The sequence below is a fragment of the Onychomys torridus genome, chromosome 2 (genome assembly GCF_903995425.1).
Source record: "Onychomys torridus chromosome 2, mOncTor1.1, whole genome shotgun sequence".
Lineage (NCBI taxonomy): Eukaryota > Metazoa > Chordata > Mammalia > Rodentia > Cricetidae > Onychomys > Onychomys torridus.
Window position 1 is genome coordinate 158,472,221 of NC_050444.1, and position 65,258 is coordinate 158,537,478.

Sequence of the window (65,258 nt, forward strand, 5' to 3'; positions counted from 1 at the left end):
CAGCATATATATCTTAGTATCTTCATACCTGAAGGGATCTACATACTGTGGAGTGCTTTTGCTTTGGACCCCAGATTAGGCACAGACCACACCCAAACACCAGTTTCCAAGCACAAACCAAATGTAAAGAGATCCTTTACTAAGCATGGCAAAGAGACAAAGTGGCTAAATCTGAATCGGGTTCTTAGGTCAGAACGGTGCCTCTAATATGGCATCAGTTGTGCTAAGCTCTGGGAGCCTATCACACTATTGCTGATATTAATACAGTATCAGTTATGTTCAAACAGGAGGAATAAATCTCACTGCAATTTGAGCAGGCACAGCTTAACAAAAAAGAACTTTTAAACTAATTCAAAGGACAAAAGCAACAGCTCCTTGTCTGAGAAATAATGAGCATACCAAGGAACACAGGAAGGACAGATGTAAGGAATGGCTATCATTCCTAGGTCTGTGGTCTTGGCTTCAGTAAAGGACATACTTCTGTGGCTCACTGTATTTCAGAAGCATGGAGGTGCTGTATTGGTACAATACTCTAGAGTGTAGTGAGTCTTCCACAAAAATTAGCTGCCAGGGAACATATGGAGGGATAGAGAAGTGGTTGGCAGGGATATGAACTGTTCAAAAGGACACTGGCAAGACAGGCCTGGAGGAAACCATTGTATTCAGAAACAAGATACTGCAGAAGCCACTACTTCCAGGAGCTGACCAGAGAGCAATGGTACCAGGAAGAGAGACCTTTATCCTTTAGTGGCTCTCTAGTAGTCTCAGTTAGTAATTCAAAGGCCCATGTCTATTTCATGGACAGTGCAATGAAGATTGGCAGTGGGAGTCAATACATATATAAGTGATGAAGATATTTCAGTAGATATAAACACAATAAGAAGTAGGAGATAAATTTCACAGAACATTCAACATAACCTCTGTGGTGATGTTCAGGGACTCAGTGGTCTATGGAAGTTTCCAGTATCATGCTCTTCAAGCTAGAAAAGAAGTTTCTGAATCTTATACCACTGAACATAATATTTGATAGGCCTCTTTACACTTTCTTTTGATTCATAGTTCTAATTTAACACATATATTGACTTATGGTATTTGAGGTAGTTCTCTTGCATAAAATCTCTATGACACTGAATTATCAAATACTGAACCAAGGCTTATCAGGCAAACAAAGCTTTTTGGCCACAATGTGCCTATCAAATTACCAATGAAAAATTAAGCTATGCATGTTTCTATTTAAAGAGCCCTTATCTAATCTACAACATGAATTCTTGAATAATAATTCACAGCATTCTAACACGGGCCTGCAGGAAGCTCACCCAAAACAGATATTTTCACTGGAAAGTAAATTATAAACTTATTTCACTTAGTAACAGCAGATAAAAATTCAGTGCTACACTGAGGGGTCATTCTAAACAGAAAATTAATGAACCAAAAATACCCATAAAAACTCTAAAGCCAGGGCACTAAATAGATCACAGAAAGACAGCCCTTCACAATACAAAGGCTGAAGGGAGAAGGCAATGGAGCAACCTATCATTTACCCTCAGCTGGGAACATGTAGGTTCAGTGACTCCAAGATTTGTCTGCTCAGCTCTTCATGTCTGGACCCAGCTGTGAAAATCCTATGAGCATTAATTTCAAGATTGCTTTAGGAGGTAGGGAATTCTCAAATGCTAATTTCAGCAATCATGAAGCTATCTGTAGCGTCAAGTAGAAAACTTTGAATTGAAAAGTTTTGCAGACCAAGCAAGAGAAGAGTCTGGGGATAGCCAAGCCTGTAATAAGAGCTTCTGTCCCACTTGGATTTGTGATCTAGCAGCTCTGCTGATACATACGGAGAATCACGATGCAGCTTCTAGGATTCCAGAATGGATAAAGCCCTTCTTTACAAATAAGTATTCTTCTTTTGAGAAAGAGTTTTGAGTTTGCTGTTGGTCCATGGTAGAGGACAAATGCCTGGTCAATGGATGACCAGATGGCTGTGTATCTGGTCTTAGAAGATGTACTGCTATCACAAAATACCACACACAGAGTTCTGTATAAAAATAAATTTATTGCCCATCATTTTGGTGGCTGAGAAATATAGCATCACGGCTCAGACATCTAGTGAGGGCCATTATGATTCATTACCCATGGGGAAAAGGAGAAAGGCAAGAGAACACAAAAGGATAAAATACAATTAACAGCTTCAAGTGCTCTCATCATTGAACCAACCAATTCATAAAGGTGGTGTTCTCAAGACTTGACTACTTCTCATTTTGGTTCATTTCCCAATATGGTGACACTGGGAGATGGGAGATGAATTTGCTTCAACATTCTGGGGACACACCCAGAGTATATCAAAGGCTGAGCTCCCTGGATAAACTGTCACTTGACCTGCCTGGCTTCACAATTGGGCACATACAGTAATGTATTAGTTGCTTTTACATCACTTTGTCCAAATACCTGATAAAACAGCTTAATGGTGATGTTGCCTCTGAGTTTTAAAGGATTTTGGTTCATTAAAATAGGGAATGTATAACAGAGGGGCTCAGTTTGTGGCAGTAGATATGTGATAGAGACTATTGACATCATGGTGAACTAGGAAGCAGAGAGTCAGACAGTAAGCCACTCATAATAATAAAACTAAAAGAAAGTGCATCTTCTAATTAGATCTTAACTCCAGAGGTTCATCAGCTTTCCAAAACAGCACTCCTGGCTGGAAAACAAGAATTTAAAGCTTGAGGCTATGGGACCATTGCAGATTCAAGCAGTAAAATGTCATCCCTTTTGTCCAAAAGCATGTACATGACTATCTCTTAATGTGAAATGCATCTAATCCAACCTTAAGTCTTCAGCATCATCAGAGTGCCAACATTCTTCAAAAGCCAAGTCCAGAGCATCTATAGAGACTTAAGGCAAGCTCTTCACTGTAAGCTCCTGTAAAATTGAAAATTAACTTTCATACTTTCAGTATACAATGTCTGAGAATAAATATTCCTATTGCAAAAGGGACAAACAGAATAATAACATAGGAAGACTGGACAAAAACAAGAGAGAGATTGCAGCACATGCACCAAAAATTCCAGCACCCTTATGGGGAGATAGGAGTGGAGACATAAGACTCCCTGGAAGCTCAGGAGCCAGCTAGACTGACATATGCAACAACAATAAGACCCTGTCTCAAACAAGATGGCCAGTGAGAACAAACACCTGAAACTGTCTCTGACCTCCATAGGCACATCAGGGCACATGTGCACTGCACTAACTCACACATGTGAACACACACATGTGCTCACACACGGCTTACATTTTTTTAATTAATTCATTCTCTCATATATTACATCCTGACCACAGTTTCCCCCTCTTCCCTCTCTTCCCAGTCTCTCCCTCACTCCCGCTTTCTATCCACTCCTCCTCCATTTCCCTTCAGAAGAGGGCGAGCTTCCCAGGGATATCAACCAAACATGGCATATCAAGTTGCAATAAGACTAGGCACTTCTCTTCATATTAAGGCCAGACAAAGAAACTTAGTAGGAGAAAAATGGTCCCCAAAGCAGGCAAAAGCATCATAAACAGGCCCTGTTTCATCTGTTAGGAGCGCCACAAAAACACCAAGTTACACAACTATAACATATATGCATGGGTCCAGGTTAGACCCATGTAGGCTCCCTGATTGTCAGTTCAGCCTCAGTGAGCCCCATGAGTTCAAGTTTATTGATTCTGAGGGTTTTCCTGTGGTGTCCTTGACTCTTCTGTCTCCTACAATCCTTCCTCCCCTTCTTCTGCAGGATTCAAGTTCCATTTAATGTCTAATTGTGAGTCTCTTGCATCTATTTCCATCAGTTGCTAGACAGAGCCTCCCTGATGGTGATTATGCCAGGCTCCTACCTATGAATATAGTAGAATATCATTAGGAATCATATAACATCATGAAATTTACAGGCAAATAATGGAAATAGAAAAAAAAAAAACTTGAGTGAGGTAACCCAGACCCAGAAAGACAAACATGGTATGTACTCACTTATAAGTGGATATTAACTGTAAAGTTAAGGATAATCATGCTACAATCCACAGACCCAGAGAGGCTAAGTAACAAGGAGGGCTTAAGGGTGGGGGGGACGCATACATTTTCCTGGGAAGGAGAAACAGAATGGATATTGTGGGTAGACTAGGGATGGGTGGGGATGGGGACAGGAGGGATCAGGTGGGGGAGGATAGGGGAAAGAGTACTGGGAGAAATGACTGGAATCAGAGCGGGAGCAAGTCGTAGGCAAAGTAGGAACCTAGTGCAATGGAAACTCCCTGGAATCTATTAGGGTGACTCTAGCTGAGACTCCTAGTACTGGGGGCTTCGGAGCCGGAACTGACTATCTCCTATAACCAGGCAATGCTTCCAGGGGAGGGACTGGGACACCAACCAAGCCACATAACCTTTGACCTACAAATTGTCCTGCCAGCAAGATGTTCTGGGATAAAGGTAGCACAGAAATTGTGAGTGGCGAACCAGTGATTGGTTCAGCTTGAGACCCATGCCACAGAGGGACCCCACCCTTGATACTACCTGGAGGACCAGAAACCAGAGGCCTGATGGCCCAGAAGCCTAGAATAGAACCAAACACGACAGGCAAAAAAGGGGAGGGGCTTAAATTATTTTTAAGCTTTTATTTTTTAATTTTTTATTATTTCTTTGAAAATTTTACACAATGTATTTTGATCATATTTATCCCTATCCCCCAAGTCCTTCCCGAGTTCCACCTCCCTTTCCCTACACGCCCAATTCCGTGTTCTCTTTTTTCTTTTAACCCATCAAGTTCAATTTGTGTTATCTATACTCTCCTGGGTATGTGGACTTCTGATGAAATATAGTCAGCTTACCAGGGCCTATACTTTTTAAAAATTCTTTTAGTTTTTGAGATTATAATATAATTTCCCTTTTCCCTTATTTCCTCCAAACCCTTCCATATACCCCCCTTTGTTCTCTTTCATGTTCATCTTCTTTTCCATTGTCATTATATGCATATACTATATACAAATACATATATATATAAATCTAACATTCTCTGAATAATGTTACTTGTCTGTATTAGGTAACTCGGGAAAGCTGAGAGTGGGAGAAATAGTCTGTCTCAGAGAAGAGCACACCAATTGGTTATCCAACACCAAAGGGCCAATCTTTTTTTTTTAAAAAAGCACTTCCTGGTTTTATTTTATTTTTCTTTATTATTATTATTATTATTATTATTATTATTATTAAGAATTTTTCTATTCATTTTATATACCAACCACAGATTCCCCTCTCCTCCCTCCTCCTGCCCCCCAGCCTTCCCCCCAACCCACCTCCCATTCCCACCTCCTCCAAGGGAAGATCTCCATGGGGAGTCAGCAGAGCCTGGTACATTCAGCTGAGGCAGGTCCAAGCCTCTCCTCCCTGCACCAAGGCTGAGCAAAGTGTCTCACCATAGGCACTAGGCTCCGAAAAGCTAGCTCATGCACTAGGGATGGGTCTTGATCCCACAGCCTAGGGGCCCCCTAAACAGTTCAAGCTAAACAACTGTCCAGCTTATCTAGAGGGCCTAGTCGAGTACCATGGGGAATCCTCAGCTGTTGGTCCACAGTACATGCATTTCCACTAGTTTGGCTGGCAGTCTCTGTACATTTTCCCATTGTGATCTCAATGTCCCTTGCTCATAGAATCCCTCCTCTCTCTTATCAATTGGACTTCTGGAACTCAACCTGGCGCCCAGCCATAGATCTCTGCATCTGCTTCCATCAGTCACTAGATGAGGGCTCTATGATGACAGTTAGGGTATTCAGCCATCTGATCATTGGAGTAGGCCAGTTCAGGCACCCTCTTGACTATAGCCAGTAGTCTATGGTGGGGTCATCCTTGTGGATTCCTGGGAATTTCCCTAGCACTCTGTTTCTCCCCTATTCCCATGATGTCTTCATTTATCACAGTATGTCTTTCCTTGCTCTCCTACTCTGTCCCTGTTCCAGCTCAAAACTCCAGTTCCCCTATGGTCTCATGCCCCATCCTTTGCACTCCATTAACCCCCTCACCCCCAGTTTCCTCATGTAGATCTCATCTATTTCTCCTTCTCTGGGTGATCCATGACTCCTGCCTAGGGTCCTCCTTACTAGCTAGCTTCCCTGGAGCTGTGGGTTGCAGTCTGGTTATCCTATGCTTTACATCTAGTATCCACTTATGAGTGAGTACATACCATGTTTGTCCTGGATTACCTCTGAGTCTGGGTTACCTCACTCAGGATGATATTTTCTAGTTCCATTCATTTGCCTGAAAATTTCATGATGTCATTGTTTTTCTCTGCTGAATAGTAGTACTCCATTGTGTATATGTACCACATTTTCTTTATCCATTCTTCAGTTGAGGGGCATCTAGGTTGTTTCCAGGTTCTGGCTATTACCAATAATGCTGCTATGAACATAGTTGAGCATGTGTTCTTGTGGTATGATTGAACATTCCTTGAGTATATGCCCAAGAGTAGTTTATCTGGGACTTTAGGAAGATTGACTCCCAATTTTCTGAGAAACTACCATACTTATTTCCAAAGTGTCTATACAAGTTTGTATTCCCACCAACAATGTATGGGTGTTTCCCTTGCTCCACATCCTCTCCAACATAAACTCTCTTCAGTGTTTTTGATCTTAGTCATTCTGACAAGTGTAAGATGGTATCTCAGAGTCATTTTGATTTGCATTTTGGTGATGACTAAGGATGTTGAGCAATTCCTTAAATGTCTTTCAGTCATTTGAGCTTCTTCTGTTAAGAATCCTCTGTTTAGCTCTGTAGCCCATTTTTTAATTGGATTGTTAGGTATTTTGATGTTTAATTTCTTGAGTTCTTTATATATTCTGAGATCAGCCCTCTGTCAGATGCGGGGTTGGTGAAGACCTTTTCCCATTCTGTAGCCTGTCGTTTTGCTTATTGACCATGTCCTTTGCCCTACAAAAGCTTCTCAGTTTCAAAAGGTCTCACCAAATGGCAATCTTGAAAAGACATGTACAAGTTACATCCAGGGCCTCCACTCTTAAAGAAAACTGACTCTTCCTTTCCCCACAGCTGTTAATTACCAGTAGCTTTTCATCTAGGGCAGGACTTCATGTTCACCTCCCTTCTCCATGCTGCAATTTTTTTCTAGTTTGAGCTTATACATGCTGTCACAACCACTGTGAGTTCATATGTGCATCTACTGTGTTGCATCTGGAAAACATTGTTTGCTTGCAGGCATTACCACCTCTTGTTTCCTTACATAACAATTCCTGAGCTTTGGAAGGAAGGAATATGATATAGATTTCCCGTTTAGATCTGAGTACTCTATAGTCTCTCATTCTCTGCTTCTTGACCAGTTGTGGGTCTCTATGCTAACCAGCATCCCCCAGAAGAAGTTTCTCTGATGAAAGTTGAGGGATCCACTAATCTATAAGTACAACGATAATCCATTAGAAGTTTGTTAAATACTATGTCCATTTAACAGAAGAATAATGGTAGGGTTCTCCCTTTTGGCCTATGACCTCTATAGCCACAGGGTTTTGGTCCTAATAATAGTGACAGATAATGGGTTTCATCTTGTAGAGCACAACTTAACATTACAGACCTTTCCAAAAAATTATAAGGAGACCGAGTACTGTAGAAACTTCCTAAAATAGATTTACACATACATAAAATAATTTAAATGTAGTTATACTATAACAGGAAAATAATGCCCAGCCTTACTACACATCACAGACTAGCCAATAAAGAGCCCAGTGGCAGGATTACCATTACCTCTTTTGGAATTGTTGGCCAGGGAGGCCCCATAGACCAAATATTACAGGATAATGCCAACACTCTTGATTACCTTCCAGAACTTGATTATAAGACCCTATTATCAAAGACACTGCATATTTGAGCTACAGAATATGGAGATCAAGCTGGTACTGACCTTAAAAGTTCATCCTTACTGGCTGCCTTTCATAGTGCTGGAAGGTGCTATTCTTACAATCAGAGGAGAAAATAGTCATCCATCTTCCCCAATTGTGACCCATGCAAGCTACAGTAGTGACTGACCTGCCAAGACATGCCCACTTGTACAATAGCAGCATGAATGTCATGGGAGTAGCCAACCACTTTCTGATTGGATTTAAAGATTAAATTCTCGTCTCTGCTCGTTGACATCTGTGGTGACAGCACAAGCTCCAGTGTTATGGTTATACTTGTTCCCATCTGAAACCTCATGAAAACAGTTTACAGTCTGTCTGTGTTTTTAATCTGTGTTCTGGTCTTCTGAACTGCCACACAATGACCAACTAAGCTATGTTTGCAGCCTTCTAGTGCTTCTCTAGCACACAACTCCAAAATCTTGCAAATTTTCCTCCAAAGACAGTTCCAATGACCTCAGACGCACGTGGTGAGATCTAGTCACTGCTTCTCTGCCAGTTTCATATTAGTTACCTAATTGCTGTGACCAAATATCTGATGGAAACAACACAAAAGAGGCAAGGTTTCTCTTGCCTCTGAGTATCATGGCTGAGGAGCAGGAGTGTATGTTAGATGCTATTGACATCATGGCAGGCCAGAAAACAGAAAGAGTGAGACAGCTTTTAGAAATAATATAACCCCATGAACCTGTGCCCTACTATTGAGACAGAGCTGACTTCCTACAGTTTCCCCAGCCTTCCAAAATGGTACCACTGGCTGGGAAGCAGGCGTTCAAATCATGAGCATGGAGGGGAGGGACAGTTCAGATTCAAAACATAACATAAATATATCTGTAGGCAAAAAAGATCCAGGTCCAGAAAAGGCAGGTCCACAGAGCATGTATTGAGTTGCTAAAATAGGCAGCCAGGATTACTATAATGGAAACCCTTATTTCCTCAACTACTCTTGTTCAGTTAATTCTCAGGACCTCCTAGGGACATCCATAAAAGCAGGTGACAAAGAAAAGTCCTTTAAGGTATGACACTGGGGGTAAATGAAAGTTAGGCTCTAATTTTTGCACAAGGCATGACAAGTCATTGGGTCAGGTTCCAAGCAGTCAGGGTTTGACTGTGAAACAGAAGAATATTTTTGCTTTCTTTCTTTATCTTTCTAATATTTCTTCATGTTTCTAAGGCCTTTTGGTCTCTACAGATCAGAAAGTTCAGCTCGTTGACAAGGAATGATGTTCTTTTCCTGCCAGAGGTGAGAAGAGAAGCTGGGTAGCTCTGATTGTTGATGCTGACATGTCATGAGTTCCAGAGTCATATGAAATAAAAGGCTTAAGCTGCATTTGGAGAGGTCAGGAAGTGGTGTTGTAATAGGCTAAAGGACAGACTGTCATTGTGCGGAGGTCAAGAGGACCTCAGTGGTGGAAGACAGTTATTGATGTTGATAGCAATGATTGACATTCCTGAGACAATACCACCTGGAGTTCAATGGTCTTTATTCTAGAAGATGCCAATCATTCCAGAAGCTTAAGTAAGCATGACCCAAAGAGGCAGAGCAGAATAAAAAATAAGAATAGGTCTATAAGAAATAAGAGAGTTGAAACCCATTCAGAAAAGCTACCTGGGGCCTGTCCCAGCCAAGAGATCTATAATAAATTCTTATTCAGACTCAAGAACAATCTAGTATTTTTTTGACTTTTGAGTGATTTTTCTCTACATCTTCTGAAGTATTGACCCAGAAACAACAGGTTGCACTAAGGAAGATACATTTGCCTCCTAGGTCTATAGAACAATATTCAGTACCCTCCAGTTACCCAGAATCTCTGGGCATTTAATCTTTTTGTTCTAAGACAGAGCAACAGTCCTCTATATACAGAGGCTGGTCAATAGTCGCACAGTTGTGAGAAAGGTCGACATGTCAGACTTCGAAAGATCAAAGTTGAAGGGGAAAAGTCCCACCTGGTTTCACACAGAACTGCAGCTAGTTATAGTTCTCAGAGTGCCAGCGACCTTTCCTATTACTGAGTAGTTTAAACTTCGGTAGTATTTAAATGAAAAGGAACCAGTAAATAATGTAGTTACATTAATTCTACTTTGAATCACCTGGAACTGGAGTTATAATGGTTGTGAACTTCCACATAGGTCCTGGGAACAGAACCTAGGTTTTCTGCCAGAGCAGCCAGCATTCTTAACCACTAAGCCATTCTCCAGCCCCTAGATTATCCCTTTCAAGCTTCCTAGGAGTTTGAGGGAGGCAATATGGCTGGAGATGGTGCCTCATTGTAAGAACTTCTCTCCACTAGTAATGAAAGGAGGGTCATCATTGGATTGTAGGGACCCAGGGAGCCCTGTGCGGGCTCTGTGAGAATAATGCTTACCTCTGAGTCCCTTCTATTTTGACAGAGAGTACCTCTATTCACACAGTGAAGGTATGCTGAAGATCTTTAGCTTGTGTCAACAAGCCAGAGTCATTTGGGAAGAAGGAACCTCATTTGAGAAAAATGCTCCCTCCAGACTGGCCTGCGGAAAAAAGGTTTGTGGTGAAATTTCTAAATTGATGATTGACGTGGTAGGGCACAGCTCACTGTGGGCAGTGACACCTCTGGGGTCCTGGGTGCTATAAGAAGGCATGATGAACAAGTCATGGGAGAGCAAGCCAGTAAGCTGCACTCCTCAGCATCAGCTCCTGGCTTTAGGTTCCTGTCCCATTTGAGTTTCTTCTCTGACTTCCCTCAGTGATTGACTGTGATGTGGAACAGTAAGCTGAAATAAACCCTTTCTTCTTCAAGTTGGTCATGATGTTTAATCACAACCATAGAAACCCTAACAAATCCAGGGATCAACTAGAATTAGATATTGAAGTCCTTCCATGGGAACATGGTAGTGAAACCTATTTGGCAATAATTATACAGCATAGATCCCTACACTGGACAGGCTGTAAAAAGAGAGGATGTCTGAGAAAAAGTGAAATACATTTTGGAAATTACCTATATATTTTTAGGGATCTCCATGCCTATTAAAAAAAGGTTCAGTTAGAATTCAGAGGGCTCTGGTACCCATGTGTGTGGTGTAATAAAAATTAATATGAATCTTTTATTGGGAGAACCCAGAGAGTGACAGCTTTCTTTCTGGAGTCTGAATTCATCTATTTGAGGTGACTATGAAACCCTTACTTAAAACCTTTTGAGGTTTCTGAGGAGTACATTAAGGTCAAGAGAGAGTGGGGTTGAGAATTAAGGCAACCTAGAGTAGAAACCAAGCTGCCTGTTGAACCTGTTGATTTCTCAGAAGTTACCCTGAGAAATACCAGTGTGGTCCTTTTGCTGGGTCTTGAAATGCATCATGGCCACTTGAGTTGAAATCCTGATGGTTTCTCATAGGTACAAAATCTCAGGGGAACATTTTGTTTGTTTTTATTTTGTTTTAATTTTTAAGTACGTGAGCACTCTATTTACATCATTTTCACTTCTTTCCTTTCTCTAACTCCTCCCACATCCCCTTTGACTCCTTTTCAAACTCATGACATTTTTTGATTATTATTATTATTATTATTACATCTATGCATATACATAACACATGTATGTGTATAAGTATACAACCTACCAAGCCCATTTAGTGTTACTGGTATGTACATGTATTTGGGGCAGACCACTCAGGATGTGATAATCTGTCAGAGAGTCATCCCTAGACAAAACTGGTTCTCCCTCTCTCAGCAGCCATTGATTGCCTAAGTCTCTTCATTGAAGGGTGAGACCTTTGAAATTTTCACATCCACATTGTCATGCCAATTAGTGTTGCCATTATGTAATTATTGTTTAGGCAACAATATTGTTTTTCATGGACACAGCTTCTCTATCATGTATAGAAAATGTTATCTATCAGTAATAATCCTGGTCCTCTGCTTGTACAATCTTTCTGCTCAGGGACATGTTTAAAACAGGGTAATGGGCAATGAGGAGGTGTTTCTCTCCCCAGGTGGCTTCATGCATGTGAGTCACATGGAATGCATACATTTGTGTGAAGGTTAAGACTCATTCCTAGTGAGGGTGAACAGTTCTACTTTGAGGGCTGATGAGGAGGAGGAATTACTGAGGAGGGGCCCAGACCTAATAACTCTGTGAAGCTCGCTGCTGCATACTCAGAAATCCTGTGTCCTGCCACCATGTCCATACTCCCATCTGCGAAATGGGTTGGGAAAGCAGGGCATCCTGTAGGGTCTGGTCTAGCACTGCAGGTAAAGTCAATTGTTTACACACCAATGTCATAGATAGGCCTTGGGGTTAGGGTCTTACAGTAAGGTAGCAGCATGTAAAGTGTGACAGGGTTTTATGGGGTGCTCTAAATTTGTAAGAGAAGTGTCTGATTCCTGTTGAGACTGGTCAAAAGACTCTCAAGTGGAGAGTTTTAAGGTAGGGATATAAGCTATCACCTCTATCTCAGGGTTTATTTAGATGCCTCCTCAACCAAGACAGTCACAGCTGACAGCACCCAGATGGAAGCAGGGCAGCCTTGTGACACCAGGTCTAATGAGTTGGAAACATAAGCAATTGGGTGCTGGAAGGACCCCCAAAGTCTGGTTGTAACTCCTAGGGCTTCTTCTTTTGCCCATGTACATAGAGAGAGAAGGGTCTAGTAAGAGCAGTGTCTGCTTTAGAGACCATTCCATCTCATGGATCCAGTCTAATAGCTCTTTCTCTGGTCCTCTTAAGGCCTCATAGAGAGATCTACCAATAAAGCTGAACTAGAGGTGGTCTAAATTCTGCATAACCTTGCCATGTGCAGGAAGGGCCATCATTGTTTTGAGTAGTGGGGCACCACAGTTAAGATGGCACCCTTGCAGTCGCTGGAAAGGTTCCTTGAATCTTGGGGTAATATAAGTCCCAGGAACTAGATCTTTCGGAGGGAGATTTGAATATTTGAGAGATATATGAAGCTAGATTTTGAAAAGTTAAAGTAGTATTTTGCTCCAAAGTGAGTTTATTTAGGCTGTAAACTAATACATCATTTATGTATTGAAGGATACTTCTCCAAGAGTAAAACTGAAGGGAGGGTAGGTTTCAGAATGACTATCCAGAAAGCCCTGATGTAAGACAATCCAATAAGCTTCTGGGTGACCTAGGTGAAGGAGTCCATCTCTTAAAGGTGACTAGGAACTGAGAGTCTGGATATATGGAAATACAAAAGAAAGCACCTTTGAAATCCAACATTGTAAAACAAGAAGTGTTGGAGAGTATCTGTTCTAAGAAGATTTGAGGATTAGAATTTATGAGATGGTTAAGGACCACAACATCATATGACTCACAGGTGCTGTATCGTCCCATAGGATCCATCTGACATGTTACTGCTACAACAGTGATATTGCATACAGGGTTCCATAGATGAGTCAGCCACTTATTAACCAAAGTCCATAAACCTTTCATGCCTCAGGTTTTACAGCAGTGGTTCTCAACCTTCCTAATGCTGTGACCCTTTAATATAGTAGTTCCTCATGTTGTGGTGACCCCCTCATCACAAAATTACTTAGTTGCTACTTCATAACTGTAATTGTGTTACCATAGTGAATTTTAATGTTAATATCTGATATGCAGACTATCTGATTTACAACCCCAAAGGGGTTATGATCCACGGGTTAAGAAAGGATGGACCTACTTTAGACTACTAGCAATAGTCGAGAGAGTGCCTGAACTGGCCTACTCCAGTGATCAGATGGCTGAATACCCTGTCATCATAGAGCCCTCATCAAGTGACTGCTGGAAGCAGATGCAGAGATCCACAGCCAGGCGCCAGGTCAAGTTCCAGAAGTCCAATTGATAAGAGAGAGGAGGGATTCTATGAGCAAGGGACATCGAGATCATGATGGGAAAATGTACAGAGACTGCCAGCCAAACTAGTGGAAACACATGAACTGCGACCAATAGCTGAGAAGCCCCATGGTACTGGAGTAGGCCCTCTGGATAGGAGAGAAAGTTGTTTAGTTTGAACTGTTTAGGGGGCCCCCAGGCAGTGGGATTGGGACCTGTCTCTAGTACGTGAGCTGGGTTTTTGGTGCCTAGTTCCTATGGTGGGACACTTTGCACAGTCTTGGTGCAGGGAGGAGGGGCTTGGACCTTGCCTTGGGGGAGGTAGGAATGGGAGGTAGGCTGAGGGAGGGGGAACGCTGGGGGGCAGGAGGAGGAAGGAGAGGGGAATCTGTGGTTGGTATGTAAAATAAATAGAAAAATCTCTTAATTAAAAAAAATGCAACAGCAACAGAGCAGAAACTAGAACAGTAAGACTGACTGAAAACACCATGGGATAATGCACATTTGATAACTGATCATTGGTTTGTTGTGTTTATTATTCCACAGTGTCAAGGTTTAGCTAGTTCTATAAAATTTGAGGTTTTGTTTATAGAGCCATTTTTTTTTCTGATTAAAAGGGGAAAGTTCACATTTCACTGTGACCTAAATAAAAGTTGTCAAAAGTTTTAAAAAAGAACCCTTCTTTAAAGGATATTGATATTTCATGGAAAATTGTTGGATATTCAAGAGTAATGTGACAGGAAATATTGTAGTGAATGCCCAAGAATGGATGTTTACCAGACTTCAGAAGGAACTGATTGAGTGATGTAAGGGTCTATAATAGAGACTATGGGGCAAGCATATGAGTTTCAGACATCTCTGAGCCATTATGGTAAGGGACTAGGTATTAGGGATGTCAAAGGGCCTCTAAACTCTCGGAGAATCTCAAATGAGTCTTGGGTTTAGATGTGATGTTTCTACAAAGGAAGAGAATTGAACAACTAGTTAGGACCAGAAAGGAATGAAAATATTTGTCTATCATAGAACTTAAAGGGGGTAGAACTGCTGGTTGGGTGCTCAATACTGGTGAAAAAGAATGGAGAATGGAAAAGCTAACCAAAGGAGGTGATCACTCTCAGATCCAAAAGGGATATACATCTACAGTTAGCCGATGCTCATCCTTGAGATGGAGAACATGGGAGCATGTATAGCTTCAATCCAAAATGTGGGTTGGACCCTTTCATTGTTTGACTCTTCATAGTCCAAGAACAACATCAGGAAAATTGGTTTTTTTTCCAGGTTTGACTTGAATCTGAGGCCCTTGCATAGAGGCTGCCTTTCTCTCACAGATGTGAGAGAGACATTACCACTTACAGTGACCCCTCACTTTGCAGCTTGTACATAGCTCCGGAGTAGGCTGACAGTCTAATAACTTTGGACTCTTCCAGCTGAAATGTTCTTGGTACAAGAGAGCAGAAAAGAGGCATTTGACCAGAGTCTGGGTTTGTCCCCTTAGGCTGAATTGAGTGGCCACTACATTGAGGTCTGAGATGTTCTGAGATGGACAAGGAAGAAGTGGTTGCTAGAGGATTATTAATTAGGCTTGTCTCTTGTCTCCTTCCTCCAGTTTGGCACCCATGCTTCACGGGGTCTCCTTTTTGAAGACATGAAAGTTATGTCTAATAAAATGGTAAGGATTCTCTGGTCCAAGGTTTCATCTAATAGCTGGCTTACAAAATATTCACTTGGGATGGCTTAGCCCTCCAGATTTTCTGGATCCGTGTTAGTGTGCTTGTGCATTGTTTCAGCTGGCCTAGACTGAAAGAGAGCAGGATTTTGGAAGCTCCCTCTGTTATTTCTTGTAACTTATGGTTAGTGAATTTGATAATGGTCTTTTTCATGTCTTCTAAAGTCAGATAATCAATTTCAGTGGGTCCTTTCCTCCTCCCCTCTCCCCACACCAATTGCCCAATATGACCAGCAGGGTTCAGTGGAATTGAACCAAGTTGTAGCTGAGTCATGAATGTGAACATCATCAACCCAGGACCACAGGACTTTTTCTCAGCCACGCAGCAGGTGGTCATTGTGGCATAGGCATTTTGACAGGCTTCAAATGCTTCAGAAAGTCCTTGAAACTGACCAGATACACTAGGCCCCTCCCTTCTGCTGAGAGACACTCTCAAACTAGCAGAACTGTCTGAAATTAGTGGAGTCAAGCTGAGCTAATGAAAGAGGCTCAGACCAATTGATCTGCTTGAGAAAACTGCTCAAACCTATTCAGCTGCCTACAGATTGTGCAGTGAGTTCCAGGGTTTCTGTTTTTTGTCACCCATGCTGATGGACTTCTAGTGATACAGCTCTCTTTGAGTCATTCCTGCTTCCATAAATAACCCAAATAAAACTCATTAGTCCACCAAGTTGGACTTTGGTGGTATCCTTACATTGGTACGTTTTTGGTTCCCTGTCTGGGTTGACTAGATCTTTGTTCACATCTAGTGTCACACAACAACTATGTTCACTTTTAGTGTCACACAACAACTGCTAACCTCAACTTGCAAGACAATGCATTCATTAATGTTTAAGCCACGAATCTTGTGACAACACGTTGTAGCAGCCACAGGAAAGGAAAGATACTGAACATGCACACAGGTTCTCTATCAAAGCCGAGCTGTGTGGTGATATTGTGTTCCCCAAAATATTGTGCACCCTAATAAACTTATCTGGGGTCAGAGAACAGAACAGCCACTAGTTATAGAGGCCAGAAAATAGTGGCACACACGCCTTTAATCCTAGCATTAATCACAGAGATCAGTCTGGTCTCTGTGAGTTCAAAGCCACACTGGAAACAGCCAGGCATGGTAACAAGAGCCTTTAATCCCAGGAAGTGATGGCAGAAAACAGAAAGATATTTAAAGCACGAGGAACTAGAGCCTAGCTAAGCGTTTAGGCTTTTAGCAACAGTTCAGCTGAGATTCATTTGGATGAGGACTGAGAGGCTTCCAGTCTGAGGAAACAGGATCAGCTGAGGAACTGACAAAGTGAGGTGGCTGTGGCTTGTTCTGCTTCTCTGATCATCCAGCGTTCACCCCAATACCTGGTTCTGGGTTTGTTTTTATTAATAAGACTGTTTAAGCTCGTGCTACAGAGCTGGCTTCTACTGATGATCTTTCCCCAGCAGAGATTTACATATAGGGGTATAGCTCAAGAGCAGAACATTTACCTGCCGAAATCCATCCACATCCCACAAGGTGGCACTCTCCACACTCATTATAACCCAGCAGGTGAAAGTGGGAGCAAGCCACTTACCCAACATGGGTACTGAGCAATGAAGGAACACATAGCTTGTCAAGGATATAAGGTACCAGAATAGGGAAGAAAATGAGATCCAAAGGCCTGAACACAAAGTCTTACAAAATCAGCATATATGAAAAACAAGTTGGCAAAGATAAAAGCTGAACTACCACCTCCCTGCTGCCCCACCCAAGACTGACTGAATCCAGTCCACTGGGGCAGTCATAAAAGCACTCCAGAATATTACCTACAACTCATTACAAGGCTGAAATGCATACCCCAGGATGGAGACTTCAGATGATAATGAGTCAGGGGTATATGAAGTTGCATGTAGAACTATATGCAGTTGAATAAGTAGAAGAAAACTTACACTGTGCAAATGTGCCAGACAGTCTGTGCTATACAAAATAAGCTCCAAATCTTGTGCTACGTGACATAAAAGCTCCAGTCTTAACACAGAGGGCCCATAGAGTGACTTAAACTCTCTTTGCTCCAGTCTGTGTCATTCCTCAGAAGTATGTCCTTTCCTAATAAACTCTCTGTGTTTCTGCTGTAATTGTCTCTGGACAACTCTTCATTCTAGGACTCGAGAACCTGGAATTTCCCTGGAGGCGTCTACTGACACCTAATATCTCTTGACATCAGTCAACAAGCCAAGCAAAGAGGTGATACTTGTTCTTTTAAATCTTAAAATTCCTACTCATTCCTGGGGCATGTGAGAGGGACCACTCCAAATTGCAGTCATAATCCAGACTGTCAAAACATCATAGAGCACACACCACTTGAAGACTCCTGTGACAGGGATCAACTAGTCATGAGCCTCGGTTAGATGTTAACCCTACTATAAGCAAGAAAATTTGTCCATGCATCAAGTACATTGTAAAATCATACATTGCCCATGTTCCACAGCAGCTTCTGGGTAATCACTAATAACCTAAAAGGGGCCAGGCATGTCATGTCTTGTCTTCCTCCTCCTCCTCCTCCTCCTCCTCCTCCTCCTCCTCCTCCTCCTCCCCCTCCTCCTCCTTCTCTCTCTCTCTCTTTCTCTCTCTGTCTCTGTCTCTCTCTGTCTCTCTGTCTCTCTCTGTCTCTCTCTCTCTCTCTCTCTCTCTCTCTCTCTCTCTCTCTCTCTCTCTCTCTCTCTCTCTGTCTTCCTCAGCAATCACTCTTCCTTGATTCTCTCCTTCCTTCCTTCCCAGCTTCTTTCTTTCCTTTTTTTCCATCCCCACCTCCCTTCTTCCCTCCTTAATCGCTTCTTTCCTTCCTGCTTTCACCATTTCATTTTGGATTTCCCTGAGGAGTATAGTGGGTGGATGATAGGAAATGGGCTGTCTGGGCATTTACTATTGGTCAAGACACTGAGTTACAGTGTGTGTAGAATCCATCTGGATGGTTCTGAGTGATGATAAGGCAGGGATCCCAGATCTAGTGTATGTCCAGCCACAGCTCTGCCCTTCACTGCCACCTCACTGAGCTCCCCTGCAATATTGGACCTCATGTGTCTCTCCCCATTCACATCATTCTTCATTAACTTTGCTCTAAGCTTTCTGCTGCATCTCTGTACTGCCATTTCCTATCTAATTTAGATGTGCTTTATTCTTTCCTCTTACTGTAAACAGTTCCATCTCAGAGGGTAGGGACTTAGTCTCCCAAGTAGTAAGAAACTTCCTTGAGCATGGACTCCAGGAAGAGAAGGGCTACCCATTTGCGCTTTTAACCCGGATGACCATCTGGAGGGTCAGCAGGAATCCAAGAACCATTTGCATAGGCAAGCCTGTAGAGAGCAAGTGAAGTTTTGAGTGAAAGTGCATTATTTATTTGACATGAGCACAGCCATGCCAAGGACTCCAGTGCCTCAGACCCAGGGAGCAGCAGAGCCTTGCCCAGGTGAGGCCCTGGGGGATGGCAAAGCCTTCCTCTGGCCTATGTGTGATTACTGATTGTGGGTGCAGAAAATATCTATGTTAGCTTTCTCCCCACCCTTATGTTTATAGCCTGCAGACTGCTCCCCTACAAAAACTGTTCCTACTAAGATTAACTAAAGCTGCCTCTTGCTTCAGCCATATATAACAACCCTGCCTCCTTGTTTATGGGAATGTAATAATCCCACTTGTTCAACTGTACATAATAACCTCCCCAACCTGTTCAGTTACATGTAATAAACATGCTAAGCTTCTAAGATTCTGTGGCTTCTTCACAGGACAGCCTGGTCCACCTGATCCAGCTTTTCTGTGTGTTTTCATCATTCCTTCACCACTCAAGTCAGGTCAATCCCTGGAGCCATGCAGCAGAGGACAACACAAACAAACCCCTTCTTCAATGAACCTAGGCAGCTGCACCTTCTAACAGCTCTCTGGAGAAAAATCTTGCTCGATCAAGGTAAAATAAATACCTTCAGAGGTTTCCACATTAGGAGCTTGCAGCCCAGTGTCTTATGATTCTCAAATAAATGACACTAACATTCTAACCCTCTAGTAGGCTACTCTTGATTTATCAAAAATTCCTGATAGTTTGATGGTAGGGGGGATAGCCTAACTCCTGTATTCTAAGCTTCTTAACTCTGCACACTACTAAACCGAGGAATGCTTCATCCCATTGGGTCTTCTTGAAGATTCTGCATATAGGGTGGAGGGATAGCCTCCCCCCATTCCAGAGGTCCTCTCTTTTTGGCTTTCCCACTTAGGAAATTCCTTTCCTCAGCCTCCTTGTTGTCCTCAAAAGCTAAAATCAGTCTAATTCTGACAAACTGAAGAACTGTCTGGCTTCAGTGTAGCCCAAGTCATGAAGAAGTTTGAGTAAAGTGTGGAAGACCCTTTTCTTAGGCCTGAGTACTTGTACCTCTGAGGGAATGCAAAGGCTCTGGACTGGAAGCTATGAGACAGGTGGCTCAAAATTGTTCAGTGTTCCAATGCCAGTCTGCCCAGAGCGTGAGTCCTCCAAGACCACTCTCAGCTCAGGATTACACTACAGCAGCAGGGACCCATAGATTCAGGCTGGTAATGAACATCTTCCGGCAACAACGGGAATTCACATTAAGAAACCTATCAACTATGATAACATTAAAGAGATTACATAAGAAACAGAAGAAAGCCCTGCCTACTTTCTCAACAGGTTAACTGGGACCTTCAGAAAATAAAGGTTACCTGAGTTGACCCTCCTCTGCTCTTCATGTCTTGAACCTGTGTCTGCATAGCAAGTGTCCTTTCTAAGATAACTTTTGCTTTTGTTACAACTCATAAATGTAGCTATATGACTTTCAACTTTGCTGTACTAAGAATGCACTCAAATTTCATGTAATATCTTATGTCTATTTGTGGTCATTGTTTTTATGGTTGCTTTAAGTCTAAAACACCATGGAGCAAAACTCAATCTGCCCCTTTCAATTTCTGAAGCTAACTGAATAGCAAAATCTGTAACTACTTCACTTTTACATTCATTGCACTTATTTTATGCAAAAAGTCCTATTTGGGGGCACACCTAATTTGTGTGTGTGTGTGTGTGTGTGTGTGTGTGTGTGTGTGTGTGTGTATGTGTGAATACAAGCATGTTAGGGTATTTTTAACCTGTAATTGTGGTATAGAGATATAGGAGATATTGCCTATGTATGTGCTTCTCTTTTGAAAAATATTATTTTTTCAAGGCCCTTATCTTATGCAAGTTGGTACTAAAGAAAAAAGGTAGTCATTTTAAAATTTCTTAGATTTATTTTATGTATATGAATGTTTTGCTTGTATGTATGTATGCACACCACATGCATGCTTAATGCCTGCTGAGGTCAGATGAGTGCATCAGATCTCCTAGAACTGAAATTACAGATGGTTGTGAACATTCACGTGATCGTTAGTTACTTAATCCAGGTCTCTGCAAGAGTAGATGGTGCTCTTAACCACTGAGCAATCTTTCCAGCACCCCAAAGCTGTCATTTTAAAACCAAGCCATTGTTTCGTGCTCAGCCTTCTTAGAGGCTGTCAAAAGACAATGCCACATCTCTGTGCTTTAACACGCTTATGTACAGAGAGGGAAGCAATACCCAAAGAAAGGAAAATGAACAAAAATTAAAGGCAGAGGGGCCAAACGTCATCCAGCCTTTGGTTAAAGAAAAATGAGTCTTGAGGACTGTTATCATATTTTGCCTGGGTTCCAGGTACAGCTCCTGGTGCTTTTTTTGGGAGATAGCTATCCATTAAAATAAATTGTGTTCTAAAGAAAGATAAGACCCAATAAAACCATAAAGTAAAAAAAAGTTATAAAAGGTCACAAATACAAAATATATTTTTACTAAAAAAGGTTAAAGAGAAAAAGAAATACTTGGTGATAGAAGACTATAGTGGAATGAGTTTTTGTCCTAAGTCTAAAGAATTGTTCTAAAATGGAAGTAGAAAGACAGAAAGCCCAAACTTTTTAAAGTTTCATAACATAGTAGAAGGCCTGAATGCACCATGGAAAGACCTACGAAGGGTAAACCGTCAAGATGGCATGTGTATAGTCACATTTACTAGACTTAAAGCATGTTCTGTAACTTAATCAGTCAGCCTGTTCCAGATATGTAGAGGGAACTGTGAAAAGAAACAGTGGACTGTAGGAGCCACAAATCAGCCTTTGAATTTGCCTTTTGGTGTTTTCACCCACAGAGATAAAAGAGTCCAAAAGGAATGGGACAAATGGTCACAGACAGAACACCAAACCCTTTCAAAGTGTTAGCTCCAGAAATAATACATTTATTTCCCCAGGAAAACAAGTACCTGCTAACTCAGAGACACCCCAGGCAGAAAGGGATTCTAACAAGCTTGCTATAGCATGGGAAGCCAGGGAACTGTCCTCAGAGGATATCCTTACAACCCCACACTATTTTCTTTTCATCTACTCCACCACTGGATTCCTTCTTGAAATGATTCTATTGTGTTTTACCATAATCTTAATATGCAGCCCTCGGGTTGGTTTTGTACAGTCCAGAGGATCTCAGGCCTAAATTCAAAAGTTGAAACAGAGTTCACAGAGTAGAAAGACCTGATGGTCTTAGACATGCTGGCAGCAACCCAAGAATGAACCTGCCTAGGCTCATAAAAGAAATGTTCTTTTGAGGTCAGCAGGTCATGACAAATTCATAACAGCATTAAGAAATGATGTAACCAGGCATCTCACCTCCAAAAGCAAGCTCCACAAGGATGACTTCCAGGGCACAATATATGAACCTAGCTTCCTTGGTTCTTGATCTTTGGTAGGGGAATGAGCATAGGTTGGTATAATGTTATTATTCTTGTTTGGATTTTAGATTTTCCTTATAAAATCTATGAATTCTGTGGCATACCTTAACTCTTTGTGATACAGAGGTTCTAGCCAATTTCTAATACTGGAAAGATAAAGCCTCATCCTCAACTGATGGGTAGAATAGGAAGAGAGTTTCATGGTCTATGTTAGTCAGAGACTACATCACTCAATAGTATGTAAATAGTTAATAAAATACGGCCTCAAATTCACAGAGATCTGCCTGCCAATGTCTCCTGAGTGCTGGGATTACAGCCTATTCCTGTTCTCACTCATAGTTGGATACTAGATGTGAAACAAAGATGACTAGACTGCTACTCACAACTCCAGGGAAGCTAACTAAAAAACAGGACCCTAAGAAAGACATGGGGATCGCCCAATGACAGAGAAATGGATGAGATCTACATGAACAACCTGGACGACAGTGGGAGTAATGAAGGGCAAGGTTTGAGGGAAAGAGAGCTTAGGGGAGTAGGAGATCCCAGCTGGATCAAGAACAGAAAGGGAGAACAAGGAATAACAGACCATGATAAATGAAGACCACATGAGAACAGGAATAGGCAGAGTGCTTGAGAGGTTCCCAGAAATCCACAATGATACATCCACTGTAGACTACTGGCAATGGTCGAGAGAAAGCCCAAACTGATCTACTCTAGTGATCAGATGGCCAAACACCTTAACAGTCGTGCTGGAACTCTCATCCAATAACTGATGGAAGTGGATGTAGAGATCCACGGCCAGGCCCCAGGTGAAGCTCCAGGACTCCAATTGTCGAGAAAGAGGAGGGACTGTAAGAGTGTGAATTGTTGAGACCAAGATTGGAAAAAGCACAGGGACAAATAGCCAAACTAACAGAAACACATGACTTATGAACCAAAAGCTGTGGAGCCCCAAACTGAATCAAGCCCTCTGGATAAGTGAGCCAATTGAATAGCTTGAACTGTTTGGGAGGCATCCAGGCAGTGGGACCCAGACCTGTCCTTAGTGCATGAGCTGGCTGTTTGGAACCTTGGGCTTGCACAGGGACACTTTGCTCAGCCTGGAAGGAGGGGGCTGGACCTGCCTGTACTGAATCCACCAGGGGAGTCTTGGCCCTGGAGGAGATTGGAATGGAGGGGAGTGACTGGGGGAATATGGGGGGGGGGGCGGGAAGAGGGAGGACAGGGGAACCCATGGCTGACATGTAAAATTAAAACACAAATATAATTTTTAAAAAAAAGAAAGAAAGAAAGCAGGCTTCCTGTGGAGCAAGCCAAAAACAAAAAACAAAAAACAAAAAACAACAACAACAACAGCATTCTGCCATAGTCTTTGCTTCAGTTCCTGCTTCCAGGTTCCTTCCTGCCTTGAAGGCCTGCCCCAATTTTCCTCAATGATAGACTGTAAGCTATAAGATGAACTAAACACTTTCCTGGTCAAGTTGCTTTTTGTCTTGATTTGGAAGTGTCAAAAAATTCATATATTTGTGTTGACTAGAAAACGAGCAGTGGCTGCAGGGTATTTTGGACAGTGGAGTGGTATTCCTGAAATCCTGGGAGGCCAGTCTGCTAGCACTCACAAAACAGAGCATTCTAGCCCAGCGCTAGCCCAGACCCTGCCAATGCAGCTCTGATTTCACCCGTTACCATTCCAGCTGTGAGCACACAGAGGCACTGGGCAGGACTTTGTCCAGGCTTCCTCAATCCATTGTATAAGAATCTCTGGGGGTAATGTTACTATACCAGAGTTGAGTGGAGCTTGCTAGATGGGTGTATGCACCTATGGCATTGTTGGGGGATACATAGACCTGTGATGCTGTGGAGTACTCCATAACTAATTGTATAGAGGGGTGGACCTCTTACAGGGAAGAGTTTCCTAGATAAGGGTGGGTCTCATAGATGGGGATGATATATTCATACTTGGCTTGTGACAGAGAAAGGGTAACATTGCCTCATCTGTGACTTATAAAACAGCCATAGTTACTTCATCCCAGTTGTTCTGTGAGCAGGTGGTCATTAGATGTAAGCCAACTTTGATGTGCTTCCCTGGATCCATTCACCCAAAAATCGAACCATATCCATTCACAAAGTAATTCTTTTATTCAGTTAGTCACTGATCCCTCTATCTACCTATTCATGCATACATGCATTTAAGAAATAAAAAATATTGAGCTGGACACAAAGAATCCATGGACACCACAGGTCTTCCCTGAGCTCTTGGAATTCCCATCCTTAATGAGGACAGATATATAGTAAACAAGAAACACAGAGAAGAACCGTAAACCTTAGAAGCAGATAAGTGTCCCCAAGACATCTAGCAAGGAAAATACTGTGTATGGAGCAAGGAGTCCCAGGTCTGACCTGCGAGTGACAGGGGAGTCTTTAGTAAGATGCTGGAGAAGGCCACTCTGGAAGATCCATGAGAGACAAAGTGGAACAAGAGAACAGTCAGTCAAGTCAGGGACAACACACCTTTTGAGCCCAAGCAACCAAGAAGAAAACCAAGGGCAAGGGGTGAGGGAAATGAAGGGATTCAGGGGCTACAGCAAAGCAAGCCAAGTAGAAACACAGGTTGAGGGGCCCACAAGACCACTGGGAGGCACAAAAGAGGAGCAGGGATGGCAAATTGTCATTTTTTTTATTTCATTCCTCTCTCTCTCTCTCTCTCTTTCTCTCTCTCTCTCTCTCTCATAGCATGAATCTTAAAGGTACTTATTAATAAAATCAAACCTGAGGCCAGGTATTGGGCTGAAGGCTGGAAGATCAGAGAAGCAGAACAAGCCACAGCTACCTCACCTTGCCAGTTCCTCAGCTGATCCTGTTTCCTCAGCCTGGAAGCCTCTCAGTCCTCATCCAGAATGAATCCCAGCTGAACTGCTGCTCAAAGCCTAAAGCTTAACCAGGCAAAAGCTTAACTAACTTAGTTCCTGGTCCTCACACCTTATATACCTTTTGCTTTCTGCCATCACTTCTTGGGATTAAAAGCACTGTGCCTAGCTGTTTCCAATGTGGCCTTGAACTCACAGAGATCCAGAGGGATTTCTGCCTAAATGCTAGAATTGAAGGCGTGTGCTACCACTGCCTAACCTCTATGTTTAATATTGTGCATGTTCTGTCTCTAACCCCAGATAAGTTTATTAGGGTGCACAATATTTTGGGGAACACAATACCACCTCTCTCTCTCTCTCTCTCTCTCTCTCTCTCTCTCTCTCTCTCTCTCTCTCTTTCCTTCTCCAAAGTATTTAGGAATTTAGGAGTGTTGTCTCCCTCCTGAGCCTGCTGAGTGCCAAGGATGTGAATACAAGCCATCACACTCAGTCTTTAATACTTCATTTTCAATATGCACTGTAGTGGGTAGCCATTCCATCCTTGGCCTGGAAGTTCCAACACCCATTGAGGCTTTGGTAATGGTCACGCCTACAAGGCAGGGCTGAGGGAGGATGCTGAAGACCCAAGATGGAGAGGAGAGGCTTCTCTTGGTTCCAGGACCCTGGATGCTGGAGGTAGACCGAGCAGAGTTCTCCAGAGAACACCACTGAACTGTGCCATACCTTTCCCAGCCCCTGCAACTTATCCCTTCATGTGTAAGTTACCCCACAAAATAAACTTCCCTTTTAACTACGTCGAGTGGCCTTAATAATTTCACCAATAACGCGCCTCTTCCCACTTTAAACTCTCTTCATCTCTTCAGTCAGTTCTGTTTCTCTCTCCTTTCACATATTTAGTCCACCTAAATCCTTGTCTTTTTTGCCACTAGTTTTTTGTTTGTTTGCTCGCTGCAGCTCATTGGTTCCCTGTTTTAGATCTGTCCTTCCTTGGCCTACAGTATAACCTCCCCTGATTCCTCCTTCTTCTTTCTTGATGCCCAGTTCTGGTTGCTTTTCCTCTCCTGCTTCTATGTTTCTAGTACCACTCTTATCTTTTAAATCATGACCTTATTAACTTTGAGTTGTTAACTTACTGACTTTCAGTGCACACAATATTATCTTTAAGTCATCAGAGTTGTGGCTTTTAATGTGATATGACTGTATCATTATACTGGTTAATCCCACAGTTATTGTTGGCTCTGCAATTAGTCCTTCTTATCTCTCTGAGCCACGAAGGAGATTGGGCCCAGTAACTTACACACCCTGTGTGAGAGTTCATCAAGTAAACTGTCCTTCATGTACAGTGTGAGAAACTGTATTTCAACACTGCCACAACCTGGTTCATACTCATCTTATGACGTCTTCAGTAGAAAGGATACAAGAGATTAAAGCTTCCAACTAGTAACATGGCCCAGGTGCAGAAATCCCAACCCAGAAACAATATTTTTTTTTCAAAATGGAACATATTTTTTTTTAAGTTAATAACTCTCCCATAATGGTAAAAAAAAATGGCATTGATGCAGATGAGATTCCAGGAAAATAAGCTCAAGTGATCATAAGAATGATCTACAAAACCAAAAAAGGAATGAATAAGTACCCAAAGCGTTCTAAGTTACTATTCCACAGAGACATTTGCCTATGCGTGCTTATTGCTACACTATCTGCCAGAGTTAGGAAATAGAACCTAGATATCCATCAACAGGTGAATGGGTAAAGCAAATAAGTTATGTATGCACAATGGAATTTTATTCAGCCATACGTGAAAATGGAATCACAACTTTTGCATTTCATACATGTAGGCAACTAAATATGATCATATATACTTCCTCCCTCCCTCCATGTCCTTCTAGCACTTCCCTCACCTACATTTAGGTATTTTGTTGTTGTTATTGTTTTCATTGTTGTTTCGATAACTCATTAAGTCCAATTAATGGTGCAATTATTTACATGGATATGGGGTCATCAACTGGAGCTTGGGAAACCTACCATTGGCTATACCCTTAGAGAAGAATTATCCTATTAAGCAGCTATTAAACTGACAATAACTCCTTTTAAGGGAGGCCTGAAGATCATTCACCCATCTATGTTGAAACTTTTGGCTGGCTTAACATTTTGTAAGTTTCATGTGGGTAACCAGTTCATGAGTCCAATGGCTGTGTCCTGTGCAGAGGAGTGCATTACAGCACTCTTCTCCACCCTCCAGCTCTTTATTCTGTATGCATCTTCTTCCAGGAGATTCCATGAGTCTTGACGAGTAAATTAAGAAGACTAGAGTTCCAATAGAAGTGTTGACAGTAGGCTGGGCAGTGGTGGCGCACACCTTTAATCCCAGCACTGGGGAGGCAGAGCCAGGCCGATCTCTGTGAGTTCAAGGGCAGCCTGATCTATAGAGCAAGTTCCAGGACAGGCTCCAAAGCTACACAGAGAAACCCTGCCTTGAAAAATAAACAAACAAAAACAAAAACAAAAAAGAAACAAAGAAATACAGACTGTAAAGAATGTGGCTATGAGTTATCCAGTAGGAACTTAACTGGTGTCTACTTGTAACATATTCTTATCAAATATATGGCTATGGTTATGTTTTTGCCTATGTCCTAAAGATCTAAGCAGTGCTAGATTTAAAAATAATAGACTAGAGCCAGGTGTGGTGGTTCATGACTTTAATCCCAGCATCCAGGAGGCAGAGACAGATGGATCTTTGTGAGTTCAAGGAGAGCTATGTCTACTTAGAGATTTCCAGGCCAGCTAGGGCAACATAATGATTAAAAAATGGACTAACTTGGGGTTGGGGATTTAGCTCAGTGGTAGAGCACCTAGCAAGTGCAAGGCCCTGGGTTCAATCCTTAGCTCCTAAAAAAAAATAGACTAACTTATTTTTAAGACAACATAACATTAAGGGTGTGGTATGGTTATTGCACACTTCTTTTAGCCATGTTTTCAGTAACAAAGTACTAAAGAATAAATATCTTAAAACATGGAATTTGGCCAGGAAAAGTGTTGTCTTTATTGTGGACCAAGAAAGTATTGACAATGAGTTGCTATTGTGAAAGATTTTAGCACTCTCATAGAGAAGCCATACACTGCCCTGGGACCATGAAAAATGTCCCAGCCACTTTCCATCAAATGATTCAGGGTATAAAAATACAAATACATTTGCAAGATGATGATTGAAAAAGATCCAGATAAACAGGTGTCCTACTTGGGAAAAAGCCACTTAATGAAATGTTGCTGATGCAGCTGTCTTGCTATTTGGAGACTAATGTAGCCATGATGCTAGAGAGCCAGCTTATTAAGCTAGCAGCAGAACTCAGCACTATTAGCATGCTGATGATAGTTTTGCAATAACTTAGAATGCAAAAGTTATGGGGACATGAAGGCCTATGTCAACTGTTCATGGAAAAGTGGAAACCTGTGAGGCCGATGTCAGCATCTCTGCAGAATTTCCCCAAGTGGGCTCTATGTAATGCTTTGTGAGCTAAGGCCAAGTTACAATGGAGGCCTTGGAATACTGGAAGTGTTAGGAACACCGGACCTCTGCCATAGAAAACTGCAAACACAGAATGTGGCTACTCCTGAGAGAGACTACATGTGTTGTAAGTGACAAGGCTATAGACACAGGGTGTCCTAAGCCCATGGGGACTCACATAAAAACACTATGTGCCCCTAAGAAGCCAGTAATGAGAACTACGATATTGACTTATATAGTAAACTGCTTACTACACGGCATGAGGACCTGAGTTTAATTCCAAGCAACCATGTGAAAATCCAGGTACAACAGCATGTACCTGTAATCCCAGCACTGGGAAGGCAGAGACAAGGGGTCCTGGGGGCATGCTAGCCAGGCAATCTAGATACATTAGTGAGGTCTAGCCTCAAAAGTTAAGGTGGAGAGCAACTGAGTAAGACATCTGATCTTGACCTTTGTCCTACACACACACACACACACACATACACACACACACACACACACACACACACACATACACACACACACAGTTTTTCTTTAAAAAAAAAAATCCAGTCACCAAAAAAAAAAAAAAAGCCAGTTACAGAGCTCCAGCATTTGGTGATTTGAAGTTTACCCTGCTGGATTTTAGTCTTGCTTTGGTCCAGCATTTCCTTGATGTCTCCACATTCCAACACTTTTAAGTGGGTTTGTTTACTCTGTACCATTGTGTGTTGTAACTACATAACTTTCTTTGATTTTACAGGGTCTCACATCCAAAGGATTGTCTTGAATCTCAATAGAGACAGATTTTTCACTTTTGAACAGTGATGAGATTGTTAAGACTCTGGGTATTTTTAATGCTGACCTAAATATATTTTTCATTCTTTGATGGCCATGAGCCTGTGGGAACTAAAGATGTAATGTTTTGGTTTAAATGTGGAATGTCCCCCACATATTGATGACTTGGGGGCTTGTTCCCATCTTATGGCCCTATGTTTAAAGGCTGGGTGGAATTTAGGAGGCTGAGGTCACTAGGAGAAGGAATTTGAAGATGAAACCCACCTCTGGTTCTGCCTGCTTTCTCTAATTCTTAGCCTACCATGAGACATCTCCACAACATGCTTCCAACCTCTGTGAACTCCACCATGCCTGCCCCACCATGATGTACTGAAATCCCTCCAAACACAAAACCAAAGGAATGGTCCTGAGTTGTTGTGCCAGTGTTCTGTCAGAGTAATACAAAAGTAGCTAATAGCTAGGACTTCTTCTACTTCATTATCTCAATTAACTTCCCCACCCCAGTGCAAGGCACCATTCCTAGTGCTTGATTGTTTTGAGTCAATTTACCCTGATGCTACAAAGCAATACTGTGGCCATGCTCATTCCATAGACATGGAAGGGGATAGCCAAGATGTCAAGCATCGCACAATGAGTGGGAACACAGGGTGTGAGGTCAACTGTCTGGGTCCAGTGTCATCCAGCTGAATCCCATGTCCAGATAGCACACACCTTATAAACACCTCATTGGATTTGGAGATCATTCCTCCTCCTGAACAGATTGCACTCTGTCCACATCATTTTCCCTGTGGCCATCATTGCCATTCCAGTACTTTAAACTGTATTCAACCAAGTGAAGTTTGACAACTTTGGTGGTTTTTTTTTTTTTTTAAATTTGCTTTTGTTATTGCTTCCTAGAGGAAAGGAAATAGAGCTTGTTGTTGAAATTTAACTGACCATAGGTTCTTTGTGGTATTTTACACCTTCTTCCAAGAATTTTTGCTTAAATAAAAATGTAATCCATTAATAACGGGGGGAGGGGGACAAAGAAAAGCTGCTATGAGAATAGGCTGGAAAGAGACTCGATGAGGAGGCAGGTTGGAATGATGTTGGCGGAAAGGAGGATGAGCGCTCGCGGCAAAGAAAAGACTTTTTTTGAAGCCCCAGTTCTCAACATCTCCAAAAAAGGAGTTATCAAAGGATCTGACTAGCAGGTTTTGGTGGGCAACCAAGATTAATAGCAATAGCCTGTATTGTTTTAGGGGACTCTGGGACACTCTTGACCAATAACTCAAGGAAAGAATCCCATTGTATGCAATTCACAAAGAATTAGTGAAAACACTATATTCTTTAAACAGGGGAGTGTAGACAACCCTGCTGTATGAGCAGACAAGCCAGCTGGGCTGTTCTTCCCATCACCTTCTGAAGTAACTTTCTGTATAACATGGTCATAAAGGGCCCCTGTGTCCTTCACTTCTGCTGTTCACATCATTGTGTAATTCCCTTGTGAGGCCAGGACCTCGCTTGTACATGAGAATGGAAAAGATGACAGCATCCATATCTTCACATGGCCATCATCCCTTCACACACATTTGTATGGCCAGTTCATTCCGGTCTGTCTCTGTGTTGCTAGATTTAAGGAAGAAAGTGGCTGTTTGGATAATGTCACACAGAAGATAGTGTATGTTAATATAAAAGGTGAGAGTGATAAGTTCTGATCAAGAGCAAACAAACAATTGATGTTGTCAGTCTACAACCCAAGGGGACTGAATTCTGCCTTACAACTAGACTGAACATGAATAGAGATCCATCTCAGTCAAGGCTCTCAAGAGATGACAACCCACTCCTTATGACAGCTGTGCTGGTGTCATAATCCCCATACTCAGCCAACTCATGTCAAAATCCTGACCTACGGAACTCATGACATAATGAATCTGTATTATGATGCAACACATTTATGTTGGCATTGCTATAAAGAAATAAAATGGCACACCTTCCATCAAAGCTAGGGACACATAACCCATGAATTAAAATATCTGCTGTGCTCCCAGCATCTCAGTTCCATTGTGTGTGCTGATACTGTCCCTAAATTACAAGGATTCAGGACACAGACATCACCTTATTCCTCCATCATTCACATTTGAGGGTACTACAACCAACACAGGGAAGGTTTGCATAAAAGACAGCAACATTATTAATTCAGTATTTTAGACAGAAGTAGGTTTCAGGCTAATTATAATGGGGCTAATTTACAAAACATGGACCTATTAAACAACAACAACTCCCAATATGCAGTGAAGAGGATTCCTTCAAATTCCCTCTCAACAAAGTGAGTGGTGTTGACTAAGCAAGGGCAGGGACCCTTGTAAGGCTGGGAATAACATGTGAGCTTGCCACCTCCCTTACCTGGGGACACACTTTCCATACAGCAGGTGGCCTCCAGCACTCATATCATAGCTGTGGGTCTGAGGATACATATGTCTCATGGTAGACTAGGATCTGAGTTAGGAGTTCCACTGAAAAAATGTGATTCCAGGGAAAAATTCACCCAGTGTTCTTCAATCCCCTTTACTCCTCCCTTATTGCCTCTCCATCCATCTCTGTTTCTTGACTGTCCCACTGTCATCATCCCATAGCTCAGCATAGGATCTTATTAGGAGGGTCTCTATGAACATACATTTGTCAGGACAGGTAGAGACAGTGCAAGTGACGCTGTGACTCTGGGCTCGGGAAAAACAGTAACAAGAAAGACCCTTTCTCTATGCCATCATGGATATGGGTTCAGCAGTGATAATGTGAATAGATGATGGCATTTCTTCTACACAACCTCTAGGTTAAGGCTTTTGGAAAATTTGAAAGACATCTCATTCCACTTTGACATTTATTTCAAGTAAATGAAGCAGTAGAGAGTGTTGCTAGTTGCAACACTGGACATTATTGGTTCTGGAAAGAAACACGGAGACTGGTCTTTCTTGAATACAAAGTCAACAGTTCTTATTTCCACCTAGTCTTTCCCTCTTGGATCATGCATGGCTTCAGTATCTCCTTGCTTAATAAAATAAAACCAAGAAAAGCCCCAGAACAGACAGCTCTTATCTTGTTCCACACTCAAAGTCCAGAGTGACTGTCATATGCCCTTTATATAATTGATGACAGCATTTACAATTTTTATGGAGCAGGGGAAAGAGAAAGGTTGCTTATCAAAAAAAATGATGCATCCGTGAAAGCCATCATCCACGTGGTACCAGGTCACAGGGACACCCTGGTCTTCCAAGCGCTTCTTGTAGAGCAAGGCATCATCACGGAGGGGGTCATTCTCACAGCTCACCAGGAATGCCTGGGGAAGCTGAGCAATGATCTCGTCATCTGCTAGGAGAGGTGAAATTTCTGGATCCAAAACCTGTTTGGTTTCCAGGTAGGCAGCCTCATTGAAAGGACCTGAAAACTCAGGCAGGAGGCTTTTGCTCTTGAACCTTCTGGGGATATTATCAGAACTGAGCCATTTCCTGTACTTCTTCCAGGTGTCTAGGGGAATACAAGTACCATTAAACAGATTATCTTTCCAAGAGAAGTCAATGTCCAGGTATTTACATATAGCCATCCTGAGTATGTCTTTGGTGAGGAATGGAACATTTTGGTTCTGCTGATGTGATGGTAATTGGAAATTGATAACCTGTGTAACTGGAGTAATAAGCACCTGAGCACAGATCTGGGGGAGACTTGGGAGGCTGAGCAAGGCCTGGGTGACAATGGTCACAACCCCACCCCCAATACTTTCTCCACAGACTACCACCCGGGAGGGGTCTACTCCATAGTCTGTTAGGCCCTTCATGAAGTGAATAGAGGCATTCAGGCAATCCTCACTAACAGAAGGATGATGGTGGTCAGGAAGCTTGCGGTACCTAAGAAGAAACAAACAAACACAATGCAGTGATGCACACATGGGTGACTGGAGGCCATTTAAACAGAATCCTCTACTCTCATAGGAAAAAAGAACTTGATTAAATACTCAGAATGACCCTAGCCAGTAAAAATGGCTAGCCTCATTTTTCCTTTGTGGACATGAGAAATCTGCCAGAGTCAGGGAGGCCGGATTCTCCATTCCAACCCACATTTTGCTTCCCATAGATGAGTGAGTCCCACAAAGGATCAGCCAAACTCAAAGCTGTTGCTTTAGGAAATAGGACAACCAACAAAGACCCAGAAAAGGTGATTCCCAGGAGCTCTGTGGTTCCACTGAGACAGGCTAAGAGTTTGGGCTCTCCCAGATGTTTCAGGCATCCATTGAACATTGCCCAAACCATTGCTTGTTAAATTTTATGTTAATGTCATATTAATAATATAAGGTCTTGATGTAAGTGTACCTTCTAATGTTTATTTTCCTGGAAATAAATAGAAGTGTTAGGGGATGGGCAATTGGACTTGATAACTGAGAGTTCTTAGACGCTTCTCCAACGCCCTGGGTGATTTGGCAGAACTGCAGAAGGTCCAGAGGCAAGAGAGCATCATGTGGTGACAACAATGGCAGAGGTACAAAGACCATTGGGCACCTAGGCAGTGGGAATCCCTGGCCTCAGGAAGCAGTCAGAACCCTTAACACAGGAAATGCAAAGTGACCTTGATGGCATCAGAGGTGAAGCTTCAAGAATGGGAGCAGAGAAAGGAAGCAAAGACACATTGGCAACAATAACAGCAGGAAACAACAGCAGGCAGTAGAGGAGCCAGGGGTAGCATTCAATGTTGCCTTAAGCGCCAGGGGTTTTAGACACTCTAGCCTGGGAACTGGAGCATAGGTGTTGCACCTGACTTCACAGATACACACAAGGGCTGTTAACACTCAACACCATTGGGTTAAAGGTCCAATTACTAGAAGCATGCATAAGGACAGTGGCCCCCAAAGTGGTAGTTTCTCTGGTTCATAGTTCTCTGTTGCTACCATTCACTTCAGAAGCCTTGGGCTATGAAGCCATAAAGGACCAGTTAGAAGAGCTCCTCACCTATCCCCAATTTCCCCCTGGTGGAAGAAAGGGACCATAGGGAGATGATTGATACTACCACTTCCTGTCAATAGAGTTGCAGAGACTTCATTTAGAGTCAAGATACCTTGCTTCCAGGAAAACACAGTCAGGAAGGGGAGAGAAAAGGAGCAAAGGGTGCTGCAAGCCGCAGGAAAATGTAATGGAATTCAGCTACTATCGCAAAAGCTACTGCTTGGAAAAGTCAAGGACTTCTCCAAAGGTCCAGCCATGGCTTAGGAAGTCTGGGTGATATTTTAGCTTTTGTATATATATATTAGCTGGTTCCTAGAATGATTTTCATGTGTGCTTCCAAGAACTTCTAATAGTGTATTTATCTAAAATGTGTATCAAGCATCCAAGGCCAAATGAAACAACACCTGTCTCCTAGGTCAGGAGAATAGCTTTATTTCTTGTGTAATTTAGGGTGAGACCCTCCTTCCTTACAAATAGACTCCTAATTTGTTACCTAACCGCTTCTAGGAATGTAGATTGAGCACATAAATTCCCTTTTTGATATACTAACCAATTATTAGCTCTCTATTGTCCCCCTCATTTACCACTTCCCTTTTGGGTTGTAAAAGAAAGCCTGGTGGTCACTGCCTGAGGAAAATTCTTACCTGCCTTTCTGACCCCATAAGAATTCAAGCCTGGTGACCTTGTTCTGTGAGAGGACTGCTACTGCTTGGGTTTATAATGGGATTCCTGAGAACTGAGAGAACGAGGAGACAGAGAAGAGAAAAGAGAATGGAAGAACTAGATGGGTAAGAACTGGAGAGGAATGAGCTGAGACAGGGAAGAACTAGATTGAAGGGCTAGAAGAGAGTACTAGAGGAATGAGATGGAAGATGAGGAAGAGCCAGATGGGGAAGAACAAGATGAGGAAGGAGATAAGAGAGGAGTTAAGATGGGAAAGAACTAGATGGATAAGAACCTAGATGGAGCAGAACTAAGATGAGAGAATTAAGTTAGAATTTACAGCAGATAAATGTAGAGAGAAATCAAGGAAGAAAGGAGCTAGGCATGAGAGCAGAATAGAAGCTTGTAGAGAGAGAATCGACACAGAATAATAAAGTGTATGGACTAAGGAGTTTCGTGTACATAGATTCATTTCCTGTCATCAAAGATTAAATTATCAGCTGGTTTTAGATTCTTCCCGGACCCTGGGAGGGGACTATCAAGGGGCTGAACCTCCATAGTCACCAATAAAAGGGGAGCTATCTTCTCTAGCAGAGCATCTCCACTCTCCATTCTAGAATAGCTTCTCTGGACCATGAGTCAGAACTCTGTAAGTATCTAGAATGCCACACTAAGAAATTTCCTTCAAGATTTCAGAGCAGGTGCTTGCATACTTTTCTGCAGCTCCATTCAAGGGATCTCAGAGACGTAGGGTTCCATATTGGAAGCTCAGACACTGTGGCAACCAGGTAGAAGGAAGTCTCTGGAGAATGGAAAGATGTTACCCTCCTTATGCCACCAGAGAGGAACAAAGATGTCAAGTGATTTGCTCTAGTCACCCAATTTCAGTGTATACCCATCCTGGTTGATGTCAAGGTCTGAGGGGGCCCCTGAAGTGATAGCCATTGAAACAGCAGAATCTAACAGGGTAGTTTTCAGTTTCTCTCACTTAGTCCTTTAAATTGTCCTATGGACTCTGTTCTCAAACTATGAAGAAGAGTCCCCTGTGTCCTTCATCCTTTCAAGGACCTCTTTATTTTCAAAAGACCAGACTTGAGTCCTAAGTCATGTTCTACATTGGTTCAAAGTGGTTTGTAGTTGGTTGTCCATGAGTATTCATTCTATTGTTGCAACAAACACCAGAACCATCAGCCAACAATATTCATGACTTCAATTGACTTGACCATCAGCCAACACTGATTGTACCACTGTATCCAAAGTCAACATCATCCCACCAAATGAAGAGACATTTTGAGTTCAATATCTGTCATCTCTTCTTTTGCTCTCTATTTTCAATTTCCTCTCTCTCTCTCTCTCTCTCTCTCTCTCTCTCTCTCTCTCTCTCTGTGTGTGTGTGTGTGTGTGTGTGTGTGTGTGTGTGTGTGTGTGTGTGTCCTAGAAAGCATTCTTTTGGCTTTAATTAATTTAATTCCACAAAGAGGACATAAAGAGTCTTTTCTAATGTTACACTATCTGGGTCCCTTCACATCATGGTGTGCTCTTCCTAGTCTTCTGCTGTATGACTCTATGTTGTTCCATAGGAAACCAGTACTCTGTAATATTGTGTTCTCTCTGTCACAGTTTACCAATGTACTTCCCAGGAATTGATATATTTCTAGACTTTTACTGTTTTGAAAGTGCTGTAGCTTTGTTCATGGGAACATGTACAAGAGGTCAGGACCCCTTTCCTTGGCCTAGAGTCACCAAAATCTGTGCCCCCAAAATGCACTCTCACACAGATAAACCATTAAATATCTCAGGCCACTCACCCCACTGATAGCACCACTGAATCCGTCTCCTGGGCCAGGAAGCTGCACAGGTTGTGGTAACTGTCTGTAAGAGGAAACCAGGTGCTAATCAGTGTGACAAGAGCTCAGCACTTCCCACTACAGTCCCAGAAATAGCAGCTGTCATGATAGATACAATGATAAGGTCTGCTTTATGTCCCTATTCTTGATTTCTCTGAGGTGATCTTGCCATCTCTGTGAGGACAAGGCCAGACATCATTTCCAAACCTCTGAATATCAAGATTTAGTTGGAACTTACAGTTCACTTTCTATAGCATTGAATTTTATACAGGATGGGTAAACTAGGGACTTAGACTGATTGGAGATCTGAAATGGACATCACTAAGGCTACTTGTGCTTGCAGAAGTGTTAATAGACTCATAGATTTGCATTCATGAAGAGGTAAAGGATGACCAGATGAGATGTTTATACTAGTAGACAGTCCCATTAAGATTAGCACACAGTTGATCACATCCAGTTTGGGTCACAGAAACTGGTTGAAGTTGGGACAGGGGTCTGGGTACTACTCTTACTTATCATATCTCAGGAGCATCTCTGGGGAGAAGATTCAGTTACCAAAATTTATTTTTTCTATTTTCTTAATGAATATCCCTGAAGATTTTTTTTATCTCATTTTAGTTTTATTTTATTTGTTACATTGTTGCTTAATTGGTTGGTTGGTTTAGTTTTTATGTGTCCATGTCCTTACTATACAACCCAGGTAGACCTCAAATTTCTGATCCCTTTGCCTTGATTCCTAGGTACTGGATTAACAGAGTGTAATATCTCCTGTCCAGACAAGTACTTGGATTTTCTAAGTTAAGCCAGTCAGAGATTTGCTATGTAGGTACATGCACCATGGACATTGTAGATGTCCTCAGTAACTTTAAATGGCGATTTAATGAAGCCTAGAGTCACCTAAGAAAAAAGTCTCCAACGGAAGGATTGCCCAGATCAAATTTGCCTATGAGCATGTCTGCGGGGAATTTCCTTGTTTCTTAATTATTATAGGGAACCTAGCCCACTGTAGGCAGAGCCATTCCCTGGGTAGGCGGTCCTCGATGACATAAGCATAGGTCTGAGACGGAGTTAACAGGCAGTGCTCAACTATGGCTTCTGTTTGGTTTCTGCCCTGACTTCCCTCAGTGATGGAGTGTAACCTGAAAGATGAAATAAACCCTTTCTTCTCCTAAGTCACTTTTGGTTATGTGTTTGTCATAGCAGCAGAGTGAAACTTGCTTCTATGGACAAATATGTTATGTCGCTCCACTGCTAACGGTCAGGTGGGAAAGGGCGTAGGGGTGCTGTGGGATGGTCTTTCTGTATGCTGTGAATATGTGTTGCTGCCATTGGTTAATAAAGAAGCTACTCTGGCCTAGGGCAAGACAGATTATAGCCAGGTGGGAAATCCAAAGAAAGAGACAGAGAGAAGAAGGATGGAGTCAGGGAGATGCCATCCAGCCACCCAAGGAGCAAGATGCCAGTAGACTGGTAATGCCATGGCCACATGGCAAGACATAAATTAATAGAAATGGGTTAATTTAAGATGTAATAGCTAGCTAGCTAGCAATAAGCCTGAACCATAGACCAAACAGTTTGTAATTAATATTAAGCCTCTGAATGATTATTTTAAAAGCAGCTGTGGAACTGCAGGACCTGGATGAGAGAGAGAAAACTGTCTAGCTACACAGGGGAGAGGAACAAAAGAACAAACCCTGAGGCTAACACATAGGGTGGTCTTAGCTGAGTGAGGTGGTCAGCTTCTATATCCAAAATTGGACTGAAAAGCTTACATTTTGTGTCTGTTGACGATGATGAAACATACAAGGGAAGTCCCTAATCTTTGACTCCTGATTGGTGAAAACTGTAACTGTAACTTGGCAACAAGCGTTTGTGGGTTTTGTGCTTATAAACCCCTTCTGCCCCTGTTTGGGGCTACCAGGAGATATAAGGCTCCCGAGACCTTGTTCTGCAGCCCTGACCAATCAGAAACCCCATTTATGTAGTGCTTTATTAAAGACTTTGAAACCCACAACTCTTCTCTCTCCTTCCTCATGGCGCACAATGGACATAGGTGTAATGAAAGTTCAAATATGCTGTTTCCAACTTGCACAAGCCACTCAGCCCTCAGCACCTGCCCTCGTATGAATTTAGATGTACAGCTCCTTATAGGTTTATTTATTTATTTATTTATTTATTTATTTAGTATCAGAACTTTCTAAAAATATGGCATTTATAAGCAATATTATTTGTGTTGATGACTGAGTTTCTGGAGTCCTTTGTTTTGGATCCTGAGACCCAGTCTTTACTCACCTCATCCAGGTCCTCAACCTATCACACATTGCCTTTCCCCAACTCAGAAGAACTGCCTCCTCCCATCTCTTGGTCCTGGCCTTAAATCTCACCTTCTTGGAGGGACCGTCTGATCAGAAAAACTGAGGTACTGTTACTCTAAATCACTCTCTGTTCCATCCCTGTGTTATCCACATCTGAAACCACTTCCGTATTTGTGTTCTCCCATGTGGTCTAGCTTCCCCGCTTGATGTACAGACCCTTAAGTTTGTGGATTGGTTCTTTCTTGTCTTCCAGTGCCTGGAGAGGATCTGGGGCAGTAGCTGTTCAGTAAATATCTGTTGAGCCATTCCTGCTTAAGATTTGGAAATGTCATTATCCTGCAGTAGAGGATGGCAGCTTGGGGAAGAAGGTCTTAGAGGTCGATGACAGTAGGGAGTGAATAAGGACAGTAACATTCTGGACAAGGGAGGGTAGGTACTACAGGCAAGATACACTCATAGTTCACTTATGAATGAGAAAAGGCACCTTGGTAACATCTTCAAAACTGCTATGGCTATCCAAATCACCAGAAGGTAGTAAGTAACCCTAATCCCAGGAGTGATGTCTTTTGTGTCTGCATAAGTGACAAGTACAGAAGAACATGTGAGCAGCCCAAGATGCCTGCTATGTCACAGGCTACAGCACAGCAAGGGTAAAGGGAGACACAAGTGGCTAGGCTGGAGATGTGGTAAGGACTCGGGGGAGGCTGAAGTGCACCAGTGATAAGCACTGGGTTCCTCTGGTGGGGAGAGATGATAAAGCTGAAGGATGATAATTGTAGCAAGGAAACAACTTTTGGATACAGAGATGATGTAGTGATCAAGAATGGATGGGTTTTCAGCACAGTGATCCAGCTGAGCTGAGGAAAGCACATGGACTTAGGGTCATTATGGGGTAGATAGGAATAGCCAGTGCTTTGAGTGGGAAGGAAAGAGAGGTATCACACCTAGTTTGAGGAGAGTTTCAGTGGACATTGCTACCTGAACCTGAACTAAGACTAATATATTATACAGGAAACATTGCTATAGGGACTTCAACCTCATTGAATGATATGATTTCCAAGCCTTCAATCCATTCTCCCTAAAAGCTCCAACTTCTACTTGCTTTGACTCCCTCCTAAGAGATCCTCATAAGAATGTATGCAAGACTCCAACTATCATGAAGAACTTCTTCTCCCACCCAATACAGAAGCTACTCACCCAGACTACCACATATGGCTCCTCCTCCATGGTAGAAAATGATGCCTCGCAGGAGTTTGGAGGACACTGCCTTGGGTTGGAACAGTCTCACAGGGATTTCCCCAAAGTGCATGTTGGTCACCACTAAATTATGGTTCTTCTTTATGACTATTAAGTCCTGAAAAATCTGGATGAACTTGATCATGGAGCAAATCCTCAGCTTCTCTAATATATTTCCCTATAGGAGCCAAAAAGAAGAAGAATATGAGGAAGGAAAAGAAAAATGAGGAGGAGAAAAAGAAAAGCGAGGCATAGGAGGCTATAAGGTAAACATGTAGATGCTGCTGCCACTTAGCATTGCTAAAATGAGTTCATCGTTTCTCTTTTGACTTATGCACACACAATGGACTCATGTATCTACAACTGGCTGTAGGTTCGTTCTGCTTAGGGAGAAGGTGAGTTTTCAGAGTTTCTACCTAAAACATCTAGGTTAGATAATGATATGGTTGTGATTTGATTATTTGTTTCAACCAAAATTCATGTTGAAATTTTACTGTCATTGTGTTGAGATGGCCTTTTCACAAGACAGATAAATAGATCAATGGAATAGAATGGAAGACCCAAATATAACCCCACATGGTCACAGCCACCTGATTTTCAACAAAAGTGACAAAAAACAGAAAGGAGAGCTTCTGTGAAATAATCCTCTTGTACGCTGTAAAGATTTGTCACTCGAATTGGTGTAGTAAAATGCTGATTGGCCAGTAGCCATGCAGGAAGTATAGGCAGGAGGACCAAACTAAGAATGCTGGGAAGGACAAGGGTGGAGTCAGGAGTCACCAGCCAGATGCAGAGGAAGAAAATAAGAATGCCATATTGAGAAAAGATACCAAGCCACATGGCTAAACAGAGATAAGAAGTATGGGTTAATTTAAGTGTAATAGCTAGTTAGTAATAAACCTGAGCAACTGGCTGAGAATTTATAAGTAATATAAGCCTCAAAGTGGGTATTCAGGAACTGGCAGGCCAGAGAGAACTGTCCAACTATAGAGAGCCTCTTCAACAAATGCATCTGGGAAAATTAAATATTCTCATGTTAATGGATGGTCCTAGATTCCTATCTCACCTTGCATAAAAATCAACTCCAAATGGATCAAAGACTGAATTTTAGGACCCAAAATTCTAGAAATACTAGAAGGAACAGTGAGGGGAATACTTCAAGATATAGTCATAGGTCAAGACTTCTTGCATAATATTCCAGTTTCTCTGGAAATAAGGCCAACTATTGACAAATGGGTACTCAAGAAATCAAAAGACTTCCAGACACAAAGGAAAGTTTTAATTAAGTGTAGACTCAACCTATAGAATGGAAAAAGAAAGTCTTTGCTGGTGATGCCTCTGATGAAAAATTAAATATCTATTATGCATAGATAGATAGATAGATAGATAGATAGATAGATAGATAGATAGATATCACTCCAAAAACTAAAAAGAAGAGATCAAACCACCCAATCAATAAGTGGGCTAATAAAATGAATAGGTCACAAAAGATAGAGTACAAATGAGCAATAAACATATGGTCCTATTTTCCTCTTGTTGCTGTGACAAGCCACCTGACCACAAGGAACTTCAGGGAGGAAGGGTTTACTTGGCTTATAGGCTATTGTTCATCATCAAGGGAAGCCAAGGCAGGAACTCAAGACATTTACCTGGAGGCGGGAATTAAAGCAAAAACCATGGAGGAAAACTGCTTACTGGCTTGCTCCCTGCCTTGTTTGCTCAGCTGCCTACTCAGTGGACTGGCTCTTCCCACATTGTTTAAAAGACAAGTCTTTGGTATTAGATAACCATGAGAAATTATAAAATTATAATCTCAAAAAATAAAAAAATATTTTTAAAAATATCTATCTTTTAAGTGGTGATTAAATGATACCCTCATGTGTAGATAAAAGCCAAGATGGATGGAGTGAAAGAGGCTCCCAGGAGCTGAGTTCTTGGTTGAAAAACTAGAAAGAGCTTGTGTCTGGAGCAAAACCCATTAGATACATCATAGCATTACACTGTTTTGTGTGGGCTTGATTTTCCCAAAACAGAATTCACATTTCCCATAGCTGTGAGCTAGGTGTGATGCTGTAGAAGAGAAACACTATAGTTTGGAAAGAGTACAGATTTTCTGGGGAACTTAGCAATCTGAGGCCCTCATTTGCCATTCCAGGACTCTAAACTATCCTGTAATTCCATGCAATCCATGGTCTTGAAACAGCTTGACCTCTAGGAAAGTACTTACAGATAAAAATGAACAAGGGTTGAGGCCAGGAGCTTTCAATAATTGTATTGAACAAGGCTTACTCATTCTTCTAGGTGTGGCCTATTGTGGAGAAAAATCTCTCAACAACACAGGAATACGTTGCTTTTATAAGTCATATATAAAAAGTCACTTATTGCTCCTTATCATATGCCATGCAATATGTCTATTAACTTCACAAGACAGAGAATGTTCCTGGCCTTGAGGACGAAGATTCTTACATGCACAGAGGTTAAGCCAAGGGCCCTTGCAGCCAGTGAGAGCAGAACAGAGACACTTATCAGGTAGCCTGGCTGCAGCTGCTTCTCACCTTTCTTTTCCCTACCTCCTCAATTGTAGCTGCCTTCTGACATAATCGCTCATGAACTGTCTGGCCTCTACAGGTCTTTACCAAGGTTGGGACATCAAGTTTATTCAAACTGCCTCCTTCCCACACAAGGCCAAACTTTCTTTCCAAACCTACTGTACCTGTGGACAGGCCCTTTTCCCTATCCTCAATCAGCAACAAAGGCAAGTTCAGAATCCAGCCACCCAGTACAGTTAAAGCTATGCATCATCACATGGATGATTTGATCAGCAAAGGGTACCTGCCCTCTGCTCAGAACTATGCCAAGATATAGTCTGTGGCTTCAAAGTGTTCACAATCATGCAACAAAACATCTAGAAAGAAATAAGTGGAAGGAAGTAGAGGACTGTTGTTGAAGGAGGTGTCAGACCTGTTGGCCCATGGGTCTATCATGAGTAGAACCTGGGTGTGAAATTACTGTTCAGTCCTCAGAAAACAGTCTGGTAGATAAGTGGTGATACCTGCCTCCAATCCTAGCCCTCAAGAGGTGGGAGCCAAAAGATAACCACTTCAAAATCATGAAATTTTTATCTCAAAAAATTAAAAAGAAAAGAAGAGCCATGATGTAGCTAAGTGGATATAGTGCTGACATAGCATGCATGAAGCCCTGGTTTGGTCCTCAGAATTGCATAAACCAAGCATGATAGTGTACACCTCTAACCCAGGCACTTGTAGGGTAGCAGTGGGACAATTGGGAGCCTCATACCATTGGCCACAGGGTGAGTTCAAGGCCATCCTGAGCTCAGTGAGATACTGTCCTTTTTTTTTTTTTTTACAGTAAGAACAAAGACAAGGGGCAGGCAGGCAGGAAGGGACATAAAGAGAGCAAGAAAGAGAAAGGGAAGGAGGGAGAGAGAGAGACAAATACAATGTTTCTGTGTTTCTAAGATAAAACAATCTAGGCACCTCAGTCATGGAGAAATGTATAGAGGGAAAAATAAAAGAAGAAAGGCAAGGTACACAGATGAACCCTGTTGTTTTTATATAAATGTATATCTTATGATTTTACTAATAAAGACTAGGAAGTCAGGCTGGGGTAAAAACCTGCTAGTTCAGAGAGGTTGAGGAGCAATTAACTGACCTTCTTCCTTCTCTGGCATCTCAAAAAGGGAGCTCTTTTTCACTGTTCCAATCCAAAATGGACAACCAAACTCTAAGTCCCTCCCTTCTATTTCCTGTGGTTTTTCTCTACTCATCTTCCTGACTTCCTCTTTACTCTCTATGGCTACTTCCTGTCAACTAGTTGCTAGCTTAGCCTCTGGACCTCAGGTTTTAATTTAATTAACACAATCTCTAGGTTCACACTGTGATCAAATATCCCACAACAAGACCCTGAAAACTCCTTCCCCCAAAAGCAGACTCACCAGAGCAATTAAGTACAGCATCGCACAATGCAGAAACCTGAACTTGACTGGATGCTCCAAGGCAGAGGGGATTTCCACAGTGAGAAAGTGCTGAATGACAACCCATATGAAGACTCCAAGGTAAAAGGCAGACAGGCTTACTAGCAGCATCAGCCACAGGATAGTCATGGTCCCACGGCCCCAAGAAACTGACGTCTGAGGCCCTGAGAAGCAGTTATTCCAAAGATCTTCCTTGGGAACAACTGATCCAGTTTTATGGCCTACCACCTCCACTAACTCCTTTCAGACTGCATCTGACTCAGTGGCCTGATCTAGCCTCTGGGATATCACCACAGGTCAACAGGATCCAGAGAAACCTGCTTCCCAAGGAACAAGAAAGCTGACCTGGATGACCAAGGTAGTTTGAAAGACAGGATTACAAAGATGAACTAGACAGGAGCTTTCATGGCATATATCTGCTGGGTCACAGAGGGAGAGGTCTTACATGAGCATAGACTCCCTTGGCCTGACCCTTCACTGAGGAGACATGAACCCCTTCTGCACCAGTTTGGTTAAGAAATATGAAGTCATCCAGTTTGTAAATAGTTGCTAAACTGCTATCAGAACCCAGTCTTTTCTCATTTCTGACTATATGGCCTTGGACAGGCTCTCTGCTCTCTGCATGCGTAAGGTAGAGGAGCCCAGAGGTAGGTGAACTGTTTCCAGGCCAAGCTCAGGTATAATTGCAGGTACCAGGGATGCTGACACTTGAGCAGCAATGGATAGCTTATTCTAAGTCTAGGGAAAATGTGATAGGAAAAACACATAAAATATTATTTCAATGTGTGTTTTTAATTGTCATTTAAAAGCACAAAACAGGCTGACACAGTAAGTTAAAGCGCTTGCCATCAAGCATAATGATCTGAGGTCAATCCCCAGGATCTGTAATATGGAGGAAGAAAACTCTACTATCACACATTGTAATCTGACCCCACCCCACACCATTACATATGTGTGCCTATACACATGCACACATACACACAATATAATATATATAAGTAAATTAATATAATAACAATTTTAGTACATAACAAAATTTACTGTCAGAGCCATTTCTTTTTTTTTTTACATACCAACCACAGACCCCCCTTTTTCTCTCCTCCCTCTCCCCCCCAAGGCTACCTCCCCAACTCACCCCCTATTGCCTCCTCCAAAAAGATAAGGCCTTCCATGGGGAGTCAGCAGAGCCTGGTACATTCAGCTGAGGCAGGTCCAAGCCCCTCCTCCCACACCAAGGCTGTGCATGGTGTCCCACTATAGGTAGTGGGCTCCAAAAAGCCAGCTCATGCACCAGGGATAGTCTCTTAAGCAGACCAAGCTACACAACTGTCTCACTTATGCAGAGAGCCCAGTCTAGTCCCATGGAGGCTTCACAGCTGTTGGTCTAAAGTTCATGAGATTCCATTAGCTTGGTTTGGTTCTCTCTGTAGGTTTCCCCCATCATGATCTTGATGCCCCTTGCTCATAGAATCCCTCTTCCCTCTCTTCAACAGGACCCCTGGAGCTCAGCCTGGTGATTGGCTGTGGATCTCTGCATTGCTTCCATCAGTTACTGGATGAAGGCTCTATAATGACATGGTATTCACAAATCTGATTACAGGGGTAGGCCAGCTCAGGTGCCTTCTCCACTATTGCTAGTCATCTAAGCTGGGATCATCCTTGTGGGTTCCTGGGAACTTCCCTAGCACCATATTTCTTCCTATCCCCATGATGTCTCCCTCTATCAAGATATCTCTGTCATTGCTCTCCACTCTATCCCTGCTTCAGCTTGACCATCCTGTTCCCTTTATGTTCTCATCACCCATCTGTCAGAGCCATTTCTAAGTGTACAGTGCAGCTGAGTTAAGTGAATGTGTCACATACAGTAGATCTCTTACAACAAAAAATCTACATCCTTTGATTCCATCCTTCCCAATGACCAGACAAACTCAACTCTACTCTGTAAGAGTCTGGCTACCTTGGATACCTGCATAGATGGGCCAATGCAAGACTCACTTTTTGTAATGAACTTAGTCAAATTAACATATTTTCTCAACTTTATCAGTACTGCAGTGGACAACAATATTTTTTAAAAAAATAATAGTCCACCTCCAAGGCACTAGTGACCACCAGAGCCATATGCCTCTCACATACACTGATTGGGAAGAGATAAGGCCCTAAACACCAGACTGAACAGCCTAGTTCTCTAACCCCTAGCCCTCAGGAACACATTCCATGCCCCTCTCCCTCAGCCATTGTTGTGGTAGTATTGTGTTCCCCGAAATATTGTGCAGGCTAATAAACTTATCTGGGGTCAGAGAAGAGGATGGCCACAATACTAAACATGAGGATAGGCAGTGGTAGCACACGCCTTTAATCCTAGCATTCCAGAGGCAGAAATCCATCTGTTCAAGGATATAGCCAAGCATGGTAACTCATGCTTTTAATCCCAGAAAGCAAGCCTTTAATCCCAGGGAGTGATGGTAGAAAACAGAAAGATATGTAAGGCATGAGGACCAGAAACTAAAAGCATTTGGCTGGATAAGCATTTTGGCTGGTTAAGCTTTTAGGCTTTGGAGCAGCAACAGTTCAGCTGAGAGTCATTCGGATGAGGACACAGAGGCTTCCAGCCTGAGGAAACAGGATCAGTTAAGGAACTGGCGAGGTAAGGTAGCTGTGGCTTGTTCTGCTTCTCTGATCTTCCAGCATTCACCCCACTAACTGGCCTCAGGTTTGATTTTATTAATAAGACTCTTTAGGATTCCTGTTACACATTGTAGCCCTAAAGACCAGGCAGCCACCTCATCCCCTGCCCCCTTGACAACCATCCTCTGCAGACCAGTGACTACCAGAGCCTTATGCTCCCCCTGCACCAACTGGGAAGAAAAGCAACCACAGGAGTCACAGGCCCCACCTGCACCAATTGCAAGAAGAGTGACCTGGAATGCTGCATGTATGGATTAAAGGAAGAAATAGGTAGATGGCAATGTAAGTACACATTAAACAACACAAAGAGCAATATGGCACCAACAGTACCTAGTGTTCCTACAGCAGCAGGACCTGAACATCCAGAAGAAATTACTTTAAAACAACTTTATGAAGATGATAGAGGCCATAAAAAAGGAAATGAAAAAATTCCCTTAAAGAAATAGAGGAAAAGACAAACAAAAAATTAGAGGAAATCAAGAAATCCCTTAAAGAAATCCAAGAATCCCAAGGGAAAAAAATCAAACCAGTGAAGGAAACAGTTCAAGACTTTAAATATGATAGAGGCACTAAAGAAAGTACAAACTGAGGGAATTCAGGAAAAGAAAAATCTGAGTAAACAAAGAAACTACAGAGGCAAGTGTAACCAACAGAATACAAGAAATGGAAGAGAAAAATCTCAGGCATTGAGGATACCATAGAGGAAATAGATTCATCAGTCAAAAAAATGTTAAATCCAGCAAATATTTAACACAAAACCCCCAGGAAATCTGGGACAACCTGTAAAGACTAAACCTAAAGAAATAGGGATAGAAGGAGAAAAACTCCAGCTCAAAGGCACAAAAAATATATTGAACAAAATCACAGAAGAAAACTTTCCCAACCTAAAGAGAGACATGCCTATGAAGGTACAAAAAGCTTACAGAACACCAAATAGACTGGACCACAAAAAAATAGCCACATAATAGTCAAAACACTAAACATACAGAATAAAGAAAAAATATTAAGAGCAGCAAAGGAAAAATGTCAAGTAACATATAAAGGCAGACCTATTAGAATTACACTCAACTTCTCAATGGAAACTCTGAAAGCCAGAAGGTCTTAGACAGATACTAAGAGACCACGGATACCAGCCCAACTATTATACCCAGCAAATCCTTCAATCACTATAGATGGAGAAAACAAGATAACCCATGATTAAAAAAAAAACAAACCTGTTTTTTGAATCTTAGATGGTCATTTAATAAAAAAAAAAAAAACAGAGGCAGATATCAGGATGAAAGCTGAAAGATCAGAGAAGCAGATCAGCTAGCCACTAGTTCTTACCTCTACAAAATCCTCAGCTTAAAGAGAGTGAGTTCCTATTTCCCCACACCTTATATACTTTTCTCTGCCCCACCATATTACTTTCTGAGATTAAAGGCATGCATGCTTCCCAAGCAAAGGAATGAGATCTCAAGTGCTGGGATTAAAGGTGTGTTCCACCACTGCCTGACCTCTGTGTCTAATTTAGTAGCTGGCTCTGTCCTCTGATCCTCAGGCAAATTTGTTAGTGTGTACAATATATTACCACATTTCCCTTTTTGTCTAAAATAATAAAAGAAGGTTATAACTAATATAAGAAAAATTATATACAATAAGAACAATAAGTATATACAATATATACAGTCAAGAATTAAATTAACAATGTCCAGCCCTTTAACATTTGACAGATTCAAATAAAATGCCTCATCATTTATCCTATTTTGGTGAGTCTGAAATGTAGTACCTAATTCATTTTCTACCCTAACTTGTATTGCCAACTGAAAACTACCTTTTGATGTCTTTCAAAGTTATATACTTTACACATCTTTGGTGAGTTTCTTTTCTGAATTTGTTAACAAGGAAAACTATAACTATTTAAACTTCAACTCCCTCAGAGACCTGAGAAGAAAATAATATTACCTAAGTAAGCAGGAAGTGCAAACAAGTGACTTCCAAAAAATGTGAGAAATGACAGAAACAGATGGCTGGACAGTCACCCAAGACTTCTCTGCAATGTTATGGTATCCATTTTGGGCTTACAGGCCTAGCATATCTGACAGATGCATTTGTGAAGCAGTATTTTCTAAAGGGCCTTCCTACCTTGTCTTGGTAAGGTTCAGCAGCACTTTCTTTTGTGTCCTGCTTGTCCATTTTGGACAGCATACTATGAGCAATTGAGATAAGGGCATTTTTTTGCCCAGTGGCTAACTTTTGGCACAAAGAAAGTAAACTCCATATGGAGTTTCTTTGATGCCCATCATCTTTTATGAAGTATATTGGTGCTGCCAGGAGCAGACATGTCTCATTTTGTAAATGACTCAATTTTCTTTCCTATTTCTTCAATTCTGTCCCAAGTATTCAAGGCTGCAATTCAGCATAAAACCAGGGTGTGGTCATCATATAAAGATTGCCTTTCTACATTAGCATGATCTCCCTCTCCAAAAAGTTGATATTGGGAGATTTCCATACCTCTAACCCTACTTCATTGTTCAATGGTTTTAGCCTCATCCTTCTACCAGATCCTCCATTGTAATTGGGGACCAGCTTCTAATACAACCATAACCAAATCTCTCCAGTCTTGAGGGATAATTCTATTACAAGTTGACCATCAGTTTATCATCTGCTTCACAAATGGGGCATGCACACCATATGACACTATAGCTTCTTTGAATCTCCTAAATATAACATTTGCACAGGAGTCCCATCAACTCTTACACAGCCTTGAGCACTTGGAAATTCCTGTAAGGTTACTGGATAGATTAAGGTTGTTTGTTTGAATGCCTTAGGCTGTTTCTCTGTAACCATATAATGCAGTGCTGGGATTGGTTCACTTTTAAATTCTTCTATCTGTGTCTGAATGTCTTTACAATCTGTTTTGACAAGTTTTCCTAAAACTTCATCTTAGCACTCAAATTAACCTACTTATTTAATGATGAAACAAAAGTGATCAAACAAATAATAATGATAATTGACATTACATAAATCCCACCTAAATTAATTATCCTCTCATTAATTGTTCTATTTTCAGATGTCAATTGTATTATCAAATAGAACAAATTTCCTCCATTGTAAATATGTTTCCCATTTTTAAAATATATTTATTTATTAAAAATTGTTTTCATTTTACATACCAACCCCAGTTCCCCCTCCCCTCCCCTTCTCCCACCTCCTCACCTCCCTCCCACTCTACCCCCATCCACTCCTCAGAGTGGGTAAGGCCTCCCATGGTAGTCAACAAAGTCTGGCATACCAAGTTGAAGGAGAGCCTAGCCCCTCCCCCATTGTATCAGGCTGAGCAAGATATCCCACCACAGGGAATGGGCTCCAATAAGCCAGTTCATGCACCTGGGATAAGTCCTGGTCCTGTTGCCAGGGACCCCACAAACAGCCACACAACTGTCACCCACATTCAACAGATCTAGTTTGGTCCCATGCAGGTTCCTGGGTTGTCAGTCCAGAGTCAGTGAGCTCCAACTAGTACCAGTCAGCTGTCTCTATGGGTTTCCTCATCATGATCTTGATCCCCTTCTTCTTCTTCTTCTTCTTCTTCTTCTTCTTCTTCTTCTTCTTCATCTTCTTCTTCATCTTCTTCTTCTTCTTCTTCTTCTCCTCCTCCTCCTCCTCCTCCTCCTCCTCCTCCTCCTCCTCCATCTTCTTTTGAATGCTGTGTTTCCCATTTTTTTAATGTGGGAAAAAAATTCTTTTTTAACTAATTTCTCCCTTTAAGAAATCCCAATTGTCTCATCAAATCTGCCAACAATGACCATTCAGATGTGAGGCTGACTGCTTCTGTGTAGAACAGTAAAAGCCTGAGTAGGTTTCAAGGCTACCTAGTGTGGTAGCAGCCCAAGATCAGGATCCAAGGAGAATCCACAATAACCAGGAAAGAAGAAGCCAAAGATCCAGCCATCTACATGAGGGAACCTGAGAAAGCAGCTAACTCCTATGGTTTTTGGAGGCCCAAAAAACTAATGGAGTTTGCTGCAGAGAGGCTGCAACAAAAACTTAGCCACACACCTACAAACACCTGGTTTTAAACAAAGAAGCCAAAATTATACAATGGAAAAAAGAAAGCACCTTCAACAAATAGTGCTGGCATAACTGGATATCTTCATGTAGAAGAATGCAAATAGATCCATATCTATCACCATGCACAAAACTCAAGTCCAAATGGATAAATCCAGTTACAGTGAACTTCATAGAAGAGAAAGTCGGAAACAGTCTTGAACACATTGTCATAGGAGACCACTTCCTAAATATAACAAATACATTGAGAGCAACAATTAATAAATGGGACCTCCTGAAACTGAGAGGCTTCTATAAGGTGAAAGACACAGTAAATAAGACAAAAAGGCAGCCTACAGAATGGGAAAAGATCTTCACCAACCCCACATCTGACAGAGGACTGATCTCCAAAATATATAAAGAACTCAAGAAACTAGACATCAAAATATCAAATAATCCATTTAAAAATGGGCTACAGAGCTAAAGAGAATTCTCAGCAGAAGAAACTCAAATGGCCAAAAGACATTTAAGGAATTGCTAAACATCCTTAGCCATCAGGAAATGCAAAACAAACTGACTCTGAGATACCATCTTACACCTGTCACAATGGCTAAGACCAAAAACACTGACAACAGCTTATGTTGGAGAGGATGTGGAGAAAAAGGAATACTCCTTCACTACTGGTGGGAATGCAATCTTGTATAGCCACTCTGAAAATCAGTATGGCAGTATCTCAGAAAATTAAGAATCAACCTACCTCAAGACCCAGGAATACCACTTATGGGCATATACTCAAAAGATGCTCAACCATACCACATTTGATCAACTATATTCATAGCAGCATTTATTCATAATCCAGAACCTAGATGCCCCTTAATGTAAGAATGGATAAAGAAAATGTGGTACATGTACATAATGGAGTATAACACAGCGATAAAAATCAATGTCATTGTGAAATTTGTAGGCAAATGGATTGAACTAGAAAAACTCATCCTGACTGAGGTAACCCAGACACAAAAAGACAAACACAGTATGTACTCACTGATAAGTGAATACTAGATGCAAAGCAAGGATAATCAGGCTATAATCTACAACCCCAGAGAAGCTAGGTAAAAGGGAGGACCCTAAGAGGGACATGCATGGATCTCCTGAAGAAGGGAAAGGGTTAAGATCTCCTGGGTAAAGTGGGAGGGGGAGAAGAGGGAAGGGGATGGGGGTGGTAACAAGAGGGCTGAGTTGGGGGAGAGGTGGAGAGGGAGAGCAATGAAAGAGATATCTTGACAGAGTATACCATTAAGGGGATGGGGAGAAATCTGCACTTAGAGAAAACCCCAGGAACTCACAAGATGGTCCCCAGCTAAGACTCATAGCAATGGTGGAGAAGGTGCTTGAACTAGCCTTCCCCTGCACTCAGATTGGTGTCTACTCTAATTGTCATCATAGAACCCACATCCAGTGTGTTGTATGGAAGCAGCTTCAGAGACCCACAACCAAGTACTTGGCCAAGCTCCTGGAGTTCAGTTGAAGAGAGGGAGGAGGGATTATAGGAGCAAGTGGGGAGGGGTCAGGATCCTGATGGGAAAAACCAGAGAGATAGTTGACCTAAGCTAGTGGGAGCTCATAGACTCTGGACTGACAGCTGGGGAACCTGCATGGGACTGCACTAGGCCCTCTGAATGTGGGTGACAGTTGTGTGGCTTGATGTATTTGTGGGTCCCCTGCAATGGGACTAGGATGTATCCCAGGCATGAACTGGCTTTTTAGAGCCTATTCCCTAAGGTGCTATGCCTTACTTAGCCATGATACAGGGGAAAGGGGCTTGATCCACCTTCAACTTGGTATGCCAGCCTCTGTTGACTACCCAAGGGAGATCTTACCCCCTTTGAGGAGGGGATAAGGGGGGTAAGTGGGAGAAGGGGAGAGAGGGGGAAGACAGGTTGGTATGAAAAAGGAAATAAATTTTAAATAAAAAATTAATAAAAGAAATAATCGTCCACTACATATATATGCCACATCTCCTCTATTGTTTGTTTCTGTAGGTATTCAAGATGAAAGCAAAAGCCTTGAACATATGAGGTGAATGTTCAACCACTGAACATTCCAGGCTCCACATTTTCTTTATCCATTTATCCATGGAGAGACATTTATGTTGCCTCTACCTTTTTGCTATGATACATAATGCTATCATAGGCTCGTGTGTATTCAAATAGTCACTCATTTTAAGTATTTTTATTTGTCTATAATACATTTGTGTGCACATGTGGGTATATAAAGTATCCATGAAATCATAAACATTAAGCCGGCAGAATCTTCACAAAATGAATTCTCTCAGGAATGATATCCTCTCTTTATTGTCTTTTAGGCCCCAATATTTATAGGGACCTCAACCTACAGGATCTCATTTGTCTATCATTCACAGATGAGAGAGTTGATCCAAGAAAGGCCATGGTTACATGGAAGAGCATCAGCATCTTCATAATTTGGGTCTTGTGTGTGGTGATATTGTGTTCCTCAAAATATTGTGCACCCTATTAAATTTATCTGGGGTCAGAGAACAGACAGCCACTAGACACAAAGGCTAGAAAATGATGACACTCACCCCTTTAATCCTAGCATTCCAGAGGCAGAAATCCATCTGGATCTCTGTGAGTTCAAGGCCACATTGGAAACAGCTAGGCATGGTGACACACGCCTTTAATCCCAAGAAGTGAGCCTTTAATCCCAGGGAGTGATGGCAAAAACAGAAAGATATATAAGGCTCGAAGACCAGAAACTAGAAGCATTTGGCTGGTTAAGCTTTTAGGCTTTGAGAAGCACAGTTTAGCTGAGATTCGTTCTGGATGAGGACTGAGAGGCTTCCAGTCTGAGGAAATAGGATTAGGTGAGGAACTGGCAAGGTGAGGAAGCTGTGGCTTGTTGTGCTTCTCTGATCTTCCAGCATTCACCCCAATAACTGACCTCAGGTTTGATTTTATTAATAAGTACCTTTAAGATTCCTGCTACAGTTGTGGGCAGTAGTAGGGTTTGTGTCTATTACAGGTTCATCTAACCAACAATGGTCTACCAAAAAACAAAACAACAACAAAAAAACCTATGACAGGCACTCACAGCGTGTAATATAGGAGTCCACAGACCATTCCCTGTGAACATTAAAGAGGAATTGGCTAAGCAACAACAAGGACATTTGTAACACTGACAATTCTTTTGGAATATTACTTTAACTCTGTAAAGATGTGTTACATTTGTTTATGCTGCATTTGTTTAGTTATGTAAAGATGTGTTGCTGTTTTACCTTGCTTGCCTAAGGCCCTCGATTGGTTTAATAAAAAGCTGAATGGCCAATAGCTAGGCAGTAGAGGATTTGGTGAGGATGGCAGGCAGAGAGAATAAGTAAGAGAAGATGAGAGAGGATGGGAGGAGAGAATGAGGGAGAAGAGAGGGACAAGCCAGCCAGGCAGCTGCCAGCCATGCATTCTAGTTAGCAATTTGGTCCTAGAAAACTTGTGTCTCCTACAGCTTTCCCTCTCCTTTCCTGCCTCTTTCCCCACATCTTTTCCTGGAAAATTCTCACTGAAATCATCCCCTATCTTCACTGAGAATTTCTCAGGACAGCTGGAGGCAATGTGACTTGTACTATGGCCCGTGTCCTTGATTTAAGAAAAGGAAAAATGAGTTTTTCTACAGCAGGAATGAGGCCCAACTAATCCCTGGTCACCAAGGGTATGAATTCACTAATGAAGGTGTAATCAGATACACCATTAATATGCACAGATCTCAGGATAAACTTCAAGGGAAGCTTATCAATGTTAGAGTAGTTCTCAGCACTGTTGGCAAGGAAATCGTCACAGCATCACTGAACCATTCAGAGAGAGGGTCAGATAAGACAGCCAGGTATTTTCACACTGCAGCTGTCAGGTGTCAAGTGAGAAGGCTTGGTCCTCTAGGCCTCAGGGTTTCAATAAAATACCCATAACTCAGTGATAATGCCTATAAAGTACATCAGCTCCTGCCCCATACCAATATTGCTTTACTCTTAAAAGTCATCCAACACTTCAGACTCAAGCCAAGATGGAACTTGAGCCAGCTCAACTCTAGAACCATTAGTGGTGAAATGAGTTAGAGCTGCCCCTAGATGAGCCCTTCACGGTTAGGAATGTCCAAGTTAGTAGATACAATGTTGTAGCAGGAATCTTAAAGAGTCTTATTAATAAAATCAAACCTGAGGCCAGGTATTGGGGTGAATTACTGGAAGATCAGAGAAGCAGAACAAGCCACAGCCACCTCACCTTGCCAATTCCTCAGCTGATCCTGTCTCCTCAGACTGGAAGCCTCTGAGTCCTCATCCAGAATGAGTCTCAGCTGAACTGTTGCTCAAAAGTTCCTGGTTTTTCATGCCTTATATAGTTTTTTGCTTTCTGCTATCTGTTCCTGGGATTAAAGGCATGAGTCAGCATGCCTTGCTGTTTCCAGTGTGGCCTTGAACTCAGAGATCCAGGTGGAGCTCTGCCTCTGGAATGCTAGGATTAAAGGCAAGTGTACCACTATATTCTGGCCTCTATATCTAGTGGCTGTTCTGTTCTCTGACCCCAGGTAAGTTTATTAGGGTGCACAGTATTTTGAGGAACACAATACCACCACACAATGTCATGATGAATCTGGTCCTGTCCCTGAAGAGTTGGAACTGATTCTTTGTCCCTGCCTCCTGAAGTGGCTACTGAAGTGTCAGCATAATTTGATCTAGGCAAGGTGTCCTCTTCAAAGAAACCTTTAAGCTCCAATTGGCACAGCTCATGGCAACAGTTCACACCTAACAAGAGGCTACAGCCCTGCCATTGTTCCCATGAGCATAGCACAGCTAAGAGGTTCCAGTGCTGGGCATCACTCAGATAAGCACAGTTTTCATAGGAAGTTCCAATCTGCCTGTGCTCTGCCTTTGGTCACAATGTTTTACACTTGCCCTGACAGAATAGGGATGAGGTAGTATAGTTTTAAATATCCAGTCACCAAGCTCCAGATGTACAAATCCTAATGAAAAAAAAAAACATAAATAATATGAAAAACCAAGACAACTTGTTTCCTCCAAAACCCACTAATTCCACAGTAATGGCCTCCTCTGAGGGTGACTTAGGCGAAACTAAGAAAAAGACTTAAAAGAAGAATTATGTGTATGTTTGGGAAACTCTAAGAAAATAAGCTCTTGAAATAACCTTAAGGAAACACAAGTAGACAGATTTTAAAAAAGGAAGATGAAACATGATATGAAAAAGGAATTCAACAAGAAGACAGAATAAATATTTAAGAATAACCAAATTTAACTGATGGAAATTTAAAAAAATCAAATTTTAACAGTCTGTGTAAAGCTTCACCAAGAGAATGAATCAAGGGGAAGGACATACATTGGAGCTCAAAGCCTTGGTGGAGTAATTGGAATATCCAAACAAGGATGAAGACACATTAATAAAAAGTTATGATATGGAATCGCAAGATATTCAGGACACTGAAAAGATAAAATTTAAAAACAGTTGTGATACAAGGGTGTGAGACAGGAGAACCGGCGCTGCTCCTTGCTCTCTGATACACTGGGTGAACTATCTGGAACAGTGCTGGAGAGCTCACCCCAGGGAGTGACAATGGGAGAAAGCTGGCAGACTGACCAACCCAACTATCACCTAGGTCTAGAACTAGGACTACATGGTAGTCCACCCCAACACCCACCTCATCTATGAACCGCTGGAGCATGTGAAGGAACTGGTCCTACAGACTCAAAGCTACAGGATCTCCATAACACAAGGCAACAATAAGATATCCCAGAGGAATCCAAATGAAGGCCCAGTACTGAGGGTATAGCAGAAGCCAGAGGTATCCAACTAGACCAATGACTTATTGCAATGCACATTTGCAAGTCAAGATATATGGAGTAAAGGGCACACTGTGTGACTCACTGGGCCACACAACAGCTTCCATGCTGATATTTTCTTTTAATTTGGGTTTGTATGTTTTTTGTTTTTGTTTTGAATTTTGTTTTGTGGGAGAGGTTGCAAGGGCAGGGGCCAGAATAGAGGAGACAGGGAGAGGAGTGGGATCAGGATGCATGATGTGAAGTCCACAAAGGATCAATGAAAGGTTAAAAAATAATTGGGATAGAAGAGGTTGAAGAATTTCTTTCTGGACATACAGAAAATATCTTTAGTGAAAATTAGCAGAAAATTTCCCTAACTTAGACAAAGAAACATCTATCTAGATACAGTAATAGTTTAGAACATCAAACAGGCAAGACAAGAAAAGAACTTCCACCTGCCATTTTATTACTAAACAACTAAATATTTAATGTATTGAAAGTGGCAGGGAAGAAGAACATGTTACATGTAAGTGCAGGCCTGTCAGAATAGCATCAGGGTTCACATCAGAAACTATGAAAGTCAGGAGGGATTGGAAGGAAATTCTTCAAGTTTTGAATGATAACAACTATCAAATATGGCTATTATACCCAGCAAGACCATCAGTCATAAATGAAGGAGAAGGCAAAACTTTCCATGATAAGAACAGGCTTAAGAAATTCATGACTACTTCACAAGCTCTACAAGATACTTGAAGGAATTCTTCAGACTGGACAGAAAAACAAACAGGTTCTTATAGTCACATGGAAAAACAAATCATGCCACAATAAAAGTTAAGCATAGAGGAATTCAAAAGAACCAATAGCTGCACAGCCAACAAGATAAGAACTAATATATATTATTTTATTTACTAAAAATTTTTTATTCATTTTATATACCAACCATGGTTCCCCCTCTCATCCCTTCTCCTGCTTCCCTGCCACCAGCCTTCCTCTTAACCTAACCCCCATGCCCTCCTTCAAAAAGGTAAGGCCTCCCATGAGGAGTCAGCAAAGCCTTGTACATTCAGTTGAGGCAGGTCCAGGCCCCTCCCCCTGCATCAAGGCTGTGCAGGGTGTCCCACCATAGGTAATGGGCTGCAAAAAGCCAGCTCATGCACCAGGAATAGAGCCTGATCCCAGCACCAGGGGGGCCTTAAATAAACCAAGCTACACAACTGTCTCACTTATGCAGAGGGCCTAGTCCAGTCCTATGCAGTTTCCACAGCTGTTGATCTAAAGTTTATAAGTTCCCACTAGTGTAAGTTCCCACTAGCTTGGTTCAGTTGTCTCTGAAGATTTCCCCATCATGATCTTGATGCCCCTTGCTCATAGAATCCTTCTTCTCTCCCTTTGACTAGACTCCTGGAGCTCAGCCTGGTGCTTGGCTGTGGATCTCTGCATCTGCTTCCATCAGTTATTGGATGAAGGCTCTATGACGACAGGGTATTCACAAATCTGATTACTGGGGTAGGCCAGTGTTGTGGATATTGCTCTGTATAAATAAAATGCTTATTTGCCAGTAGCCAGGCAGAAAGTATAGGCAGGACAAACGGAGAAGAGAATTCTGGGAAGTGGAAAGCTGAGGCAGAGACACAGCTGCCAGCCTCCATAATGAGAAGCAGATGTGAAGATACCAGTAAGCCAAAAGCTATGTGGCAACTTATAGATTAATAGAAAGGGGTTAATTTAAGATAAAGAACAGCTAGCAAGAAGCCTGCCATGATCATACAGTTTATAAATAATATAAATCTCTGTGTGTTTGCTTGGTTAGGTCTGAGTGGCTCAGGACTGGTGGGTGTGAGAGATTTGTCCTGACTGTGGGCCAGGCAGGACCAAAAAACTAGCTACAGGCCAGCTCAAGTATCCTCTCCACTATTGCCAGTAGTCTAAGCTGGGGTCATCCTTGTGGATTCCTGGGAACTTTCCTAGCACCAAATATCTCCCTATGATTTCATCCCCATGATGTCTCACTCTATCAAGGTATCTCTTTCATCACTCTTCCATTAGTCCCTGTTCCAGCTGGAACATCCTATTCCCTTATGTTCTCATCCTCTATCCCCTGCCCTCTATTGTCCCTGATCATCCCCAGTTTACTCAGGAGATCTTGTCTATATCCCCTTCCCAGGGTGATTCATTCATCCCTCTTCAGGTCCTCCTTGTTAGCTAGCTTCTCTGGAGGCTGTGGGTTGTAGTCTGGTTTTCCTTTGTTTTACATTTGGTATCTACTTATGAGTGAGCACTATCATGTTTGTCTTTCTGAGTCTAGGTTATCTCACTTAGGGTATTTTCTAGTTCCATACACTTGCCTACAAATTTCATGATGTCATTTTTTTATTGCTGAGTAGTAATCCATTGTGTATATGTACCACTTTTTCTTTATTCATTCTTCAGTTGAGGGGTAACTAGAGTGTTTCCAGATTCTGGTTATTATGAATAATGCTGCTAAGAACATATTTGAGCGTGTGCCCTTGTGGTATGATTGAACATTCCTTAGGTATATGCCCAAGAGTTATATCATTGGGTCTTGAGATAGATTGATTTCAAATTTTCTGAAAAACTGCCATACTGATTTTCACAGTGGTTGTAGAAGTTTGCACTCTCACCAACAGTGGAGGAGTATTCCCTTTGCTCCTCATCCTTTCCAACGTAAGATGTTATCAGTGTTTTTTCGCTTAGCCATTCTGACAGGTGTAAGATGATATCTCAGAGTCATTTTGTTTTGCATTTCCCTGATGACTAAGGATGTTGAGCAAGTCTTTAAATGTCTTTAGACCATTTGAGATTCTTCTGTTGAGAATTCTCTGTTTAGCTCTGTAGCCCATTTTTTAATTGGATTGTTCAGTGCTTTGATGTCTAGTTTCTTGAATTGTTTATTTATTTTGGAGATCAGCCCTCTGTCAAATGAGGGGCTGATGAAAATTTTTTCCCATTCTGTAGGCTGCCTTTTTGTCTTACTTACTATGTCCTTTGCCTTACAGAAGCTTCTCAGTTTCAGGACGTCATATTTATTAATTGTTGCTCTCAGTGTCTGTATTACTGGTGTTATATTTAGGAAATAGTCTCCTGTGCCAATGCGTTCAAGACTACTTCCTACTTTCTCTTCTATCAGGTTCAGTATAACTGATTTTATGTTGAGGTTTTTGATCCACTTAGACTTGAGTTTTGTGCATGGCAATAGATATGGATCTAGTTTCCATCTTCTACATGTTGCCATCCAGTTATGACAGTACCATTTGCTGAAGTTGCTTTCTTTTTTTCATTGTTCCTTTTGGCTTCTTTGTCAAAAATCAGGTGTTCATAGATGTGTGGATTAATGTCAGGGTCTTCAATTTGATTCTGTTGGTCCACATGACAGTTTTTATGCCAATACCAAGTTGTTTTTATTATTATAGCTCTATAGTACAGCTTGAATTCAAGTTGGCAATGCCTTCAGAAGTTGCTTTATTGTATAAGATTGTTTTTACCTATCCTGGGTTTTTTGTTTTTCCACATAAAGTTGTGTATTGTTCTTTTGAGGTCTGTGAAGAATTGTGTTGGGATTTTGATTGGGATTGCACTAATAATTTTTATTATGTTGGTTCTACCTATCTATGAGCATGGGGGATATTTTCATTTTCTGATATCTCCTTCAATTTCTTTCTTCAAAGACTTAAAGTTCTTGTCATACAGGTCTTTCACTTGATTAATTAGAGTTACCCCAAGGTATTTTATATTATTTGTGGCTATTATAAAGGGTGATGTTTCTTTGATTTCTTTCTCAGCCTGTTTATCATTTGTATATAGGACAGCTACTGAATTTTTTGAGTTACTCTTGTATCTTGTCACTTTACTAAAGGTTTTTTTTTTTTAACCAGCTCTAGGAGTTCCCTGGAAGAATTTTTGGGGTCACTTATATATACTATCATATAATCTGTAAATAGTGAAATTTTGACTTCTTCCTTTCCAATTTCCGTTGCTTTCCTTTTGTTGTCTTTTGCTCTAGCTTGAACTTTGTACTATATTGAATAGATATGGGGAGAGTGGACAGCCTTGTCTTGTTCCTGCTTTTAGTGGAATTGCTTTGAGGTTGGCTGTTAGCTTGCTGTAAATTGCCTTTATTATGTTTAGGTATGTTCCTTGTGTTCCTGATCTTTCCAAGACCTTCATCATGAAGAGCTGTTGGATTTTGTCAAAGGCTTTTTCAGCATCTAATGAGATGACCATGTAGTTTTTTTCTTTCAGTTGGTTTATAGGGTAGATTACATTGACAGATTTCCATATGTTGAGTTATTCATGCATCTCTGGAATGAACCTACTTGATCATGGTGGATGATTTTTTTTTATGTGTTCTTGGATTAGGTTTACCAGTATTTTATTGAGTATTTTTGCATCAGTATTCATGAGGGATATTGGTCTATAATTCTCTTTCTTTGTTGCATCTTTGTGTGACTTGTATAACAGGATAACTGTAGCCTCATAAAAAGCATTTGGCAATGTTCTCTGTTTCTATTGTGTAGAACAATTTGAAAAGTATGGGTTTTAGCTCTTCTTTGAAATTCTGGTAGAATTCTGTGCTGAAACCATCTGGTCCTGGGCTTTTTTTGGTTGGGACACTTTTTATGACTGCTTCTATTTTCTTAGGGGTTATAAGTCTATTTAAATTGTTTATCTGATCTTGATTGAATTTTAGCATGTGGTACCTATCCAGAAAATTGTCCATTTCTTTTAGATTTTTTTTCAATTTTGAAAAGTACAGGTTTTTTAAGTATGACCTGATTCTCTGAATTTCCTCATTGTCTGTTGTTATGTCTTCCTTTTTATTTCTGATTTTGTTTATTTGGATATTCACTGTCTGCCTTTTGTTTAGTTTGGATAAGTGTTTGTCTATCATGTTGATTTTCTCAAAGAACCAACTCTTTGTTTCATTGATTCTTTGTATTGTTCTCTTTGTTTCTATTTTATTGATTCAGCCCTCAATTTGGTTATTTCCTGCCATATACTCCACCTGAGTGAGTTTGCTTCTTTTTGTTCTAGAGCTGTCAGGTATGCTGTTTAGTCACTAGTGTAAGATTCCTCCAATTTCTTTATTTGGGCATTTAGTGCTATGAATTTTCCTCTTAGCATTGCTTTCATAGTGTCCCATAAGTTTGGGTATGTTGTACATTCATTTTCATTGAATTCTAGGAAGTCTTTCATTTTTTTGTTTATTTCTTCCTTGACCCATTGGTGATTCAGTTGAGCATTATTCAGTTTCCATGAGTTTGTAGACTTTCTGTAATTTATGTTGTTGAATTCTAACTCTAAGCCCTGGTGCTCTGATAAAATAAGGAGGTTATTCCAATATTTTTGTATCTGTTGAGATTTTCTTTGTATGCAGTCAATTTTAGAGAAGGTTCCATGAGGTGCTGAGAAAAAAGGTATATTCTTTTGTGTTAGTGTGGAATGTTCTGTAGATATCTATTAAGTCCATTTGAGTCATAACATTTGTTAGATCTTTATTTCTCTAAGTTTCTGTCTGGCAGACCTGTCCATTGGTGAGAGCAGGGGGTTGAAGTTTCCCACTATTAGTATGTGGAGTCTGATGTGCAGTTTAAGCTTTGGTAATATTTCTTTTAGATATGTGGGTGCCCTTGTATTTGGGGCACAAATGTTCAGAATTGAGTGTAGTGAATAGCCATCCCAGCATTGGCCTGGAAGTTCCAACCTCCATTGAGGCTTCAGTCATGATCACGCCCACAAGGCGGGGCAGAGGAGGGAGCAGAAGACCGAGGGGCAGGAGGAGGTGGCTCTTTTGGTTCCGGGACGCGGGACGCTGGACGCTGGAGGTAGACCGAGCAGAGTTCTCCAGAGAACACCGCCGGACTGCCCTATACCTTTGCCAGACCCTGCAACCTACCCCTTCATTTGTAAGTTACCCCACAAAATAAACCTCCCTTTTAACTACGTGGAGTGGCCTTAATAATTCCACCAATAATTGAGACTTTATCTTGATGGATGATCTCTTTTGATTGATTTTAGTATGAAGTCTATTTTGTTAGATGTTAGTATAAGCTACACCAACTTGCTTCTTAAATCCATTTGATTAGAAAGACGTTTCCAAATCTTTTACTCTGAGGTAGTGTCTGTCTTTGAAGTTAAGGTATGTTTCTTGTATGCAACAGAAGCATGGTCCTGATCCAGCTGGGACCTCCCTCTCCACTAAGCTCTCTTTCCCCTGACCCTTGCCCTCCATTACTCCCCCTGCCCTAGTTTGCTCATGTAGATCTCATCATCTATTTCTCTGTCATTGAGTGATCCCTGTGTCTTTCTTAGGGTCCTCTCTACTAGGTAGCCTCCATGGAGTTGTGTGTTGCAGTCTGGTTATCCTTTGCTTTATATCTAGTATCCACTTATGAGTGAGTACATAGCATGTTTGTCTTTCTGAGTCTGGGTTACCTCACTCAGGATGATTTTTTTCTAGTTCCATCCATTTGCCCACAAACCTCATGATGTCATTGTTTTTCTCTGCTGAGTAGTACTCCATTGTGTATATGTACCACATTTTGTTTATTTATTCTTCAGTTAAAGGGCATCTAGTTGTTTCCATGTTTGGGCTATTACAAATAATGCTGCTATGAACATAGCTGAGCATGTATCCTTGTGGTATGATTGAGCATTCCTTGGGTACATGCCCAAGAGTGGAATAGCTGGGTCTTGAAGGAGGTTGATTCCCAATTTTCTAAGAAAGCGCCATATTGATTTCCAAAGTGGCTGTACAAGCTTGCATTCCCACCAACAATGCAGGAGAGTTCCCCTTGCTCCACATCCTCTCCAACATAAGCTGTATTCAGTGTTTTTGATCTTAGCTATTCTGACAGGTGTAAGATGTTATCTCAGAGTTGTTTTGATTTGTATTTCCCTGATGATTAAAGATGCTGAGTAATTCCTTAAATGTCTTTCAGCCATTGGAGCTTCTTCTGTTGAGAATTCTGTTTAGCTCTATAGCCCACTTTTTAATTGGACTGTTGGTTATTTTGATGTCTAATTTCTTGAGTTCTTTATATATTCTAGGTATCAGTCCTCTGTCAGATGTGGGGTTGATGAAGATCTTTTCCCATTCTGTAGGCTGTTGTTTTGTCTTATTGACCATGTCCTTTGCCCTACAAAAGCTTCTCAGTTTCAAGAGGTCCCATTTATTAATTGTTTCTCTCAGTGTCTGTGCTATTGGTGTTGTATTTAGGAGGTGGTCTCTGATGTCAATGCATTTAAGACTACTTCCTACTTTCTCTTCTATCAGGTTCAGAGTAAGTGGATCTATGTTGAGGTCTTTGATCCACTTGGACTTAAGTTTTGTGCATGGTGACAGATATGGATCTATTTGCAGTCTTCTACATGTTGACATCCAGTTATGCCAGCACCATTTGTTGAAGATGCTTTCTTTTTTCCACTGTACAGTTTGGCCTCTTTGTCAAAAATCATATCTTCATTGATGTGTGGATTAATGTTGTGGTTTGAGAGGCCCCCAGGCAGTGGGGCCAGGACCTGTCCTTGGTTCATAGGCTGACTTTTTGGAGCCTGGGGCCTATGTGGAGACACTTTGTTTAGCCTTGGTGTAAGGAGGAGGGGACTGAACCTGCCTTAGCTGAGTCTGCCAGGATGGGCTGACTCCCAAGGAGAGACCTTACCTTGAAGGAGGTAGGAGTGGGGAGTGGATTGGGGGAAGGGCTGTGGGATGGGAATAGGTAAGATAAGGGAATCTGCGGCTGATATGTAAAATTAAATTAATTATAAAATAAAAACACTACAAAACAAAACAAAAAAAAAGCAACAGAAGGATGGATCATGTTTTCATATCCATTCTCTTAGCCTGTGTCTTTTTTATAGGCAAACTGAGTCCATTGATATTAAGGGATATTAATGACTAGTGATTGTTAATTCTTGTTACTTTTTGGTGGTAGTGTGTATGTATTTCCCTTCTTTGGAATTTGCTGCTGTGGGATTGTCTATTGCCTGTGTTTCATGGGTGCATCTAACTTTCTTAGGTTGGCATTTTCCTTTTAGTGCTTTCTGTAGGGCTGGATTTGTGGATAGGTATTGTTTAAATATGGTTTTGTCTTGGAATATCTTTTGTGCTCTGTCTACAGTAATTGAAAGTTTTGATGGGTATAGTAGTCTGGGCTGGCATCCATGGTCTCTTAGTGTCTGTATTATATCTGTCCAGGACCTTCTGTCTTTCAGAGTCTCCATTGAGAAGTCTGGTGTTATTCTAATGGGTCTGTCTTTATAAGTCACTTGGCCTTTTTCTTTGCAGCTCTTAATAGTCTTTATTTTGTATGTTTATTGGTTTG

At 41.6% G+C, this 65,258-nt stretch overlaps 1 protein-coding gene across 1 annotated transcript; it reads right to left on the reverse strand.

The window, feature by feature from the left end:
- Positions 1-32,441: 32,441 nt before the first annotated feature.
- Positions 32,442-44,489, reverse strand: LOC118577065 (arylacetamide deacetylase-like 4). The gene is made up of 4 exons (XM_036177068.1): positions 44,322-44,489; positions 40,328-40,544; positions 36,777-36,840; positions 32,442-33,216 (listed from the first exon to the last, which is right to left on the reverse strand). Exons 1-4 carry the CDS (start codon positions 44,487-44,489, stop codon positions 32,442-32,444), a joined length of 1,224 nt encoding a protein of 407 aa, XP_036032961.1.
- Positions 44,490-65,258: the final 20,769 nt, after the last annotated feature.

Coding starts and splice junctions, on each gene's coding strand:
- LOC118577065 (XM_036177068.1), bottom strand. CDS start 44,489: ATGACTATCCTGTGGCTGATGCTGCTAGTAAGCCTGTCTGCCTTTTAC. Junction 40,545..44,321: donor TGCTGTACTTAATTGCTCTG/GTGAGTCTGCTT, acceptor TGGCTCCTATAG/GGAAATATATTAGAGAAGCT. Junction 36,841..40,327: donor AGCCATATGTGGTAGTCTGG/GTGAGTAGCTTC, acceptor TTCCTCTTACAG/ACAGTTACCACAACCTGTGC.